Source organism: Euphorbia lathyris, chromosome 6, assembly GCF_963576675.1.
Source record: "Euphorbia lathyris chromosome 6, ddEupLath1.1, whole genome shotgun sequence".
NCBI classification, from domain to species: domain Eukaryota; kingdom Viridiplantae; phylum Streptophyta; class Magnoliopsida; order Malpighiales; family Euphorbiaceae; genus Euphorbia; species Euphorbia lathyris.
This window is the reverse complement of record NC_088915.1, coordinates 70,196,534-70,268,622: the sequence shown is the minus strand read 5'-3', so window position 1 is coordinate 70,268,622 and position 72,089 is coordinate 70,196,534. Positions and strand designations below refer to the sequence as shown.

Below are 72,089 nucleotides of genomic sequence, written 5' to 3'. Positions count from 1 at the left end.
TAATTTTGTTAAAAATCATTTTTTTCTTCATTCATCAAATTTATTAGAATTGTAATAACTTGATGACTAGTGGAGAATTTCCGATTGACTGCCGTCTCTGTGGGGGCGTCGTTGGGTTCGACGGGGGGAAGCTCTGATGCCAAAGTCAGTATAGAGGAACAAGAGAGCAAACTGAATTGACAAAGGGTGAGTGAATATGTACCTTGATAGCTTGAGATGTGAGCTATATATAGTAGTGAAGTTGTAACCGTTAGTAACTAGAAAGTCTCAATTAATGATCCATTAATGGCGGTTACTGGTTTCCTTTAAGTATGCAGGTTAGCTTATTGATAGCTTATTAATGGTCTTTATTGCGGGATCGGCTCAGCTGTTTCAATGGCGGGTTGAATGGTTATGACGATTCGCCTCACAGGTTCGCCCGCGGATCTCTGGCAGTGAGGTGTTGGTGATCCGCCTGTCGGATCTCTTTGCTCAATACGCCGTGATACTTCGGTATCAGATGATCAACACGTGGCGCTCTAGGCGAATATCCCTTTTGATCATTGGGGATAATATCACAATGTTATCAGAAGCCCCCCTAAAGTTCCTTTAAAGTCTTTTAGGGCTTTTTAGCTTCTTTGCGCGCCGTCATGATTACCTGCATTAATGGTTACTCTGTTCGATGCCAATCGATGGATGACACGTGTCGTGGTGCGCCGCTCGAGAAAAGAGAAAACGCCTTCTTCCTTTCTCCATTTCTCTTTCTTCCTCATTTGCTCTTCTTCTCCAATTTTCTTTGCCTAGAGTTTCTCCCGGAGTTTCAGAGTCCCCCAAGCTTTTACTTTCATGTAAGTTCATCTCTTTCATTCTATTTTTTCTGAATGTTTAGGAGCTCTTCTTCATCCTCCGAATCGACCTTCGAACTTTTTAATTTGACCTCTTCCTCTGAAATCGTAGTTAGCTGGACTACTTCCTCATCGGATAATTCTTATTCCTCCGAAGATACAGTTGGCTCTAATTTAGCTGAGTTGCGTAACTCGGTGCGTAATAGTGGTCGAACTCGTTCAAGTAGAATTCAAAACCTTTCCGTCCTCGTTACTGGTACTGTTCCGGCAATAGATTTTAGGCGATTTTCCGGGATGGTGGCTTCTTCTTCTGCCCCGTCTAAGAAAAAGGTGCCTCGTGCGGAGTCTACTCCATCTCGCATGAGCGCCACGGATCTAGCAGATCTGGCGAATCGCTTTCCGTGGATAAAGGACTATGAGACTCAATTGGCGGCTCCTCATCAACGACCCGCCTATCCGCCAAGCGGATATCTGTCCGTATATTGTAGTCATGTAGAAAGAGGATTCCGACTTCCTCTGCCTAAGATGATGGCGGACATTCTAGCTTACTTTGATATCACTGCCAGTCAGTTACACCCAAATGGCTGGTTAGATCTGGCTTTAGATTGCTACTTAGCTTCAAACTTAGGGGTAGTGTGCACCCCTCGTGTCTTTCGATCGTTTCATAAACCGTCAAAGCGAAAGTCTGAGTCTTTCCTTACTTTTGCGAAGTTTGGAGTATATTCGCCGTTTAGCGGCAAGATGTCCAACGTCCATCTTTGGGATGAAAAATTCTTCTATGTAAAGATAAAAGAGGGCGAATCTTTAGGCTTTCCCTCGTACTGGAATGCCAAACCTTTGCACATGGCGGGAGACATACGCATATTGAATGATAGTGATGAGGTAGTGGCGGAGCTCATAAAGAGTGTCAAAGCGGATGCTTGGACATACGCTGACGCCTTGGACTTCATGATGAATGATATTCCTTTGATTCGCCGAGAAGGGGACAAGTTCATTTACTCAAAGTTTGCACAATTTGATCAAGGTAACTTTGTTTTTTCTTTGAACCTTGATTACTTTATTGTTCTCTTTGTCAGGGGTTTATCTAAGGCCAATCATGCTCTTGTAGAGATGCGCAAGAAAATGAAGGAGGATGAGGCCCGAAAGAAAGGGCAAGCTATGGATCCCCAAAAGGGTGCAGGGAAACGTCCTGCGGATATAATGGCCGACCCGCCTCTGAAGAAGAGGAAGCCTACAGCTTCCGGCGGACAAAAGATTATGGCGGATGCCATGAAATCCGCAATGCCTTTGGTGGAGAAGGAACAAGTAAGCTGGTTTTACCTTTTCCTTTTTGCCATATTTTGAATCTAAGTTCTGACCTTCCCACCTTTGTGCAGATGGCGAAGCCTGACCTTGGTGGTTACTGGTCCGCCAAACATGGTATCAAGGGATCCTTGGAGAATGAGTCCATCCTTAATGATCTGGACGAGGCTCTTGGTCAGTTGGGCGAGGTGCAAAAGAACCAGAACCAGATCCCAGGATCAGCCCATGTCCAAATGGGAAAGACGGAGCTTCTAACGGTAAGTTCCTTCTGTCCTTTTATTTATGAATAAGTGATCTCCTTTGGGGAGAGTTTTGCTATTTGTTCTTTCGTTTGAATGAACTGTTTGCCTTGATAGATGTATACTCGTTTGCGTGCTATGGAGGCGGAGCTCCTTCAAGGTGTGGCGGATAAGGCCACTATAGAAAAGTTGGAGAAAGAAGTTGCTGATGCTAACGCGAATGCCGACTTACACCTCTGTCTCCCTCTCTTGATATCCTTGAACACAGAGCCAGTCGACTATTAAAAGGACAAGTTTGGAGAGGGATGATGTGCCTGATGTGGAAAAACAGCCTGAATCACATGACACCTACTGTTGGTTTCTATTCTATGCGCTGAAGCTGGCAAGAGCTGGATCTAGGGATGTAAAACAAAACTGATGGAGTCTACCAATTTAATAGAGGGATAAGTTCAATAATACCCCTAACATTTATTGTTGGAAGTAATTTTAACTCTAACGTTTAAAATAGTAAAATCTTACATTTAGCATTATTATAAAACACAAATATTTTGTTGTTTATTCCGCATCAGTTACATATTGTTGGTTTAAAAAAAATCGTATTTTTTTTTGTTTAATAATAGAATTGTAGATTGATATTTATAAATTCGGCGAAATATATATATATTTTTATCTAATTCTTTCAGAAGATAGTATTTTTTTTAATTTTTTTAAATTGTTTTCACGTCTAATCATATATTGTTATCTATTACTAATAAACGATAAAATGACGTATATGTGAAGTATAGATGACAAGCTTTATGACCAGCTTGATGAATTATTTCTCAAATTGATCCAACTTGTCAACGTTAGTGGTAAATTGATCTTAGCCGCCAACGATACTGGTAAAATTGTATCATTTTAGACGTTAAAAATAAAATTGTTGCCGTTGTAAACGTTAGAAGTATTTTTTCACTTTATCTTTTTAATATATAAAAAATATGCATAAAGCTAATATTGGTCCCTAAACTATACCTTGAAAATCAATTAATGCCTTAATCTATTTAGAAATAAGTCTCACCCTCTTATCTATTGATGTTAAGATACGATCTAATCATAATTCAACAACTGAACACATAATTAATATTGTAGAGTGTAGGAAATATATTTACCTCAAGCCCTAAAAAGGATCCAAAATAATAATAAAAAAATTCAAAAAAGGAAACAAGGTTAGAAACTTTATTAAGGGGGTGTTTGGCTATTCCCTTTTCATTTTTTGTTTATATTTTCACTTTAAAAGTGAGAGTTTTAGTTTGGTTAGATAATTTCATTTGTCTTTTATAGTTGAAAAGTAAGTTTTCACAAAAACAATGAATCATGCTTTTTAGAAAACCAGTTTTTTCTCACAGCAAACAACAGGTAAACCAAACGGGCCTTAAAAAGACAGAGATTTTTGCCAACAGCATTTTCATCGTTTTTCATTTTTTTTTCTATTTTCGTTTTTCATGTTTTTTTGCTCTCTTTTCACGTTTTTCACCTTGTTTTTTTTTTTCATTTTTCATGTTGTCACCATATTTCCGTTTTTCTCGTTTAGCCATATTTTCGTTTTTCTCGTTTAGTCACCAAGAACCTATACTATTGCCCTTTATATTTTGGGTAAATAATTATAAGATTCTTATATTTTTACTTAACACGCTAGTAAGTCCATCATATTATTATAAGGTCCTTAAGTTTTATCTTAATCAATTCTTTACCCATTCTATTTGTTTTTGTAAATGAAAGTCTAAAATTGCCCATAGTTATATACATAAAAAAAATTTATCTTTTAGTTTCAAATTTAATCTAATTAAATTTAATGAAGTTTTTGAACTACATATACATCGAAATTAATATACTTGAAAAATGTATTATTAATTTTCTTAAATTATAATTATTTTTTAATATAATATCTTTAAACTAACATTAAATATTATTATAATTTTGTTAAAAATCATTTTTTTTCTCCATTCGTCAAATTTATTAGAATTGTAATAACTTTTTACAATGGTAGTTTTACTCCTATTCTAATGATTTTTGAAATCTTTTTCATTCATTTTTTAGTCAATACATTTTACGTTATTAAATTAAAGTTCTATAATTATATAAAAATTAATAAATCAATTACTTTATATTGGAGAGCTTGTTATGTAGAAAAAAAGAGAAAAAAAATATAAAATAGAAAAAATAGATGTTTTGCTATTAAAACGTAAACTAAAAGATAATTTTGGTATTTTAAAATTTATTTACTATAGTTTGACCATTGACCCAAGTATAAAGACTAAGGAGTTAACAAAACAAAAACCGGGGACTATATAATTATTCAAAAAAACATGGACTAAGTAGTGTATTAGGTAAAAACACAAGGACCTTATAATTATTTATCCTTATATTTTTTACTACTTGTCTCATCTCATTATCCTTGCAGATAGAATTCTAATCTCTTTCTTCACAGAATCATAGGTATCCACAATTACTCTTACCCGTTTAAATATATTAATTAAATAATGCACAAATAAATTATAAATTTCACAAAACATACATAAACTTAGATGGTGTTTGTTTCAGCTTTTCGGAGGAGCGTTTAGCGTTTCACTCCAAACTGCAGGAAATATAGCGTTTGGTTAGGTTTATATAACCGCAACGTTTAGCATTTTCTCTAGAAACTGCAGCGTTTTGGAGCGTTTCACGAAAAGCTCCTATTTGGAGCTTTTCACAAACAGCTGTTTGCAGTTAGTGGTTATTGACAGAATTATCCTTCTTATTTTCACAAAATATGTTTATTCTTTAATATTATTTATATTTCTACAACATAATTACCGGAAAACAAGATTTTGTTGCGTTCAATAATTTTTTTATTTTTTATATAGATTATTTTTATTAATTTGTGTAACATATTTTTTATTTTATAATAGAATAAGGTGCAAAAATACCCCAATATTGTCTTTTGTACAAGTTGGACAAAAAAATTTCCGATATTTCATCGAATTTATAAATATTAATTTTCAATTTTATTATTAAATCACAAAAAATATGAAATTTATTATTATAAATATTGTCTTTTTTAGAAATACGGGTATGTGCAATTGATGTATAATAAGAAATAAAATATCTATGTTTTCTAATAATATCTGGAATCGACCCAACTTGCCAATGTTAGGGGTAAGATTATTCTTAGCTGCCAGCGTCATGGGTAAAATTGCACTATTTTAGACATTAAGAGTAAAATTATTCCTACTTGTAAACGTTACGTGCATTTTTTCACATTTTACTTTTATAATTTCATCGTTGATTAATTTAAAACATGTCCATTTTAGACATTTTAAATCTGAACAGCAACAGTTCAATATAATTTTACCAAACACTAGTAATTAAACAGCTAATAACAAACAGCGCTAACAGCTTACCGCAACTGCAAACATCTAACAACAACCGCAACAGCTATTAGCTAACAGCTGAAACAAACAGACCCTTAATATTCCATAAATTTTAAAAAAATCATTTACAAATTTAACAAAACAATTCACAAATTTAAAAAATAAAAAACAAATATTTATAGTTCTAGTTAACATAATATAAAATTTACCAAGTAAATATAAATCACCAAATATTTAATATTGAAAATTTCACTATTTCAATTCATTTTTTTACTATGCATTCATTAACCTTCAAAAGAAAAAATAAATAAATTAACAAATGCATGACGAGTATCGGGTAATGAATACTTTGGGGGTTTTTATGTTCCTCTTCCTTACATATTTTTATACAGGGTTCATATAATCTCATTAAGATTGGATAGTAAAGGATACCTACAAAATCCTTATCTATTTTCATCCCTAAGTAAGGGGAAATGTGTTATATATGTTTTAAATCTAAGGGCATATAGACTATATTTTTAAATCTTATCGACCAGTTTAAACTTTTAGATTAATGATTACTTCACATACATACTTTAAAATAAAATTGCAGGTACAAACCAGGAAATAGAGATCTATGAGACTATGTGGTAAGGGTAAGGCTAAAACCGTATGAAAATCATTTAGCTCAAAAGCGAAGCACAAATTATCAAAAGACTAGGAAACAAAACAATACAAAAAAGGAGAAAAGCAAACTCACCACGAAAAAAAGCATTATGAAGTGTATTATCTTTTCAGTTTTTTTGTTAATAAAGTTCTCAATCTTTTAATTAAATATATTAAGTTGCACACATTAAGCTATTGATGATTATGAAAATCGAAATTAAACACAAAATCTGATTAGCATAACGTTATTCATTTCATCTCCATTCGAAAATTATATTTTTAATAGTTTACAATCATTTTTTTAATGCTCGATGTGGTTATATAAAAACTTAATAAATCGGTTGTGTTTCTATCGATTATGGTTTTTTAGTTTTTATTCTGCACCTCAACCATTGAAAGACGACGAAGAAGAAAGAACAAGAATGGAGAGAGAGAAGCATAGGAGAAAGAGAATGTATGCAAAACAAAATGTATGAGAAATTGTACTAACCAATAAGGGTAATTTAATCTTTTCACAATTAGGGGTCCCACGTTTTTAAATGGAAGAGTTGAAATAAGGATGACATGACGTGTTGACTAGCATTCATCAGTCATTTTAACCGGCCATACACTAAAGTGGGAGGTCACCTCTAAGTTCGTATAACATTAGTGAGACAAATTGAAAGGGACTAATTACAAATCTAGCCCAACTAAAATGGTCTATTTACATATCTAACCCACTTTCCTTCCATCTCACCAAATTAGATACTTTCATCCACTTTGGACAAAATTACCCTTAGTTCTTTTCGATCCATCTGCTCCCGCTTCTTCTTCTTCTTCTGGTTCTTCTTCTTCTTCTTCTTATTCTTCTTCTCCTCCTTCGTTCAACTGCTTCTTCGGTTCATCTTCTTCAATTTTTGATACCAATCTGCTTTTCTCGCTGGTCTTGCCGCTTTCTTCATATGTACCAGTATCATTTCAATTCCCACTATTTTCCTCCATTTTCCTCCATTGTTATCGCATTTGTGACGAAATTTGTCATATTTCGTCACAAATACGACAACAATTATCGTATTTCATCACAAATGCGACAAAAATAGTCGCATCTCGTCACAAATGCGACAATAGTTGTCACATTTCGTCACAAATTCGACAACAGTTGTCGCATTTCAACACAAATGCGACAACTCTTGTCGCATTTGTGATGAATTCGTCACAAATGCGACATCGTAGCAATTCAATTGTTAGGTTTTTTTTTCTTTCTCATTTTTTGAGCTTTCCATCCTAATTCTCTTCCGCAGACACTAATTCTTCAAACATAATCTCTTCTATCTATAAACCACCATCTTTACGTCGGTTTGGGTTGACGAAGAAGACATTGAGAGTCTAAGGAAGAAGATGAATTGAAATAAGGGTATTCTTGTCCAAAGGGGATGGAAGTGTCTAATTTGGTGAGATGGAAGCAAAGCAGGTTAGATATGTAAATGAACCCTTTTAGCTGGGCTAGATTTGTAATTAGTCCAAGTGAAAGTTGTATACCAAAGTGTGAAATGGGACAAAAGTTGTACACCATTGATGAAAATTTCCCTTAAATTTATTTATAATTTTGATTTTTCAAATAAAGTTTTTATATTATAAAAAAACATGAACTATGAAAAAATGCAAAAAAATGTTAAAACAAAAAGTGAAATAAAAAAAAAATCAAACGGACAAATGTGAAAAATTCTAAAAGCGAAAAAAGTGTAAAAAAAAACTTGGAAAACGATAAAAACATGAAATGATAAAAAAAAAATCAATACCATTGGAATTCTAGTGACCATATCCAATGTCAAGCTATTTAAATTAATCAAATAACAAATAGGGTTGCAATTGTTTCGGTACAAATATAGGGTTGTAATTTTGGTTCAAGAGATAACGTTTATTTTGTTAGGTTAGGTTTGTAATTGGAGATAAAAAGAAGTGTTTTAGATTAGATGTTTCAACTTCAAATATTTTTCAGAGAAAAATAAAAGCTAAACTTTTTAAAATAAGTTTTTTCAAAATTAGTGGTTTGAGCTCAAGCAGTTGCTTGAAACCACTTTTTTACTCTAAACCTCTCTTTGCCATCCGGTCATTTTTTCTGTATCTAAGCCCGACGCATTGAATGCGGGTCTGGCCATCCGGTCTAGTGCGTGAACAAGTCTATTTTGATCACCATTTCTCCAATCCATTCAAACAAACCTCTCAATAGGAGAGATTGGCTTACATATGAGATGATTAACAACTACACCAAATGAAAAGCACACCAAACGTGAGACTAAATACATTTTAAGTCCAATATGCAATTGGTTTTTTATTGTTCTTTAATTAGTCATTTTTTCCATTGATTTTATTTAAAACTGCAGGACCATAAAAACACAGCAGGATCATAAAAACACCAAGCAATCAGTAGCGCAAGAGATTAATAAACTGTGATAAACCAAATGAACTAGTAAGAGAGTGAATTTGCCTGACTATCAAACTCAAGATTACTTTCTTTTTTTTGAAGAAAGACTACAAAGTTCATGTGCCAAATAAATCAAAAATTACAAATCTTCATATAAATTATAAGAAAAAAGAGAAGCATTGACACATTACCCTTCCACTCAACAGCAAGATCTCTGCAGCTCATATAAATTATAAGACTGACTCTCTGATGAAATCTTCAAAATTCAACCACATCCCGTGTGACACTTTCAAAAGACATCGCCAGACAAGAAAAAAAGGTTCAGAAAATGCTACCTCCATTTACCCTTATAGTTGACTGCAATCTTAACCCAAGTGAAGGGCTCAATAAGCAAGAGATCAAGAACCCCTACTAGGTTTCCTTCTGATGTGGCTACCCTCACCAAAATTCCATGAGGGGGAAAATTGTCACACCCGACCCCAAATGGCATCGGGTATGAACGGAAAACAAGGCAAAGAACTTCTAACAGTCTGAAGACCCTAAACGGCATCGGGTATGAATGGAAAATATGATATCCAACGCCTATCAGCGTGAAAGCCGAACCGATTTTCTAATAGATAAAAATTTATTTGGACTACCTAAAGTTTATTTAATGATTTGGCTTGGACTCGATAATTCTATCGAGCTTCCTACGTATCCCGAACATATTTTGATCTTTAAATCGGGAATCAAAGCCACGTAGTTCTACCTATTTTAGGTAGTTCTCTTAACTTAGGTAGTTCTCTTAACTTATGAACTCATTTTAACTTATTGACACGTTGATTTATTCGCTAATAACTTAATTGTATATTTTACTATATAATTTAATATATATATAAATCACTTTATCAAAACGAATCAAATCGAATAACGTTTTATCAAAACGAATCAAATCGAACAAACCGCTTTAACAAACCAACTCATAATCAAATAAATTGCTTACAAACCAACTCGTAATCAAATAACGTAAAACATTATAATTCAAATCATCAAACATTATCAAAGCGTAATACAAAATTTGCGTGTGTGTCCATCCTCGAATTTCACCCGTGTAGCTTATCATAACATCAATCATACCAATAATCGAGATATCTCATTCATATCTCGCCTTGCCTAACGTTAGGACTACCAGCCGTGCACTCTGGCCATACCGCCCTTAGGTATGGTCTTACAACTACTAACCCTACCCCGGGCAATCCTAGATGGACAAAACATTTTATTTAGCTTTCAAACTATCACAACTCGTGAAAATCATCCAAAAAAATAACAACCGCAATAACTTTCTCAATCCAAAAACAATTCGTATAAGATCATCAAATTCATTTTCTCGACCAAAATTCCAAAATACCACGATAATAAATAATTATTCATCAAATAATCAAAATCAAAAGTATATATATATTTTAAACAATATACCTTAAACGATTTAATAAAATCTATTCAAAACCACGTAAATCATTTAAAACAGAAACTTATTGGGGTAAATTTCATCCGTGGTGTACAACCTTTACCCTAAATCACAGTTTGGTGTACAACCTTCATTTTGTCTCACTAATATATATGAACTTAAGGGTGACCTCCCAGGTAAAAATAACCGGTCAACGCCGGTCAACTCGCCACATCATCAATTTTTATTATATCCATTCACTAAAGTGGGACCCACCATATATGCATTTACTAAAATACCCCTCAATTTTTTGTCCAATAAATGAAGGTTAAATTAACATTATAAAAAAGAATACATCTAACTGCAAAAAGTACCAATTCTGGACAATCATCTAAAGAACCCTAAATTGAACATAACTTCCCAAATCTTTACATAAGGAAACACCAATTGATATCACAAATCAACAATAAAAAAGAGAAGACCTCTAAGAGCTTATGAATTTCGTAACAACTTTTGTACCCTCGGAGACGGCGTGCTTGGCCAATTCTCTCGGCAGAACAAGTCTGACGGCGGTCTGGATCTCCCGAGAAGTAATTGTCGGCTTCTTATTATATCTAGCGAGGCGAGATGACTCCTGAGCAAGCTTCTCGAAGATGTCGTTGATGAAACTATTCATAATCCCCATGGCCTTGCTGGAGATTCTGATATCAGGATGAACTTGTTTCAACACCTTAAAGATGTAGATCTTGTAGGTCTCGACGCTCTTCTTTGATCGATTCTTCTTCTTATCGGCGGATGCACCTTCCTTTGGTAATTTCTTCTCTGCTCTCGGCTTCTTTTCTGCCGGTGCCTTCTCGGCCTTCTTATCCTCCACCGGTTTCTTCTCTGCCGGCTTCTTCTCCGCTGCCTTTGGTGCCATTGATTGTTGTAGAGAGATTAAAGAGAAATGAAATCATAGACGCTAAAGTGAAGAGGATCCAATTTTGATTTTGAATGAATTCTCATTCACACATTTTAACAAACAATTCACCTGCATTTTTTCTTTTTCTTTTTCTAGATGGCAGAATGGAAACTACTTACCTTATCGATTCTGTTTCTTTTGTGGTCCTCAGCTGCTTCTACTAGTGATAGATAGGCAGCAGTGGTGGAGAAAGGCACTGATATCATCTTCAATCATGCCCATTTGAGGTTTTTTTATGGAAAAATTGTATTTGATGAGTTTGATTTAATATGGTTCACTATTGTCGTTTTCAGCTTCACTAGCGTAGAGAGAGAATGAAGGAAAAAATAGGAGAGAGAAAATGTGAAAAAAGAGAGAGAGAGAGAGTTTGAGCAGAGAAAGAGTAGGATGGAAAATTGAAATTTTTTAATTGATAGTAAAATATTTAAGGGCAAGTTAGTAATTATACAAGTAGTAATTATACAAGTAGTAGGTCCCACTTTAGTGAGTAGATATAATAAAAATTGATGATGTGTCGCGTTGACCGGCATTGACCGGTCATTTTTACCTGCTGTACACCACAGTGGGAGGTCACCCCTAAGTTCGTATATATTAGTGAGACAAAATGAAGGTTGTAGACCAAACTGTGATTTAGGGTAAAAGTTGTACACCATGGATGAAATTTACCCAAACTTATTGTTATCATTCACTCGAATAGCTATTTTAGACCGAATATACGTACCGTTAGACTCGTTTATTATCATAAGTCTATTTGAACTAATTTTATATTCAAATTCATGTATTCACGTACCAATTTTATATTTAACTTTATAGCGGCCTAATTGACAAATATCGGTATTACTCCTTCTAATTTTATAACTTATTTTAAATCGATAAATTAACGTCACTTAATTATTATATAGAATTAAATTTTAAACCGAACATTTCTATTAGACTATTTATGTTCGTCACCGAAATTGTAAACTGTCACACTAAACTGATATCTTTAATTCTGACTGAAGGTTCAGTTAGACTCGTGATACTGTTAGGAGCCTATCCGTACAAATTTTATATTCCGAACTTTTGTACTAATTTTATTGATTCTAATTTTAACTTGACTGTTGCTCACAATATTTTATTAATAGACTTTAAAATATAAAATTATTCTTATTGAATTATTTTCGGTCACTGAGATAATAATTTTAAACCGACGTAGTTAATTCTGACTGATTATATCTTTAAACTCGTGACGCTACTAAAAGCTTATTAATACCGAATTAAATTTTACTTCGGAAAAATCTAAAGGACAATTATCTAAAATTTATATTTTATTAGTAATTTGTAGACGCTAAATAAATCTATTAAAATTTGACGAGTACTAAAACCAGAATTACTCAAAATCATACTTAAAATATTTTTAAAAAATAATTTAGATTTAAAATACAGTTACCGAAATAATCGTCGTCGGTCACCGAAATTAATCGGTGTAATCCGTTGATAGTTGATCCAAAACGTCGTCGTCGATCACCAACGTGATCCGTTGTCGGCCAAAACCGTTTTTCCCCAAAATTTTAACAAGAACTCTATTATTTTTTTTTTTTAATTAATCACCAATTTCCTCCCTTTATAATAATAAGATGAACCTCTTTATATTAATTAAAGGTAATTAATATTTTCTTTTCAATAGAAAATGTGTCATTTTTACATACATCTTATAAATAAATTTTGACAAGTGTTATTTTATTCTTTCAAATTTAACAATCCATGTGTTATTTTATTCTTTCAAAAATTCAACAAGTAGATTACCATTTTATAATGGTGTGCCACGTTTTTCTATTTTTTTTTCTTTATTTATTTACTTTGTTTTTTTTTAATAAACAAATATAACATTTAGTTTAATTACAACATACATCTATTATATACATATAGGTGATTTGTAATTATAAAATATAAATTTTAATCCTTTTAATTTATAAATTTTTATAATATTTACCCAAAACTTTTAATTTACACTTAAATTATAAAATTAATTTTTATAATTCATTTTATAATATCCAAATAATTAATAAATCATCCAAAAATTATGATATCATATAACGTTGAGGTACAAAAATCATAAGTTTTGGACACGGACGTGACAAAAATAATCCAACAGCTGAAGTGCAGACAGACAACAATCAAGAACCCCTTCTAGGCTTACTTTGAAAGTTTCCAAATGTCATGGATTGTTAAATTTGTCGCAACTCACAAGACTGGAAATAACAGAATGTGAAATGGTGGAGCAAATAGTCGCTGCGGGTGTAGGAGATGAAGTGGAAGCAGAGATAGGATTCAGTCAGCTGAAACATTTGAAACTTTATTGTTTGTCAAAACTCACAAGATTCTGCTCAGGAAATGAAAGCTTCAACTTCCCATCTTTGGAACAAGTAAATGTGCAAGAATGCCCCAACATGGAGATTTTTGTTCAAGGAGAATTATCGGCTCCAAATTTTAGAGAGCCTACAAACTACAGAAGATGAAAATGAATGGCGTTGGGATGGCAGCCTCATTGCTACTATACAAAACTTGTTTGAAGAAACGGTACGTCACATTTACTTGCACTATGGATTTTATTTCCTTTACTTTTTTGTCTTCAATACATTCTTTATCAGCATTAGAATTCGATAAAACTTGTGTTTGCAGGTTTTGAAGGGTTTCTAAGTTTGGTTTTATGATACCAGGGATTAGTTACCAAAATAGGTCTATCGTCTTTCTGGTAAAGTATGAATTTAGGCTCCAAGTACAAAGTAGCACCAATATAGGGTTAAGGTTTAAAAAAGTACCAATTTACGTCTCCATAACCGAATGTGTCAATTTTACATGGAGAGAGAAACATTCCGTTATCGAAGCTTAAATTGGTATATTTTTTAAACTTAAACCTATATTTGTGCTATTTTGTAGTGCCTAAATTAATACTTACCCTCCTGCATATCCTTCTTCTAATTCAAACTGCCCAGCATTGTGCAGTTGTGGTTGGGTCTTCTGTACCCTGATCGTTCCTGTAAACATGAGGCTGTTGTGGTTGGGAAGCATCATCTCCCTTTATTGACATCATCCACAGGAACAGGTACATATCAACAACATCGTCTATTGCTGGGATGACCAAAGGCTATGTTGTTTATAACATAGCAATGAAAGGTATATCGGCCAACCCATTGACATGCACCTAGCAAAAGCATATATTACATGTATTAAGATCGAAGGCTTCTTATTCCACAACAAGGATATCAAGAGTTTGCAAGGCTTGATATACAAATTTTAATCAAACTAAACAAAAGGCATTGATCATAAATGTTACTAATCCGAAACTAAACAAGACTGTAATGCTAATCTGAAACTAAACAAAAGGCATTGATCATCAATAAATAATTCGATTGAAAGCCAAAAACAATAAATTAGAAGGAACCAATACAAAAACTTCATGTTTTTTTCCTTAAATAATGCATATTTAACAAGCAATAAGGGATTAGTTATTCTACAAATCAGCTTACTTGAACTCTTATTTTGTCCTGAGCCTGAGAAGGGAGTTTTCGCGGACAACATTCTGCAATCCTTTTTTTCATCTGATTTGATATGAGTTCCCAGAAGATCGGCTGAAGCACTCATATGTGGAAATGAATTTTCTTCCATTTTCTTGACCACCGTTTTTCCTGCAAAAAGAAAATTAAAATCATCATATGAATCAGATCAGATGCATATGAAAGTTGTTTTCCCTTCTCAACCATCCCAGCTCGCAAGAACTATTCTAGATCTGTTCATTTCTTAAACAATCCATCTATTCAGAATTCTTCTCATTTCTTAATAATTTCAAGCTAGAAGTTTACAATGGTTACCTTTCTTCCTCGCCTCCAAAGCAGCCATTCTTACACCTCTCTCTCTCTCTTTAAACACAGAGCCAGACGAACATTAAAAAGAGAAGTTTGGAGGGATGACGTGCAGAAAGAGATTCGATCATATGACACCTACTGAACCTGGCAAGAGCTGGATCACATGATGTGCGTGATTTGCAGAAGGAAAGTAAGGCACCAGCATAAAAACAAACTTGAGGAAATCTACAAATTTAATATAAAAAAAAGAAAGGTGCAAGGGGCAAAAATGTCCCTAATATTTTTAGTAAACAATTATAAGGTGCTTATTTTTTTTTTCTTAGCACATTAATAAATCCATCATATATAAGATTCTTAAGTTTTATTTTAATCAATTCTTTAATATTTCTATTTATTTATGTAAATGAAAGTCCAAAATTTGTCTCTAGTTATATACTTAAAAAAAATTATATTCTAATTTCAAATTTAATCTAAATAGTGTGCTATGCACTTACATTAAACAAAGGAAAATTACATTAAAAACAAAGGAAAACCCTCAACCCACCCCACCCCATGTGATTCGAACCCATGAGCTCTAGGAAAAATCATATATTTTTTCTTAATTCGGAAAATTTATTAGAGATGTAAAAAAATTACTTTTTACACTTATAGTTTTGCTCCTAATTTGATAATTTTGAAATATTTTTCATTCATTCAATAAATTTTATGTTACTAAATTAAAGTTCTTTAATTATATAAAAATTTATATATCAATTACTTTATATTGGGAAGATTGTGATAGGTAGGAAAAAAGAGAAAAAATATAACATAGATGTTTATTATTAAAACAAAAGTAAAGGGTGATTTTGATATTTTAAAATTTATTTAGTATAGTTTAACTATTGACTCAAACGTAAGGACTAAGTAGTGTATTAGGTAAGAACATAGAGATTAAGTATTAGGTAAAAATATAGAGACCTTATAATTATTTACCCTGTTTAAAACAGTGCAATTTTATACCTAACCTTTGTAGCCAAGAGCAATTTTACCAATAACGTTGATAATTTGGGTCAGTTTCAGATACTATTATAAAACACAAATATTTTTGTTCTTTATTTTGCACCAACTGCATATCAATTCGTTCTAAAAAATGATTTCATGTTTTTTGTAATTTAATAATAAAATTTGAGATTAATATTTATAAAATTGGTGAACTTTTTGAATTTTTTTTTTGTCTAATTCGTACAAAAGACGATATGTTTTTTTATTTTTTTCACATCACAACATATGTTTGTGATTTGTTACTGATAAAATCACGCACATATGAAATGTAGATGACAATATTCATAACATATGTTTGTTTGTTTGGCCCCAACATCTACTTCGTGATATAATTTTATATTATCCCTTCTTTTTTAGGAAAAAAATACGAAGAAGAAAAACGCTTTTCATAAATTTTTAACAAAATAGTTGATTCACTATTAATGAAGTTTTTAGTTTTGAACTCAGAAAATCAATTTGATCTTAAGTATTCAACTTTCTTCTAAGAACATTCAATTCTGTGACAATTTAACTGACAAAAGGGATAAAGATGAATAAAATTTCAAGTTAAGGACTAAAAATGAGTAAAATAAAATATTTGTCTACGAACTAAATGAACAAAATTAAAAGTTCGTCCAACGACTAAAATGCGCATAATAAAAAGTTGCAAAAATGGGTATTAATTAATGAATGCAATAAAATGGTTATAAACTCTACATAAAATACCAAAATATTAAAAATGGATTTTAGGGGAACTAGTAGACTTCAAGTGAGCAAAATAAATTAGACGAGTTAGATTGTTCAAAAAAAATCTGTATGGATTTGAAAAATTAAATATGTTTGGCGAAGGTCAATATCCACGGAAAGGAAATATCAAGTACTCCAAAATACCCGACAAGTCCACCAACTTATTTAACACCAGTGGCGGATCCAGAATTTTTTTTTGGGTTGGGGGGGGGGGGGGAACTCTATGTAAAATGTTTTTAGACTCATGTTTGTAGCCAAGAGCAAAAATATCCTTAACGTTTTGGGTCAGGAGCAATTTTACCCCTAACATCTAAAATAGTGCAATTTTACCCCTAATGTTTGTAGCCAAGAGCAATTTTATCCCTAACGTTGATAAATTGGATCAATTTCACACACTATTATAACCTACAATCATTTTTTTCTTTATTTTGCACCAATTGCATATCAATTTGTTCTTAAAAAAAGAATATAATGTTTTTTGTAATTTAATAATAAAATTGCAGATTAATATTTATAAATTCGGTGAATTTTTTGTCTAATTCGTACAAAAGACAATATATTTTTAATATTTTTTTTTCACATCCCAACATATGTTTGTGATTTGTTACTGATAAAATAACGCATGTGTGAAGTGTAGATGACAAGATTCATGACCGAGAAGACAGTTTGATGTTATTTCTCAAATTGACCCAATTTATCAATGTTAGGGGTAAAACTGCTTTTGACTTCCAACATTAGGGAAAACACGTTAGGGGGTATTTTTGCACCTTAACCCTTCTTTTTGGACTAATTTTTGCCACCTTTGACCCCCCTACATCCGCCACTGTTTAACACTCCAACGTACAATTTTGTGCAATATTAAAGCTTTTTAAGTTTATGTCAAATTATATGCATACTATTGTGTCATTTAGCATTTTAGAAATAAAACACCTATTTTTACTATGCCTTTAACATGCTACATTGTTTAATCATCGCATACACAAAGAGTATAAATAAAATAAATACACAAATTAAATGGGGCCCAAAAAGAAACTAAAATTAATATTTAGAAAATTAAAAATAATTAAGACAAGTATATAATAGATGTTGATGTAAAATGGGTCAATGACTAAACTGAAAAGTTTATTTAAGGACTAAACTGAAAGAAATAAAAAATTCAAAATCAGGAACTTTTTTTTAAATGAATAAAATAAGAGTGTTGTCTAGGGACTAAATGAACAAAATAAGAAGTTGGTCCATGGAATAAAATGAACATAATAAAAAGTTGCAAAAATGGATACAAATGAATGCAATAAAATGGTTATAAACCCATGGCACAGTTACACTGTTCTTATTATAGGGTTCATCCTCTAATCTGAATCCTCATTCCAAAAATGTATTTTTATTAGTCAATAATGTCAACTGGTGATATTATCAATGAATTTAGGGTGTCATTTAAAACGCTTTCAGACAATCTCAATGTTACTGTCAAAATAATATATATAGGAAATGAAGTATAAAAAGAATATGAAATAGACTTTGATGAAAAAAGACAGTAGATGATATGTCGTGGTTGGTGGTAGAGATCCACGAACAAGAAAAAGAGAAGAAAAAACACCCAACTAATCCAGTTAAAATTAACATTTCTATGTGAAATACGGACCTAATTTAATTAACCAGACCCTAATTAATTCTGAAATTAACTTAAGAACAAAGAACACCTAATTAAATATGAAAATGCTAGAAAACCATTGTAAAACTTGTTTTTTTTTATCAATGAAATTGATTGACCTAATCACACTTCATTAACTCTATTTATAGGGTTTATTAGGGAAAATAAATCTGATTTGGGTTGCTGAAACTTGTTGCTACTTCTGAGTGTTAGAGAAGGCCATATGAGATAGCAGACTTCCTTTAGAAGATTTTTATTAATGTATATTTGTATTAATGTAACATCATATAATTAAGAGATTATTGTGTTCTCAGGAATGCATATTTTCTTTACTAATGTTATCTCATCAACATCAACTCCTTGTAGCGTTTCTGCATTCAGCGTCTATTTTGGTTTGTAGGATATTTTATAAAGATTATGTTGTAGAAATAATGTATCATGTTCCCATGTCCATTTCGGTTCCATATCCATGCAACATAGACACCAACTAATTTATGCACCGTAGCTTTTCTAATTGATCACAATTGAAATAAACAACTCAATATGACAAAAAGTGAAAAGTGCATGAACAATTACAAATATCTATAGAGTACAACTAAAAATAAACTAGCTCCATAGAGGAAGACTTTTGTTGAGCTACAGCCAAACCGAACTCTAATTGCTCCATATTCTTCTTCTGATGGCCCTTTCTCATTTCGTCCTCAGTCTGGAAAGGGAGTTTCGCCGGCAACGTTCTGCAATCATGGCTATAGAAGTGAAAGTAAACAAAGAAGCATGGACACATTATCCTTCCACTCAACAGCAAGAACTCTGCAGCTCATATAAGACAGTCTCTGATGAAGTCTCATTTTGTCCTCAGTCTGAGAAAGGAGTTTCCAACGGGAGATTGCCACCTCCGCCCAAATCGAATCATCGTACAACGGGAGATTCACATTCAAATTCGCCCAGAACTCTTCCATTCCCCATTGATTATCCTCCTTTACCCCAAATTTCTTCTCCTTTTTTTGCGGGCATAAATGGATCGGAGATATAACTCGAATTCGAATCAGTCTCCGTTATAATTGGGGATGGACCTGAATTAAGCGGGAGTTGAATTTGATTTTCCAATTGGGCAACTTTGGCTTTAAGAGAAGAAGCCGAAACCGATTAAGGTCGGGAAGATTGAGTTTAGCTTCAGGACCATAGAGTTTCCTTGCAGCAGAATCATAAGCCATAGCAGCTTCGAGAGTACCTAATTTCAGCAACCCATTTGCCCCAAGTTCTCTGACGAATGATAAGTGCAGAGTGCATTCTCAGGGCCGCCTTTGCCTCTCTGACGAATGATAACTTGTTCCTTTGGTTACAAATGAGCAGTCCCATGGAAAAATCATGTAAAATCACATTAGAATGTAATTAAAACTAACATTTTAGCAATTTATCTCTAGGAAAATGAAAATTATTTCGTAATGATAATAACATATCAACAAATCTCTCACAAATATAAGATTCAACGGAACACCCTATCTTTTAAGTGAAGTTATTTGGTCATGATACAGACCAGAACATATTATCACCTACCAAAATCACATATTAACACCAAAGTTACCCTAGTTGGTATCAACATAACTCAAAGTCTATAAGTGACTCCAGATATCATCAATTTAATTTGAGAAGCCACATATTAGTGATTAGTGCAACAGAACACTGCAATGAAGTTAATGTAAGTCGAACTAAACAAGTATTTTTGGGCAGAGTAATTTATGAGAGGCTTCCAGTTGTTCTTCAACCGCCTTGCCATGCACACTGCAAAAACACGAAAGAAATAAATGATTTTGAGGGTCAATAATAATGCAACTTGTGAACAAAAACTGATCTTTTCATCATCAGTAGAACAATTTTATTTTCATTAGGATTGAGTAAGGCATTTGCTCATACAAAGTTTAACATAAATCAAATCATAATGACCATTAACTTTCTGCTATTTCCATTGACACCAAATTGAGACGAGAGTTTGGAGGATAAAGGAAGTAAAAATTTAAATTTCATTAACTTTCCTTTAATCTCCAAAAACAACTCCCAAATAAGCTTAATCTGATATTTTACATTCTATTACTCTCATTTACCTTTCATTAACTTCCTCACAAACAAGGGCTAAAAGTATTCAGTCTAGCAAATTTTGAATAGAGAAAAAACATTACAGAAAAGGGAATTTAGAAAACAATGCGTCTGCTTTCTTGTATTCTAAAATTTTGGATGTATGTAAATAAGCAATAGGGGGCAGCACCAACTTACCTGCAGTCTCAATTTGTCTGAGGTCTGAGAACGAAATTTTCGCCGGCCACATTCTGCAATCATTGCTAGAATATCCTTTTTTTTCATCTGACTTATGAGTTCTCCGAAGATTGGTTGAAACACTCATATCTGGACATGAATTTTTTTAGGTTTTCTTGACCTGCAAAGAAAAATTTAACTAACTTAAAGTCATTGTATGAATCAGATTATACATATGAAAGTCCTTAGATCTATTCAGATTTCCCCCTAATCACAAGTTAAACAATCAAAACTAGATTCAGATTTCTTTTTCACAGAAGAAAAGATCAAAGAATCTCATTACCAATCAGTGATAAAGGAGGTAGGGGTGCAGAGACAGCATGAGGTTTGCCTAGAAGCAGCTCAGTCTGGACTGGCTGGCTAGCAAGATGAAGATGCCAATAGGTCAAGCAACTCTATCAGTGGACGGTACCTTTGGGGATGTTCTAATTTGATATCTTTATGACTTTTCTGATCTTGTTATTCCCAGCCCCTAGAGGTATAAATACACTCCGCCAAATTCTTTTCTTGCCTTATACGATGAAGATGGACAGTGAGAGTTAACCCTAGAAATACAGGTGAAGAAATGAAATTACACTAAGGAGAAGAAGAAGAGGCTGAAGAAGAAGGAAAAGGGAGTGAGAGTTAACCCTAGAAGCTAAGTATAAGTTTGTTTATATATAAATATAAAAGACAACAATGTTGAAACACCTTTCCACAAGATTTTGATTTGACAAAATCATCCATGATTAAGAGGCAATTAAATTTAAATGCTTTGATTTAATTGTACTAATGTGTTTGTTCAATATTGAGTGCAAAAATATATATATAAAGTAAGACAGGTCAGAAGCCAGCATAAGCCAAAAGCTGAGTGGAACGGAACTCAGCATGAAAGGATAGAAGCTGAGTAAAGTAGAACTCAGCATCAGAAGCTTCTTTCAAAGTTGCCAGAATGAAGCTGACTAAATTAGAAGACTCCTTCAGAATTGAATAAGAAAGAACGGAGCTGACTAAGAAGGAACTCAGCATAGAAGTTGAACATTCAAAGATAACGGATGAAGCTGAGTGACAGTCAGGACAACATGAAAGATCCGTTCACTAAAAGACAAAGTCTGCCAATCTTCTGCACCAATAATTGAAGCCTCGAAAGCACACAGAAGACTAATTCCAAGAATCATGGGTCTGTGGATTATTGGTAAAAAACAACTGGCACAAAAAGACAAGTCTGATGCAAGAAGACAAAACCTGACGCCTGAAGAAAACAGAAGAAGGGAATGGCGGAACAGTCTGAAGCTGACCAGAAGCTGTCTCCTAAAAGAGCCGTTTTGGACACAACGGCTAAACCAATTCAAAATGATCCAATCTTCAGAAATTCATCTATAAAAGGACAATGAGAGTTCTTGGATCATTTGCCCAAGCATCAAAAGAAAAATACAAGAGAGAAAATTCTGAAAGCACTCAAATACAAAAAGATCTTACACCAACTTTTTTATTCTCTGTGTAAATGCTAGATTGATTGTTTTGTAATCATCTAAGGTGTTCTTTAGTTGAAAAAGAACAAGTGTGTGATCAATAGGAATATTGAGAGTGTTGAGCTGCGTACTTGGTTGTAAGTATTCAGTGGTAAAAAAATCTAAGTGCTGGGTTGTAGTACTTAGTAGGAGCTGAGTACACGAATAGAGGACGTACTCTTGCATACTCACTGCCTTGTAAAGGGTTTGTGCTCTACCTTGAAAGAGCTCAGTATTGGATTGAAAATCCCAAGAGGAACTGGGGACTAGACGTAGGCAGAGAGGCCGAACCAGGATAAGTCGTGCTGAGTAACTTCTAAACTCTCTCTCTCAATATATACATATATGTGCATGTGTTGCTTGTTGTATTTACTCAGCTTATAAATTGTTAAAACTGAAACTGAGTAAATCTGAGTGCTAAGTTGGAAGCTGACCTTTCAAGTGTCAATTTCCAACTCTCAAGTCAAGCAGTTTTAGTTAGCATAGAACTAAAGCTGTCTGACTATTCAAACGCCCGTGCTGACCAACACGCTGAGTTATCAAAATCTTAAAATAACATTAAGTCAGCATAATTAAAAGCGAAAAAGTTACATTAGTTCCTAACCCCCCCTTGGAACTAATTACTAGGGACCAACAAACAATACCCTTAATAGACTAAAATGCCCTTTAACATTTATGTTAATCTCCATTAAAGACACCAAGTTTGTTAATTATTGGCATTTTGATTTGTAGTAGAAATACGTACTTTTACGAATGAGGCATATGCCGTCAACTTTTATCTTACAAAATGACAATCGATCTTAATGTGTTTCGCTTTCTCATGAAAATTTTCACACCCAGGCATGCGAGGTGCAAGGTGAGATCTTTTTGTTTCGAATTGGCACCAATCATATTTTCTAGTGCACGTGTGAGCATGATTGGGCATTCTATTTGCTTGAATTGACGGTGTATGATTTAATTTCAATAAGAATGGTATTCAGAGAGATTTTAGTTCATTTTGCGATTACTTATAGGGAATAGACGTGGTCTCACCCTACCCCGTCTTATAAACCGATACTATCATGATATTTGTGTTTAATTTGAAATTATGTATATAACATACATGTAATTGTACATATCAAATTGCAATTTAATTTTAATATATGTATACGCTAAATAGAATATGAATATTAATTAGAAATATTTTAAATATATTATCCACTCAAATAATATTTTCATGTTAATTTGAGTTGTTTTGATTAATTTTATTAATTCGAGACAACATCTCAAATTGGTTTATTTTTTATTTAGAATTACGTATATAACATCTCGAACACATGAATGTGGTGCTTAACTCTCAAGAGGCTAGAAATTATTTTTCCTCAAAGGGAATTGTGAATGTTAAACCAGGTACATTTCGTTTACAATCATGGGTTCCTGATTTTGATCTGTATGCTGAGAAGTCTACTAATGCACAAGTTTGGGTTAGACTATATTCGCTTCCGTGGGAATATTGGAATCCACAAATTCTGTCAGACATTGCAGCTGGTGTTCGAGGTCTGATTAGGCTTGATAAGGCTACTATTGAAGGCGATTATGGGCATTATGCTCGGATGCTTGTTGATGTTGATTTGAGTTCTGATCTTCCAATTAAACTTGGAATTGAAAGAGCAGGGGAACAGATATGGATTGATCTTGTTTATGAGAGATTGCCAAGCTTTTGTAAGGTGTGTTCTAATATTGGTCACATGGCTTATGATTGTAGGAAAAATAAGAGACCGGCTGAAGGGAAAAAGATTGAGAAACCTATAGAAGTGGTTGTTAATGCTAAACAAAATCTTAATTTGGTTAAGGTGCATAAGGAATCACAGGTTGTGCAGGTTCACAAGGTTAATGCAAGGTTGCTTAATGATCTTGGGGTTCATGACGGGCCTCCGAGTTTTATTGAGGATCGACATGAGGGTGACTTGGTTGTGCCTTTGTCTAGCAGCCCGCTTGGGTATCGAGAGGATGGTTATGATATTTCTCGTCCTCCTTCTCCGGGGATGGCAAATGTTTTTGGGGCTTTGGAGAAGGGTAATTATTCAGCTTCTAATCTTGTATCTCAAGGTTTGAAATCTTGGGCAAATTTGGTTGAGGAGGATGATATTGGTTGGAGTACTATGAATAGTAAAAAAGTGAAGCAACACGAAAGGATTATGACTATTACTGAGAATATTTCATCTCGTGTGAAACGGGCCAGTAAGCCTCCGGTTCATTTTAAATGAGTGTTTTATATTGGAATTGCAGGGGTATTCTCAATAGGGATACCCAGAATTATTTGTTTCATTTGTGTTTGGTTCACAAACCTGATTTGTTATTCTTTGCGGAGCCAATGGGGAGTTTTGAATCAGTTAGGTTGTCTTTTTTAGAGAAGTTTGGGGTTTTCTTTGATTGTTGTTAATGATAGGTCTTTGCCGACTCTTTGGGTTTTTTCTTGTGTTCGTTTTTCTTCTTTTTCTATGTGTTTCCATTGTAGATACCCATTTTGTTTTCTTCTTTTTCTATGTGTTTCCATTGTAGATACCCATTTTGTCCGGGGTAAATTTTTATTTTTATATAATTTTATCCTTTTAGCCAATTTATTTCTTAAATATTCACATTGCATGTATTTACTAGGTATACTGATATTTTGCTATATTTAGTACCTTACATTTTTACAAAAGGGAAAAAATATATTCAATTTGTTCATAAAATGAGTTAAGTGTTTATATTATAAAGTTTTAACCAATTGATTAGAATATTATTATTTGTGTATTTCAGTTAAATAGGCGCTTAATGTTGGCGATATAAATTAATAAAAGAAAAGAACATTTAATCGGAATAAAGCCATGAAAATAATTAAAGTACAAGAAACTAAAATTTTCATTAATAAATTTCGAAAAATTACAAATAAAATCCCAATCCACTAAACCCATTACAGCAGGCCCATCAGATCCGAAATGCAAACAATTAAATAATACAATTAAAAATACGTTTACATATATATAAAAGGAAATAATTTCCTGGTGGCCAAGGCAGTGGCCACATTGCACTGCTTGGCCACCAAGTAGTGGCTTTGTTGGCTCTCTATTTAGAGAGCCACGCCATTGCTGCCCAGTTGGTTGGCTCTCTATTTAGAGAGCCAAAAAGCAGACAAAAGGGGGATTTTTTGGACACTTCTCCAATGTAGACCTTCCTATTTTTCTTCATCATCTTTACTTCTTAAATCGGTCAACTTCAAAACCCTGTCAAACGAAGGCGTTTTCAACATCAATAAGCAAGGCCAGTAATAACCAAGGAGAGAATTCAACCAGAATTATCAAATAGAAAACAATATCAGCAATAACCAGGCAGAGAATCCAACCGGATTCATCAAACAGAAAAAACAATAGAAAGAAGAAGGCTAGGAACACAAGCGGTCCTTGAGTAAAAAAAAGGGGTCACAGACAAAAGAAACAAGGGACGGACTGCGTTTGTTCTTTTGTCTTCAGGTAAAATTTCTTCTTTTATATACAAATCTAAATCTCTGTAACATTAGTCCATCACCTATCACTAAGGAAACACATGGTAGAGGAGCTTTGGGGAGTGCCTATGCTATAGGGACAAACCGACTTTTCTATCATTTGTATTGTCGTATGAGAATTTTTGGGGAGGTCATACTGCTATAGGGACAAACCAACTTTGCTCAGAAGGTCATTAAATCATCTGTATTGTCATTAAGAAACACATGGTAGAGGAGCTTTGGGGAGTGCCTATGCTATAGGGACAAACTAAGTTTTCTCTTATAGGAGGACTGTAAATGAATGGAAGGATATGCTATATTCTTTCAAATCACTTAAAGTCCTCCAACTGTGCATTCAAAACACCAACAATACATTTTACAGATTCATGTCTTATCTAATATGAAATGAAAACTTCTAGCTACTGATGTAATCCTGAACCAAATGTTAACTACCTATTTTACACATAGGACTCAAATCCCCTAACCATCTTCGGACTTAAGGAAAACATCAAAAAATACCCCTAATGAATCAGATATGAGCCACAGAAAATTAGCATATTAATTACTAATTTCCAGTGCAATAATATCATCCCACAAAAGCATACAGAAATGTGCAAGCAATCTGCCACAGTCAAATTTCCAAGCCTAAAGCTAGCCCAATGGTAAACATAAATTTCTATTTAAATATCATCTTGCTGTCAATTTGTTTTCACAGACAAACACGGGCTTAATATCCTAAATCGTATGCCTTAAATTAGATAGAAAAGGAACCATACCAAACGGACGGTAGCATCTGAGATCAGCGAGTCCTCTGGAGAATAGTACCCAACCCACTCAAAATAGCAACCCCTGTACAGCCCTTGGCTCTTTCTCTTCAATTCACGAACCTATCGGCTTCTTCTGGCATTAACGAAAAGAAAGCGAGAGAATAAGAAAACGGAATCACATGAGATAAAAAAAATAGAAATTAACCATGAAAAATCACTAAAACTGGATCTTGAAAGAAAACAAAAATTTAAACGATATAGATTGAATGGTGTTTTAGGAAAAGGAAAAAAGAGAAATTAGAAACGATAAGAGGAAATAAAGAGTAGAAAATGTGAAAATCTGACATGCAAGAACCCGTACCTTTGAAATCCAAGGATGATAAATTTGCTCCTAAGAACCACGGTCGGTCTCACCAAGAGCCATCTTTGGAAGTTTCGTTCGGTTTAAATGAAACGAGACACATTGATAGCCACTATTAAGGAGATAGGAAAAGTGCCCAGCAGAGAGAGAGAGATTAGATCGGAGAGAAGGGCGCCGTTAGAGAGGCACCACCGTTGAGGGTGGCCGCTTGTAGGATGGCTGTCGTCGGAATTAAAAGGCGACGCCGGAGAAGCTTTAAGTCTGCCATTTTTTTAGAGAGAAGAAGAGGCGGTAGATTTAGGAAGGATGAGTCTGGTTTTGCAAAAGGCATCTCTGTAATTTGGGGAAAGTGAGAAAGTTAGGGTTATAAATCTAAAACATGGGGGAAGGAGAGGCCTTAAGATTAAAAGGCTCTGGACATAAATTAGTGGGTTGATTTCGTTCAAGCCCAATTCCCCCTAAGTCCATTCTCCAGTTCATTATCCATCCCAAAAAAATAAAGTTTGATTATCATCTGGTGCCTATCAAGCATTTAATTATTTAAATTAGTTGTCCATAGATCGTGTTAATTAGGCATAATATGTGATGTTGGCATAGGTTTAGTTTTTGTGTTTTGTTTATGCTGTTTTCAAATTAAATTAGTAAAGGATCTAGTTAATTCCTCATATGCTTACGTACTAGAAAAGTATAGATTAGGTGTCTTAAAATTCACAAAAATTAACGACTTACTTTGTACCCCTATGTCATAGGGTACGAAATCGGTCAAAATAAATAAATAATTTAGAACGGTTCAATTCGTACGTCTATGTCATAGGGGTACGAAATTGACCAAAATAAAATTAAACGACTCAATTCATATGTCTATGTTATAGGGGTATGGAAGCGGTCAAAATAAAATTAATCGAAAGAAAACGGTTCAATTCATACGTCTATGTTATAGAGGTATGAAACCGGTCAAAATAAAATTAAAATTAATGAAACGGCTCCAATTTATACGCCTATGCTATAGGGGTATGAAATCAGTCGAAATAACATCAGTTTAAATGAGACGGCCTATGTTATAGGGGTATGAATTCGGTTAAATTAAATGGTTCAAACCTATACGCTTTTATTATAAAATATATATATATAAAAATAAAGAGAAATGAATCGAATAAATCAAATAAGTTTAATACAAAAATCACATCTTTTAGTACCAATTTTAGACGGGGTAGGGTGATTACTCAATGTTTTCTTCCCTACACGTAACCGACAAACGAACCTAAAATTTTCATTTCGCAGACCCCCTTATCCATTAAAATTTTACCCCAATTTCGGTGTCCGATCACACCTTAATTTTGATTGGTGGCGACTCTAAAAAATAGTTTAAAAATGACAAAACTATTAATTAAGTCGATTTTCAACGCCCGGCGTCCGCGCCCGGAATTTTTCCGGTTGCGACATCCATCATGAGGAGTTTGTTCTGTTGCATTTCAGTTCAAATAATACTTATGTTTGTGTGGTGTAGGGTAGTGTTTGGGCTAATCGAAGAACTTCTATGTTTGACAGTATTTTGGATCAGAAAAGTAGGATGGGTGGGCAGTGAAGTATTACGGGGGATTTTAATGCGGTTTTATATGCTCATGAGAAGCTAGGTAGAGTTCCTACTGCTACGCCTTGCAATGATTTTCGTAATTTTATTAATAATGGTTTGTTGATGGATTGTCCCTCTCAGAGTAGTTATTTTATCAAAACACAAGAACGTTAGGGTGTTTCTATAAACATATGAACTAACTAGTGTAATATGCACAAACATCTGGACTAAATAGTGCACATTTAACGAGCCAAACTAACATGATAACAATTTAAGTAGTCTATGCAATTTAAATATAACAAAAAGTGCAAAGTGCATATGCCAAAGTAAAGAATTACAAATCCCCATTGAGTTATAGCCAAACCAAACTAAGATTTTCAAGTAGCTATTAATGACAATAAGAATCCACATTGTTAGACAAATGTGTTTCGGGAACTTTCTAAACAAAAAAAGAAAAAAAAAACTGAAATGAATCTTTTGTTTCTCCTCAACTCTAATTACTCCATACTCTTCTTCTAATAGCCATTCCTCAAATTTAAAATGCCCAACCTCGTGCAATTATCCATATTCTTCATGTAAACATGAGGGTGTTGTAGTTGAGAAGCATCATCATGTCTTCATTCGCATCATCAACGGGAACAAGTACATATCACCAACATCGCCTATTGCTGGGATCACCAAACTTTATATTCTTTATAGCATAGTAATGAAAGGCATATCGGCCAACCCATTGACATGCACCTACCAAAAGCACAAATTACATGCATTAAGATCGAAGGTTTCTTATTCCACAGCAACAAGAGAACTTTATTTCACTCGAAAAACAAGTATCACTTAAACTTAAGGGCCAAATAAGCATCAATATTGAATATCAAGAGTTTGCAAGGCTTGATAAGCAAATTGTAGTCAAACAAAACAAAAGGCATTGATCATAAATGTTACTAATCCGAAACTAAACAAGACTGTAATGCTAATCTCAAACTAAACAGAACGCATTGTCATCAATGTTCAATCATTAACAAACAGATTATGATCCGATTGAAACAGAATCAACGGATTGAAAACCAAAAGAATAAATTAAAAGGAACACAATGAACCAATACAAAAGAATTCATAATTTTTTCCTTTAAATAGTGCACATTTAATAATATCAGCTTACTTGAAGTTTCATTTTGTCCTCAGTCTGAGAAGGGAGTTTTCAACGGGAGATTGCCGCCTCCGCACAAATCGAATCATCGTACAACGGGAGATTCACATTCAAATTCGCCCAAAACTCTTCCATTCCCAATTGATTATCATCCTTTCACCCAAAATTCTCTTCGTTTTCTGCCGGCGTAATTGGATCGGAGATATAACTCGAATTCGAATCAGCCTCCGTAATAATTGGGGATGGACCTGAATTAAGCAGGACGTGAATTTGATTTTCCGATTGGGTAACTTTGGTGTTATGAGAAGAAGCCAGAAACTGATTAAGATCCGAAAGATTGAATTTAGCTTCAGGACCATAGAGTTTCCTCGGAGCAGAATCATAAGCCATAGCAGCTTCAAGAGTACCTAACCATAGACGAGCACCACAATTAGGTTCTCTAATTACTGCAACCCATTTGCCGCAAGTTCTCTGACAAACACCCTTATAAGTGCAGAGTGCATTCTCAGGGCCGCCTTTGCCTCTCATACACCCTTTTCTGGAACTAGCTTGTGATTTTGTCTCCCCAAGAGTACCTATCCTTGATTTTGACACCAAATGGATATTTATAGAGAAGGGAGATATTTATAGAGAAGGGACTTATAACTCTCACCAACATACAACCAATGAGGACAACTGCCAAAAAAAATAAGGGAACTGAGCAACGTGTTCAAATTAGAGTGTAATTAAAACTAACATTTTAGCAATTTATCTTTAGAAAAATGGAAAATATATTATTACTCGCTAATGATAATAAGATATCAACAAATCTCCCACAGATATCTTTTCAGTCATGTTCTTCAGTCATGATACAGACCAGAACAATTTATCACCTACCAAAATCACATATTAACAGATCTTGTTTACAAGATGTATCAACATAACTCAAAGTCTATATGTGACCCCAGATATCATCAATTCTAATTTGAGAAGCCACATATTACTGATTAATGCAACAGAAAAGTCGAACTAAACAAGTATTTTTGGGCAGAGTAATTTACGAGAGGCTTCCAGTTGTTTTTGATATTTCGAGGCTGCTTCTTTAAGATATTCTTCTTTTTGGGCTGTCTCGTCTTTAATTTTGGCATGCACATTCCGGTTATAAAGTTCAACAATGAACATTAAACTAGGAGGTTTCAAAAGAAAAATACAGCAACAAGATATTCTTCTCTCTAATTGCTTTTGTTCAAGCAATAAAATGAACCTCATGTTTCTCTTCCATTTCTTCAACTTCCCAGCCATGCAGACTGCAAAAGCACAAAAGAAAAAAATGATTTCAAGGGTCAATAATAATGCAACTTACAAACACAAACAAATACAAAAACTGATCTGTTCATCAGTAGAACAATTTTATTTTCATTCGGATATTGAGTAAGGCATTTGCTCAAAGTTTAACATAAATCATATCATAATGAACATTAACTCTCTGTTACTTCCATTAACACCAAATTGAGGTGAGAGTTTGGAGGTTAAAGCAAATAAAAGTTTAAATTTCATTAAAATTCATTTACCTTTTATTAACTTCTTCCCAAACAAGGGCTAAAAGTATTGAAGAGAGAAAAAAAAATATTAGAGGAAAGGGAATTTAGAAAACAATGCTTGTGCTTTCTTGTATTCTAAAATTTTGGTTGTATGTAAATAGGAAATAGGAGAGGGAAGCACCAACTTACATGCAGTTTCAACTCGTCTGAGGTGTGAGAAAGAAATTTTCGCCGGCCACATTCTGCAATCGGTACTATAATATCCTTTTTTTCATCTGATTTAGTATGAGTTCTTGGAAGATTGGTTGAAGCACTCATATCTGGATATAAATTTTCTTAGGGTTTCTTGACCATCCTTTAACCTGCAAAGGAAAATTTAACTTCCTTAAAATCATCAGATGAATCAGATTATACATATAAAATTCCTTAGATCTATTCAGATTTCTCCCTAATCACAAATTAAACAATCAAAGCTAGATTCAGATTTCTTTTTCACATAAGAAAAGATCAAAGATTCTCATTACCACTCAGTGATAACGGAGGTAGTGGTGCAGAAATGGACAGGAGGTTTGGCTAGAAGCAGCTCAGTATGGATTGGCTCGCTAGCAAGATGAAGATGCCAAGAGGTCAAGCAACTCTATCAGTGGACAGTGCCGTTGGGGATGTTCTGATTTGAAATCTTTATGACTCTTCTGAGCTTGTTATTCCGGTACACACAGCCAAATTCTTTTCTTGCCGAGGACTAGCGCTTATACGATGAAGACCGACTTACAGGTGAAAGAAATGAAATTACACTAAGCTGAAGAAGAAGAGGCTGAAGAAGAAGGAAAGGAGACAGTGAGCGTTAACCCTAAAAGCCAAGTATAAGTTTGTTTATATATAAATATAAAAGACAACAATACCCTTAATCTTAAAAAACTAAAACACCCTTTAACATTTATGTAACCTCCTCCAACATGAGTAGAGACCGTGAGTACACCAAGTTTATTAATTATTGGCCTTTTTGTTAATTATTGGCATTTTGATTTGTAGTAGAAATATATAAGGTACAAAATTACAATCAACCTTAATGTGTTTCGTTTTCTCGTGAAAAGTTTCACGTCCAGGCATGCAAGTTGCGAGACGAGATCTCTTTGTTTCGAATCAACACCCATCATATTTTCTAGTGCATGTGTGGGCATGACTGGACGTTCTATTTTCTTGAATTGAAGGAGTATGATATTTAATTAAGAATATTTTAAATATATCATCAACTCAAATAATAGTTTCATGTTAATTTGTGTTGTTTTGATTAATTTTATTAATTCGAGACAACATCTCGAGCTGCTTTATTTTTGATTTGGAATTACGTATATAGCATACACGTAATAGTATTTGCCGAATTAAAATCCAAAAATAAAATATGAATTTTAATAAAGAGTATTTTAAATATATTATGAACACCTTCCAGCGCTCTGCATCATCTGTTCTGCTATCGGACATTCAGCCGTGCAGTGTCGTCATAATTTTATTAAAGCTACGGGTAAGGATAAAGCCCACAACAACCCCAATGGGATAGCAGACCGAACACTTCTCATAGAAGCCGCTCGGTCAACAACAACAAAAGGAAGCTTGCCCCTTGACTTCCAATTTACAAATAGCCCTGCACAAATCAGAACTTACTTCTTCCATGGATAACTTCCCTGAAACTAGCACACAAAGAGCTCCAAAATGGGGCGATTCTGAAGATGATTGCCCTCATCAGGCTAGAGATTTCACGATTCCACTACCGGATCTGTCCAGACCTCTTAATTCTTTCACATCTAATAGGGATGAATAGCTACTGGTTGCGTCAAGCCAACAGCTGAAGTGTTGTTACAGATAATCGATTCTGAGGAGGATTGGAATATGGTCAGGAAAAAAACAAAAAAGGCATCTTCCCCGCCCAAAATTTTAAGCCGCTCCAAGAGAAGGAGTCGTCCTCCGTCTAGATACCAATGATCGCACTTTTTTGAAACTGCAGGGGTATTGCAAAGATCACGAAGGAGATGTTGGAGATCTTGAGTTCGTTGTATGAGAAGCCTTCCGCGGCAAACAAAGTTCATCTGATGCGGTGACTGTTTAATCTGCAGATGACGGAGAATATAGCAGTGGCGACGCACTTGAATGATTTTAATATGAAAATCACTCAATTAAGTTCTGTAGATATTGATTTTGATGAAGAGGTATTAGCCCTAATTCTGTTATCTTCTTTACCAGAGAGTTGGAGCGGCACAGTTACTGCCCTAAGTGCTTCAGTAGGGAAAGAAAAACTTAGGTTTGATGATGTCAGAGACTTGATTATAAGCGAGGAGATTCGCAGGAAAGAGTCAGGTTCCACATCTGGATTAGCCTTGAATGCAGAGAATCGGGGCAGGTCAGATCGTAGGTCAAAGCAGAATCGTGGCAGGTCTAAGTCTAAAGGGAGAGGGAAACCTGTGAAGGACAAGAGCCACATCAAGTGCTCGAATTGTAATGAGAATGGTCATTACAAGAGTGAATGTAAGGCACCGCAGAAGGAGAAGTCAGTGAATTCAGCCAGCGAGGATTTTGGTGATGCGTTGATTCTGGGTAATTCAACTGCAGAAACACCAGCAGAAGCCCTGGTATTGAGTGTAAGAAGTCCTCTGGAGTCTTGGGTATTAGACTCAGGAGCTTCGTTTCATTCATGTAGTAGTGCAGATTTGATGGAAAACTATACCCCTGGGAAATTCGGAAAGGTTTATCTTGCTGATGATGAGCCTTTGGAGATTGTAGGGAAGGGAGATGTTTCGATCAAATCTCCGAATGGATCTGTGATAAAGCTGTCTAGAGTAAAGCATGTTCCTGGCCTAAAGAGAAATCTGTTGTCAATTGGGCAAATGGATGATGAAGGTTATTGTGTAATCTTTGCAGGTGGTATTTGGAAAATGACCAAAGGAGCCATGGCGGTTGCCCGTGGTGAGAAGGTTGGATCGTTGTACTTACACTACAAGAAATTTGGTCTATAACGAGAGTTAATCTCGTCGTTAATTAAATAAATATCGTCGTTATTAACTTATAACGACCGTATATACCGTCATCCACCCTCGTTAAAACCTCCGACGCTAAAGGTATTAATGACGGTATACCGTGTCCCGTCATTAAAACAAAACAACGACTGTATGCAGCCTGTCCTTACTACTCAATAATTAGGACAGTAATGACCGTCGTTGTTAAATGATTTCACCGTCGTTTTTAAGACGTATTAATGGGTGAATAAACAGTCATTATTTACATAATTCACCGTCGTTATTATGATATTTTAATGAGTGAATAAACAGTCGTTATTTCCGTTCTTCACCGTCATTATTATGAAACGTTAATGATTGAATATACGATCGTTATTTCCAAAAATCACCGTCATTGTTATTATACTTTAGCGAGTGAATAGACAGTCGTTATTATAACCTTTTAATAAGAAAATAAACCGTCATTATTTCCAATTTCTACCATCATTATTATAACATTCTCACGATATAATAGACCGTCATTATTTCTATATGTGCTGTCATTAGAAGTGATATTTTACAACTAAGAGATCAGTAATTATATCACGAATTAATGTGTTGTGAAGAATCTTCTAAATACACAATAAATACAAATTCAATAATTGAAACGCAAATTCAATAAAATATAAACCAATTTGTCATTTAACAAGATTGAAAATAAAAGTGCAAAACTATGAACTGAAATGTGTTCTTGTTCTTTCTAAAATAGGAAAACAAATCATCTTGTTTCGTACATTAATATGATATAATCAAAGGCATATATAATCTCCATGACATCTATAAAGCTACTTCAACAGTTTGTTCCAAATCTCATCCCAGAAGAATAATCCAACCGAACAGAACAATTAGCTCCGCTGTTACAAATGTAAACATCCAATAATAAGGGAAAGGTATAAGAGAAAAGAATAAGCAAAGACTTAGACAAAGCGTATTGGTCTATATTAGTAAGATGGACCAAAATAAACATTATTGGCATAATATTGAACATTATTGGTCTATATTAATCATATACTCCTATATTATAAGGTAATAAAGTTTGAAGATAAATAAACCTCAAGTACTTTTTCACTGTCCATACTTTTTCTTTTGTAGGTAAAATTAAATATATACTAAAACTCTCAAAGTAAAACAAAAACTTACTTGAATTTTGGGGAATAAATGAGAAGCTAGACGCCCTGGAGAAAGAAAAAATGAACTTAAAATTAAAAGATATAATGTAAAATATTATGAACTAATTTGCTGCCACATGTTATACATCATAAAAAAATGCCTATAAATAATTAGGCAGAATAAACAAGAGAATATGAGACATGTAATTACCAAATCATGCATCAAGAGTAAAAACTGTAAAAATGTATATTAGAATAGAAATTACAGCCTATTAAATCCTTAGCAACATAAGCATTCAATTTGCATTAACTTGATCACCCTGTAAACTATCATTCATTAATTCAAGGGAAAAGTACAAAAATAAACGCTATTGTTAGAGCCATTTTCAAGCATAAACTATGAGGATTAAAGATTGTCAAACAGGTACATTGAGGTTTATATCAAGTTTTTAATGTGCAACAATGGCTATTGAAATAAATTATTTGATTCAATCCAGCTAATTTCCAAGTTAAACTCAAAAAAGCACCAAATCTTAGACAAACATAAAGCTATGGAAAAATCCAACTGAGAAAATTTAAATTCTTTACTCTATCCAATAATCGTTGACAAATCAAACAATCTCATGTTGTTATTGTTATTACTAGGTTCAGCAAGTTACATGATGACAATTGTGTGTTTAGCTCAAACATCAACTCAAAACACACAATAACGCAAAACTGTTAACCCAAAAATGAAGCAAAAATTAATTGAAAAATTAAAGCAATTGAATTTTGATAGCCTGAACATGGTTTTTAAAACCTGGGACAACTTAATTTCTTCTACAAATTTAGAGCTATTTGCTTATAGTTAAGTTTTTAAGTATGCATTTGGGTTTAGTAATTTGTTTTCATATAAATTGTTTGCATTAAATTGTAAAACGCATCCCACAGCCAAACAAAATCTCAGAATTCAACTCTACTACTGAAAAGTCGGATTGTTATGTAATTTATGCATTGAAACTAAAATAATCAGCATCAAATATATCCCACGTGATTTTTGCACCAGATTAAAACAACAATTAAGAGGGATATGACACTGAGACACAAGATTTTTTTCTTTTTACAACTACAGTACACTAATGAAAATCTAAGCACACAAAGCATGAAGAAAAGCAAGGATAATAGACATAGTATAATTTCATTTCAAACTTCTCACTTTACTTCAAAACTCGATATCACCAGTTAGCTCTTAAACAAACTTTGGCAGAAAACAAAAATAATAATGCATCCCTAAATCCATTAAAACAACACACAAAAATGAAAAAGAATGTGAATATAAAACAATCCAAATTAACACCAACTAGATTCTTTTATCATTGAACTAGCACACACAATTTTTTCCCTATATTCAAGCACATTTTCCTACAAATAATTAGTCAGAAACAGTCAACTAACATTGAGAGAACACACATTCATATCCTTTGTATATCAATCCTTGAAAGCACTAATAAGAGACCTTATAAGGATGGCACTTTATCTAGAGTAATGATGCAACCAAGCTTAAGTAATAATATAATGAAATTAGAGGATATGAATGTACCTTTTGATGCTCATCATTAGTATTTGATGAAGTATTTGTATCTGAGTGTTCCACACGTTCATTCTCCACTTGGACTAATCGCTTTTCAATTTGCTCCAAACGATCCATAAGCTTACGGTTTTCCTCTTCCTTATCATGAAGCTTGGTCTTGAGTTCTTCGATTTGAGAAGTACTTTCAAAATGTTTTCGCTTCAAGCCACCTCCATAACCAAAGACACGACCATGGCGTTGTAGTCCGAAGCACCTTTCCACAACTTGTAAATTAGTAAGAGTTGGCTCTGACTCCATTGTCATCTTAAGTTCATCCTACAAATTTTAATTATGTCAAATATAATAAATATAATTCAATGGGATGACTTGACAAATTGGAACTTACATATTTTTTTCTTGTTTCTGGTTCAACTATGTTTTCATCAATCTTTCGAGTTTTAACAAAGACTTCTCTTACATCTGGCGGGTTGCCGTCTTTGCCTCCCTATAAAATGATTACAAATTAATAGAAAGGAAATATTGATAATCAAACTAATGAAAATTTTGAAAGAGTGATGAAAATACCATTTCATATATCACTTCCCTATGAGGCTTGCTTCCACAACGATGGATATGCATACTTTGTTGACAAACCCTATTCTGAGAATTTCTTGCGCTTATCTCCTATGAAATTACACCACCGACATCAAATTGAAAACCTTGTTAACTAAATTAGATTTAAGATGCACAAAATCATACCAGAAACTTTGCTGTATAGAATACGTTATTTACTAGCCATTCCCAATCTTTTGAATCCATGCCTTTAGCCACATTTTTCAAAGCCTCCACCTTACTTTCACAAGTCTTCACATACTTTTTATTCAATTCTGCCCTCCAATTTCCCCACAGTTCCTTCATATGCTCTAAGGTGTGAAGATAGTACGACTGGATATCAGGATGTTTAAAATACTCCTACATCAAATTGATTACAGCAAATATTATTAAATATATATTTTGAAATAGTTTAAATTGATTAGTGTTGAAACTACTTACTATAACTGTGTCCCACATGTGCTTTTTTGTGACATCACTTATATCCATCCATGTTTGTACCCGTATAGGACAAATATGTCGATTACGTACAATCTTCCCTAAATGCCTCAACCAATACTTCTGATTCTCTCCAACGCCACGATTGTTGTAGAAACATATGTCAAGTTTCTCTCCTTGTTTGAGAGAACAAATTTTTTTGTTCTTATTACAACCTCTAACTTTTCTCACAATTTTTGGAATGTCACCTAGAAAATGAATAAAAAAGAATTCAAAATAAGAAACAAACTCATACTAAGAATTCAGAATGTTCATGTTTTATCTTCTTAGGAAATTAAGCAAAATAAAACAAACACAAGAAAGTATACATTTATTGAAATGAAAGTATACATCAATTAAAGATGCTTACTCTTAACAAATGTTTCAGATATTACATACTTTGGATCACCAGATTTTCCATCCTCTGGGAGTTAGTTTGGCAACAACAAATTGACCAACAGCTTGTAATGGTAATTCAAGCTCCTAAATAAACAATATCATCATCATAAATTAATAATGCAAATATGTCCAACATAATAATTATTGAATAACAAAGAATATTTACCTTCTCTTTGCTAGGTGAGCTGATAGGTGTAAGACCATTCTCAATATCCAAGTTTTTATTCATAGTTATGAAAAATTCGACAATACTCGCAGTCTCCACCCCGTTACTAATAGCACCATATACCATCACTTTCTGATTTACCTTAAGCTCACCCATTATCTTTACATTTGTCACTATTGGTATGGGTGCAATATCAGAAGCTAATAACATGAAAATTTAGATAAGAGTTAGAGTGAAATAGGATATATAACTAAATGTTAAAATAGATTATCTTTAGCAATAATATGAAAGTACCTCGATTAGGATTGTCACTTGGCATGAAGATGTATGGCTGTAGAACCCGAATAATTTTTGAACATATTTAAGACATCTAAATCATTTTGTACTGGCCTTCCATCATCATCAGCAAATCTCAAGCCAACAGAATAAATATCGACAAAATTTTTGCATATGCTCAAAATGTCCAGGAAACAACATTCTTCGTTGAAACCTTTATCGTGGTATTGTAGATTACCAAAATGCACAATCAAACCAACATCTACAAAGCATTAATTTAATAAAGATAATTATAGTCGAATATATTAGAGATATACATAAGTTATTTACTCAATTATCTGTACAATCAGTTAGCTCCTATATTCTAGCCTAGACTCTAGATATAGTCATTCATTTAAACACAAACTGTAATCTGTATTTATACCATCCAGATAATCAATAACAGTCAGTGAACAATTATACTTGTTACATGGTATCAGAGCCTCTAGGACCAAATGGTCGAGGGTTCGAGTCCCGGCAACCTCATTAATGTGTGGAATTAAAAACATATGGCGGGATGGGCCAGTGTTGTGCACGCTGCAAGCCCAAGGGGCATTTGCGTGTGGGGCTGTGTCGGAGATTAATATAAGATCTATGATTGGGCCTTAACTATCAGTTCGAGCTTTTAGTTCAATCGGTTCCACGACATGGCTCTGATACCATATAACAAGTATAATTGTTCACTGACTGTTATTGATTATCTGGATGGTATAAATACAGATTACAGTTTGTGTTTAAATGAATGACTATATCTAGAGTCTAGGCTAGAATATAGGAGCTAACTGATTGTACAGATAATTGAGTAAATAACTTATGTATATCTCTAATACACCCCCGTAGTCGAAGGGTTCGGAGGCCGAACATTGAGACTATTTCTGAAGTCTTCAAAAAGCGGAGTGGGGAGTCCCTTTGTGAAGATGTCGGCAATCTGATATCTGGACGGGACATGGAGAACTCGAATGTTACCCTTAGCAACTCGTTCCCTGACAAAGTGGATGTCCATTTCAACATGCTTCGTTCGATGATGATGGATTGGATTACCTGTGAGATAAATGGCACTGACGTTGTCACAATACACAAGGGCGGATTTGTGAATAGGACATCCAAGCTCAAGGAGAAGATTCCGAATCCAACAAGTTTCGGATACAACATTTGCCACTCCACGATATTCGGCTTCGGCACTAGATCGAGAGAGAGTGGGCTGTCGTTTTGCTGACCAAGACACAAGATTATCTCCTAGAAATACACAGTAGCCTGAAGTTGACCGCCGAGTATCCGGACATCCGGCCCAGTCCGCATCAGTATAAGACGTCAATTGGCAAGGAGAGGAAGCTAGTAAGGTGAGACCAAAATCGAGTGTACCTTGAATGTACCGAAGAATACGTTTGAGGGCTGCCATATGAGGTGTCTTGGGGTCGTGCATGAATAAACAAATCTGTTGAATGGCATAGGAGATGTCCGGTCTAGTCAGAGTAAGGTATTGCAGAGCCCCTGCAAGCTGTCTATATTCTGTGGGGTTGGAATAAGTGGAACCAGAGGAGATACTGAGTTTTTGCTTGGTGTCAACTGGAGTGGAAGCTGAGTTACAATTTGCGAGACCGGCTTTGGCGATTATTTCTGTAGCATATTTTCTTTGGGAGAGAAATAGTGATCCTGGTGAATGGGTGACTGAAATGCCCAAGAAATAATGTGAGGGTCCCAAATCCTTCATTGCAAACTCAGAATTTAATTTGGACAGAATAGATTGCTGAAGCTGATCAGACGATGTGACAAGGACAATGTTGTCAACATACAGAAGTATATAGGCCGTGTCTGAACCGTTCTGATGGATGAACAGAGAATGATCAGATATGCTGTTTCGGAATCCCATTGTCGTCATAAACGAAGCAAATCGATGATACCAGGCCCGGGGTGCTTGTTTTAGACCATAGAGGGACTTTTGAAGCAAACAGACATGATCAGGGTACTTTGAATCACGAAACCCCAACGGCTGGTGCATATATACTATTTCATTCAAATCTCCATGGAGGAAAGCATTTTTAACATCAAGCTGACGAAGATTCCAATTTTTGGATAGTGCAATACTTAGGACAGCCCGAATAGTAGCCGGTTTAACGACAGGACTGAACGTTTCACCACAATCAACACCTGACAATTGTCCTGACCCATTACCCACTAATCTGGCTTTGTAGCGCTCAAATGACCCGTCTGCCTTTGTTTTGTGCCTGAAAATCCACCAACTACGAATAATATTAGCAAATTTTGGACGGGGTACTAGTACCCACGTCTTATTTTCAATTAAAGCTTCAAATTCGTCGGTCATAGCCTGTGTCCAATTTGGATCACGCAAGGCTAGGATTGGTGTTTTGGGTAAAGGGGAAATGGCGGGGGATGTAGAGACAGACAGGTTAAGCATTCGTCGTGGTTTATGAATGCCATGTTGGGCACGGGTGGTCATGGTGTGTGTGTTGGGTAGGGTGTCGGGTAGGCTATGCGAATCGGTTTGTGAATCTGATCCTGCAGTAGATTGGGATTGTACTGGTGAATTAGGGGAGACGGAACGAGCAGAGGACCTGACACTAGACGAAGACGCAGGAGATTGGTGTGATTTGGATACAAAGGACGGAGAGGACGATGGCGTTGAGACGTGACGCGGGCTAGTGGAAGGTGTCAAGGACGACGAAGGCGTGGCAATTTCACGTGAAACAGACGAATTGGTGGAATGGACTGGGGACGCAGAGGACGACTCGACAGACGGGTGCGAAAAAATTAGAGAGGGGTCGAGGACGTTGGGGGTGGACGACGTGGAGAGGGGGGGCGTAGGTGATGCTTGGGATGCGCTAGGCGCAGAAGAAAGAAAATTGTCAGGGGCCGGGAAACAGGATGTTTCGCATTGTGATGGTGCAGGTGCGCTAGACTCGTATGGAGCCGAGGCATGCGCAAATGGGTATATGGACTCATTAAATATGACGTGACGGGAAACTATTATTTTGTGTGAGGACAGATCATAATATTTATAGCCTCTATGGTTTGAGGGATACCCGAGGAAGACACAGGGAGAAGAACGTGCTTCAAGTTTATGACGGGTGGTTAACGAAATTAACGGAAAACAAAGACATCCGAAGACCCGTAGGTGATCGTAAGTTGGGTCTCGCTGATATAGTATTTTCGTGGGAGATTGATAATCAAGAATTTTGTGAGGATAGATATTAAGAAGGTAGGTTGCAATTTCTAAAGCATGATGCCAAAATTTGAATGGAATTGAGGCATGATTAATAACAGTCCGAACAACATTATTAATAGTTGTGATTATGCGTTCGGACTTCCCGTTTTGAGGTGATGTGTAGGGACATGAAAAACGAAATTGCATCCCGTGATCATTGCAGAATTGACGAAAAGAGTTATTATTAAATTCTCCCTCATTGTCACATTGAAATACTTTGATATCACGCTCAAATTGAGTGCGAACAAAGGAGCGGAATTGAATAAAGACAGAATAGACTTGAGATTTGTTAGCTAAAGGAAAGGTCCACAGAAAATTGGTATAATTATCCAGGAACAAAACATAGTAACGATGACCACTAGAACTTAAAACAGGAGAAGTCCATATGTCACTGTGAATTAAATCAAACGGCATACAAGCAAAATTATGAGAAGATTGAAATGGTAATTTAACTTGTTTTCCATTAACACAGGAAGAACAAACAGAAGCATTTTTATTCCTATTACATGAAATCAAATTCTTATTCAAAAGAGCATTCATAATGGGAAGCCGTGGATGTCCTAAACGGTTGTGCCAAACATCAAAAGATAGTGCGATAAAGACAGACAAAGAGGAGTGTGTTGTGGATGGACTAGATATGACTGGATAGAGGTCCCCGGTACTGTTACATCTCATGATATGTGTATCCGTCTGTAAATCCTTCACAGAAAAACCGAATGGGTCAAATTCGACAGAAACTTGGTTATCTTTGGTAAACTGACGGATAGAAATAAGATTTTTGATAAGTTGAGGTGCATGCAAGACATTTTTTAAATGTAAAGGTTGGCTTTTAGTAGGTAAACTAGCATGACCAGATCCACAAATAGGAACACAGTGACCATTACCGACAATGATATTTTCATTAAAGCTTGAATTGAAATAAGAGGTGAGTGTACCTTGGTTAGCCGTCATGTGAGATGTGGCTCCCGTGTCCATGTGCCATTGATCAGGAGGTGGTGAGATTGTCATTGTGTGCATGGCCTCTGCAATATCCGTTTGCATATATGGCTGTGGTGCCATATTAATGTACGCTTGTTGACTACCGGGTCGAGGACCAAGAATTCCCTGCTGAGGTTGTGGTCGACCAGATTGGTATTGTGGTTGCCATGTGTTTGTAGGAAACGGACAAGGTGGAGTTGCCCATGGCTGTGGCTGCCTCCATGATTGAGTATAAGCCTAAGGAGGTGGTGAAGACGGGCGGTAATGCGGTGGTGCCGCCGATCTGTACTGATTACGGCCTCCTCGTCCGCGATATGGGCGATTCCCATATCGGCCGCCGCGGTTAGTGTTGCCGGAGCGGTGATGCGGCTGGCGCGTCGGAGGAAATGGAGAGGGCGACGCTGTCTGTTCGATGGAAGAAGCCGTGAGGGCTACTGGAGTAGGCGGGTTGCTGGCCTTTTTATATCGAGCCGTTTCCTCTAGGATCAACATTGATCGAGCTTTGTTAAAGGATGGGAGGGGATCTCCATGGCGGAGTTGGGTGCCAACAGTATCATATGCATCAGTGAGACCCGAGATGAGTTGAAGAACCATCTGGTCATTGGTAACAGGACAGTCGACGTTGGAAAGTTGATCGGATAAGGATTTCAAGTGTTGACAGTAGGCTGAAATATCAGAAAAAATCATCAAGTTTAGTTTTGGAGAACTCTTGTTGAAGAAACAGGGCACGGGAGTTCTTATTATCAGAAAAGATGTCTTGGAGACTGCTCCAGGCAGAAGCAGCAGAGGAATCAGCTTCAATAATTGTGTGAAGCAGGTCGAGGGAGATAGTGCTATAGATCCATTGGAGGACTATGGCATCGATACGGGACCAAAGTTCAGGGTTTGTAGTTTGGAGGGAGTTGTCAGAATTTGCTTCAGGTAAGGGAAGTATGTGGTCTAGTACTTGGAAAGCTTTGGCGTGAAGTTTGAACAAGGCGGCCCAGGACGGATATGTGCCTTTTTCAATATCTAGGGTAATTTTGATGAAGGTGGTGATGTTGGATATGGTTAAGGAGGGATGGTGATTAGGGTTCTTATCTGAGTTGTTAATGTGGGAATTGGTATTGGGAGGTGTTCTGGTGGTTGAGGTTTCGGTATTGGTACTCATGGCTGCGACAGGGGCGAGTTTGCAGTGATTCGGATTTTGGTTTTGATCGAGAGAAGACAATTAAGGATAGGCGGCGCCGGACAGAGGAGCGGCGGCGACTGTGAGAGGGAAGAGGTGTTGCGAGATAAGGGAAGATAGGAAGAGGAGGGTAGGGTTAGGTCTCTGATACCATGTAACAAGTATAATTGTTCACTGACTGTTATTGATTATCTGGATGGTATAAATACAGATTACAGTTTGTGTTTAAATGAATGACTATATCTAGAGTCTAGGCTAGAATATAGGAGCTAACTGATTGTACAGATAATTGAGTAAATAACTTATGTATAGCTCTTTACCACCTCCTTGGGCTTATACTCAATCATGGGGGCAGCCACAGCCATGGGCAACTCCACCTTGTCCGTTTCCTACAAACACATGGCAACCACAATACCAATCTGGTCGACCACAACCTCAGCAGGGAATTCTTGGTCCTCGACCCGGTAGTCAACAAGCGTACATTAATATGGCACCACAGCCATATATGCAAACGGATATTGCAGAGGCCATGCACACAATGACAATCTCACCACCTCCTGATCAATGGCACATGGACACGGGAGCCACATCTCACATGACGGCTAACCAAGGTACACTCACCTCTTATTTCAATTCAAGCTTCAATGAAAATATCATTATCGGTAATGGTCACTGTGTTCCTCTCCGTCTGTCTTTACCGCACTATCTTCTGATGTTTGGCACAACCGTTTAGGACATCCAGGGCTTCCCATTATGAATACTCTTTTGAATAAGAATTTGATTTCATGTAATAGGAATAAAAATGCTTCTGTTTGTTCTTCCTGTGTTAATGGAAAACAAGTTAAATTACCATTTCAATCTTCTCATAATTTTGCTTGTATGCCGTTTGATTTAATTCACAGTGACATATGGACTTCTCCTGTTTTAAGTTCTAGTGGTCATCGTTACTATGTTTTGTTCCTGGATAATTATACCAATTTTCTGTGGACCTTTTGTTTAGCTAACAAATCTCAAGTCTATTCTGTCTTTATTCAATTCCGCTCCTTTGTTCGCACTCAATTTGAGCGTGATATCAAAGTATTTCAATGTGACAATGGGGGAGAATTTAATAATAACTCTTTTCGTCAATTCTGCAATGATCACGGGATGCAATTTCGTTTTTCATGTCCCTACACATCACCTCAAAACGGGAAGTCCGAACGCACAATCAGAACTATTAATAATGTTGTTCGGACTATTATTAATCATGCCTCAATTCCATTCAAATTTTGGCATCATGCTTTAGAAATTGCAACCTACCTTCTTAATATCTATCCTCACAAAATTCTTGATTATCAATCTCCCACGAAAATACTATATCAGCGAGACCCAACTTACGATCACCTACGGGTCTTCGGATGTCTTTGTTTTCCGTTAATTTCGTCAACCACCCGTCATAAACTTGAAGCACGTTCTTCTCCCTGTGTCTTCCTCGGGTATCCCTCAAACCATAGAGGCTATAAATATTATGATCTGTCCTCACACAAAATAATAGTTTCCCGTCACGTCATATTTAATGAGTCCATATACCCATTTGCGCATGCCTCGGCTCCATACGAGTCTAGCGCACCTGCACCATCACAATGCGAAACATCCTGTTTCCCGGCCCCTGACAATTTTCTTTCTTCTGCGCCTAGCGCATCCCAAGCATCACCTACGCCCCCCCCCTCTCCACGTCGTCCACCCCCAACGTCCTCGACCCCTCTCTAATTTTTCCGCACCCGTCTGTCGAGTCGTCCTCTGCGTCCCCAGTCCATTCCACCAATTCGTCTGTTTCACATGAAATTGCCACGCCTTCGTCGTCCTTGACACCTTCCACTAGCCCGCGTCACGTCTCAACGCCATCGTCCTCTCCGTCCTTTGTATCCAAATCACACCAATCTCCTGCGTCTTCGTCTAGTGTCAGGTCCTCTGCTCGTTCCGTCTCCCCTAATTCACCAGTACAATCCCAATCTACTGCAGGATCAGATTCACAAACCGATTCGCATAGCCTACCCGACACCCTACCCAACACACACACCATGACCACCCGTGCCCAACATGGCATTCATAAACCACGACGAATGCTTAACCTGTCTGTCTCTACATCCCCCGCCATTTCCCCTTTACCCAAAACACCAATCCTAGCCTTGCGTGATCCAAATTGGACACAGGCTATGACCGACGAATTTGAAGCTTTAATTGAAAATAAGACGTGGGTACTAGTACCCCGTCCAAAGTTTGCTAATATTATTCGTAGTTGGTGGATTTTCAGGCACAAAACAAAGGCAGACGGGTCATTTGAGCGCTACAAAGCCAGATTAGTGGGTAATGGGCCAGGACAATTGTCAGGTGTTGATTGTGGTGAAACGTTCAGTCCTGTCGTTAAACCGGCTACTATTCGGGCTGTCCTAAGTATTGCACTATCCAAAAATTGGAATCTTCGTCAGCTTGATGTTAAAAATGCTTTCCTCCATGGAGATTTGAATGAAACAGTATATATGCACCAGCCGTTGGGGTTTCGTGATTCAAAGTACCCTGATCATGTCTGTTTGCTTCAAAAGTCCCTCTATGGTCTAAAACAAGCACCCCGGGCCTGGTATCATCGATTTGCTTCGTTTGTGACGACAATGGGATTCCAAAACAGCATATCTGATCATTCTCTGTTCATCCATCAGAACGGTTCAGACACGGCCTATATACTTCTGTATGTTGACGACATTGTCCTTGTCACATCGTCTGATCAGCTTCAGCAATCTATTCTGTCCAAATTAAATTCTGAGTTTGCAATGAAGGATTTGGGACCCTTACATTATTTCTTGGGCATTTCAGTCACCCATTCACCAGGATCACTATTTCTCTCCCAAAGAAAATAATCGCCAAAGTCGGTCTCGCAAATTGTAACTCAGCTTCCACTCCAGTTGACACCAAGCAAAAACTCAATATCTCCTCTGGTTCCACTTATTCCAACCCCACAGAATATAGACAGCTTGCAGGGGCTCTGTAATACCTTACTCTGACTAGACCGGACATCTCCTATGCCGTTCAACAGATTTGTTTATTCATGCACGACCCCAAGACACCTCATATGGCAGCCCTCAAACGTATTCTTCGGTACATTCAAGGTACAGTCGATTTTGGTCTCACCTTACTAGCTTCCTCTCCTTGCCAATTGACGTCTTATACTGATGCGGACTGGGCCGGATGTCCGGATACTTGGCGGTCAACTTCAGGCTACTGTGTATTTCTAGGAGATAATCTTGTGTCTTGGTCAGCAAAACGGCAGCCCACTCTCTCTCGATCTAGTGCCGAACCCGAATATCGTGGAGTGGCAAATGTTGTATCCGAAACTTGTTGGATTCAGAATCTTCTCCTTGAGCTTGGATGTCCTATTCACAAATCCGCCCTTGTGTATTGTGACAACGTCAGTGCCATTTATCTCACAGGTAATCCAATCCATCATCATCGAACGAAGCATGTTGAAATGGACATCCACTTTGTCAGGGAACGAGTTGCTAAGGGTAACATTCGAGTTCTCCATGTCCCGTCCAGATATCAGATTGCCGACATCTTCACAAAGGGACTCCCCACTCCGCTTTTTGAAGACTTCAGAAATAGTCTCAATGTTCGGCCTCCGAACCCTTCGACTACGGGGGTGTATTAGAGATATACATAAGTTATTTACTCAATTATCTGTACAATCAGTTAGCTCCTATATTCTAGCCTAGACTCTAGATATAGTCATTCATTTAAACACAAACTGTAATCTGTATTTATACCATCCAGATAATCAATAACAGTCAGTGAACAATTATACTTGTTACAGAATATAACAACAAAAATACAACATTTTACCATCAAATTGCAGATGCAGATGCAGTATAAATTTACAAAAAAAAAATTCAATTTTGTATAAATAGAAACTATTTTAAAGAAATTATATAAATGGAAAACTACCTTAAAGAAATTGAAAAATACCTTTAAGGTTCTCTTTTCTTGGAGTAACACCCTTTGGAGTGTCTTCGGTACTTTTATCATGAGGTACTCTTGAATGTTGGAAAGCACTCAATACTCGATTTTTGTTTCCGAGTTTGCCTGGCTGGATGAACTTTTTGCGAGTAGGAAGTTGGCTTGATTGCATTTTCACCTCAAATTGAAAAAAGGTATATGCAATATTTGTCAATAGAAAACTATAGCACACAAACAAAATGAGCATAAGGAATTAATATTGAACATATTTGAAAGGAAGTGCATGTCTGAGCATTTTACTTATTTAAAGAAGTCAAATAATATAACGACTTCAAACATGTGACACATCAGAAAATAATAATGAACATATTGAAAAAAAAAATCCCAGCTTCAAGATATTATTTACCGCTTTCTTTTCTTTTTAGATTTTGACACATCATAAGTAATTGGTAATGAATCACTTCGTGCCCAATTTTTCCCGTCTGTTGTATTCAATGAAGTGCCACATTGAAACTTGAATGATTCACCCTCTTGATAAGCCTCACCAAGATCATCAAAATTCTCATTGTCATCATCTATTTTAGAAGACATATTGTATGAATCTCGTGGTTGTGTCTTAATAACAACATGCCAATTCTTATTAGCATTATCTATAGCATAAAAGACTTGAGAAGCTTGACTTGCTAGAATAAATGGTTCATTTGTTCTCAAACAACGTTGAGGATTGATACAAATGAATCCAAATTCATCTATTTTTTATCCCCTCACATTGTCATGAACGTCAAACCATTTACATTTGAATAGGACAACTCTTTTCTCACCAAGATACTGCAATTCAAGAATCTCAGTTAAAATCCCATAATAATCAATAGGTCCTCCCTCATTTCCAACATCACTGCTCACACACACACCACAATTTTGTGTTCTACGTCGTTTATCACAATCTTCAATGCGAAACCTATACCCATTCACAATATAACCATCAAAGTTTGTAGCATATTGGGATGGACCACGACATAATGACAACAAATCTCGAATATTGGATTCCTTGCTAGATGCATACATTTTTGCAACCTACAATAAAATTACATATGAGACATTTAAATGTGGTATATATTTTCTTAATGAAGAGTTTAAAGATATACTCACTGTATCTTTAAACCAATCATTAAAAGATTGTTGTGGCTGAATACTTTCTCGAATCTGGGAATACTGTCTGCAACGAATTTTTAGAAATTATTAATCATAATTATTTAAGAATTTAAAATACAATCATATCTCTTCAAGATATTGACTTACTCGAGAAAAGGTATGACTTCATCACAATTATTTATGACATATGCATGTGCTTCCACCCATTCATCGTTTGCAAGATTACGAGGCTTAGCAGACCCAAGCCCTCGCCCGTGTTGCGAAAATAAGGAAAATCCACCATCAAAATAATCTGAACAACCATCGTCATTTCTATTTGGTCTATTAAATTTTGTCTCAATACCATTCAAGTACCTTGAGCATAGAGTCATGCACTCTTTTGCAATATACCCCTCTGCAATTGACCCTTCTGGACAAGCCATATTACGAATGAGAAGTTTTAAATCATGTAATGTCCGCTCAATAGGGTACATCTAATGAAATTGTACAGGGCCACATATCAAAGCTTCATCAGCCAAATGAATCGGCAAATGAACCATTATATCGAAAAAGGAAGGAACAAAACATTGTTCCAATTTACATAGAGTTATAGGAATCTGATTGCGAATTTCTTCCAACTCTTCTGCCTTTAATGCCTTAGCACTCAAACTAATAAAGAATAAAGATAGTTCGATAAGGGGTTCGCAAACATTTTTTGGAAGGAGGCCAAGTATTGCAAGAGGAATTAGATGTTGCAATAAAACATGACAATCATGACTCTTCAAACCAGAAATTTTATGCTCTTTCATTTTCACACTTTGAGAAATGTTAGATGAGAAACCATCAGGGACCTTTAGTTGCTTAAAAAATGAACAAAACGAGTGCTTCTCATCATGAGATAACATGTAAGATGCTACAGGAATCTCAAACTTATCCTCCTTGAGAATCAAATGCAAGTCTGGACGAATGTTCATTGCCTCCAAATCTTTGCGAGATTGCTTAGTGTCTTTAGTCTTCCCTTTCACGTTCATGATTGTCCCAACAATATTATCACATATGTTCTTCTCAATGTGCATCACATCCAAATTGTGTGGTAACAAAAGACTACTCCAATATGGAAGTTCAAAGAATATGCTTTTCTTGTTCCAATTGTCACCTCTATCTGCATGTGATATTTTTGCCTTCTTGCTAAGGTCTTTACTCAAGATGATTCCCTCAAGGCTAGTAACTTGAGCAATGATATCAATTCCAGAGAGTGATTTCGGTGGTGGCCTCAATTCTTGAGTACCATCAAACTTTTTTTTTATCTTTTCTCCATCTGTGCTTGCTATCAAGAAATCGGCGATGTCCCATGTAACATTGCTTCTTACAATTAGCTAACCTCAAGGAACAAGTGTCTTTGTTACAACAAGGACAAGCCATCTTACCTTTTGTACTCCAACCAGACAAATTTGCATATGCAGGAAAGTCATTGATAGTCCATAACAAGGATGCATGTAACATAAAGTTTTGTCTTGTCGACACATCGAATGTTGCAACTCCTACTTCCCACAAATCTTTTAATTCTTCGACTAAAGGTTGGAGATAGACATCAATTGCATCTCCTGGACCATCAGGACCCGGTATAAGGGTAGAAAGGATAAAATTAGGTTCTTTCATGCACATCCAAGGTGGCAAATTGTATGGAATTAATATGACTGGCCAAATACTATATGAAGTTTTAGAATGATTAAATGGCTGAAAACCATCACTAGCAAGGCCAAGTCTTACATTACGAGAATCAGAGGAAAAGCTTTTATGAACATCATCAAAGGTCTTCCAAACGAGGGAATCAGCATGGTGTCTCATAACTCCATCATCTACTCTACCTTCCTTATGCCATCGCATCAAAGAAGATGTCTTCTTTGACATAAACAATCATTGAAGTTTTGGCTTTAAAGGAAAATAACGCATTGTCTTGACTGGTATTTTCTTTCCATTTTTCCGAAGTTTAGTTTCCCCATTACGAATATCATCTTTCCATCTTGAGAGACCACATATTTTGCACCTATCCAAATTTTCATCTTCTTTCCAATACAACATACAATCTTTGACACATGCATCAATCTTGTCATAAGAGAGACCAATATCTTTTATAATTCTTTTTGCCTCATAATATGATTCTGGCAAAGTAGAACCATTTGGGAGTATTTCTTTTAACACTTGCAATAACATGTCAAATGATTTATTACTCCACCGACCAACACTTTTGATGTATAGTAATTTGACAAGCGCATCCAACTTAGAGGTCTTGCAACCAGGGTAAACTACTTTATCTAAATCTTGTAATAACCTATACAATTTCTTCGCTTCATCATTGGGTTCCTCTTCATTCAATTCAATATCAGGATATATATCATTTATAATATCTTCAGCCCAATCATCATCATCATCATCATTATCACTATCATCTTCATCATATTCTTCTTCATCAGAATCAAGATCATGTCGTCTTTCACCATGATGATACCAAAAGGTATAGTTTTCCATTATTCCATTTGTTATTAAATGTTTGTGAACCAAGTTTCGAGTTCCGGAATTGGTGTTGTTACACCTAACACATGGACATCGAATTTCGTATGCTTCTCCTGTTTTTTTGAAAGCGTAGTTCAAGAATTCTATAACACCAATATTATACTCTTCACTCAACCGATCTATCTTAGTAAGTCTTATCCATTCTTTATTAGGTGTCATTCTCCTAAAATCATCAAATAAAGAAACACATGAAGAATAGAACATGCAACAACAAAACAATTAATACACTGAAATATAAATGTAATAATAATTATAATAATACAGTTAACTCAAACCATTAACCAAATTCATCTAAAAAAGAGTATTATTTTAGTTTCTTAAATTAATTCTTCATGATGAGGGTTTTTGTTGTGATAGTACCAATCCACACAGTAAAAAATATAATTTGACAGTTTCATATACTAAACCAAGTTTATTAAAAGCTGAAGCCATTGTCTATTTGAGTGACTAAAAAACTCTATGTTTCTACCATATTTCATTGACTAGTTCTACATATATATATATATATAGGGAGAGAGAGAGAGAAAGTTACATGAGTAGAACTGGTCTGCTGTGTTAAGTGTTTTCCTTTGGTGAGCCATATATATATATATATATACATACAATGATGATAGACTCCAAATCAGATGGCATCATTTTTCACAGCCCAACATTGAGGTCTTATTGTGTCTAAAGCCTCAAATGTATCAGATGGAGAAAGGGTGAATGTGGAGATGAAGAACAATGAAGAAGAAAGTGTTAATGGAAGGAGAGATTTGGTGTTTGTAGCAGCAGCTGCTACTACTATTGCTGAATTTTCATTTGGCAAAGTTGCGGTGGCTGAAATTGAGCCGCTGAGAGGGACACCAGAAGCTAAGAGGAAGTAAGTGTTAATGGATGGAGAGATTTGGTGTTTGTAGCAACTGTTGTTGCTGTTACTGCATTTTCATTTGGGGAAGTTGTGATGGCTGAAAATTAGCCGATGAGAGGGACACCAAAAGCTAAGAAGAAGTATGGTCCTATTACACCTTACAATGCCTAATGCTAGTATTTGTCGCAAATGATACATTTTCACTTCTTTGTATTATTTAGATCGATGTAAAAGTTGTGAACTTTCTTGTATCATTTTCATTGCGGAATTCTTAATTTTCTCTATCTTCATTTCATTCTCTGGTTATTCTTTAACTACTTCACAAATTTAAGTAGATGTTCCTCTCCAATTTAATAATTTGGGGTGTTGGTTTCGTGTACATATTATTGTTGCTACAACTCTTAACTTTAAAACCTCAAATACAGATGCTTTGCTCTATAATTCAATCAAAGGTACAAAATTTAAGATGAAAAGTTCAAATTTTGACAAGTCTCATTTCTGGGGAGGGATCAAAGACTCAATCTAGTTCAGAGATTCATAATGGGTGTTTTGTCACTCCAAACTTTACTTTGGAGGTCGGATCATACAGATTAGATTTATGCTTATTTCGGTTCTTATTCTAGACTTATTCCAGAACTCGATCATGCAGATCCTAATTAACAAGTTGGATTACAATTAGGGAAATTTATCCCCTATCTTATATTAATCAAATCAGATTTTGTAATTAATTACACATTCAATTAGCTAATGCAATACACACGTTATTTTTCTAGATTCTTTTTTCCTCCTCGAGGTATGTATTTTTATGATTAGTATGGCCAGGTTTAAGGATATTAGTTTGTAGGTTTTTAAGGATGTTTTGAGCTGTTGACTTTGTAGATCTACTACTACTTTAAGGTAAGAATAAGAAGTTGTATGTTTGGATTAATGTGGATTGGATTTTTTATGATATCAGCTAACATAGCACATAACAGGTGATTAGATTTGGGTTCTGCATAACTTTCAAACAATGTTTTCAGAACCTAACTGTATATTAAACTAGATTTATAATTGGGTTAAGGATCATTTGGTTCAACCAATTGACTCGGATTGGTCGGACTGGATGACATAATAATAATTAAATAAATAATATAATATATATTTATATATAATTATAATTATAATAACTTATTATAATCCAAACACTTAGCAAAGACAAAACTCATTCTCTGATGTTGCATCAAGATAGTTCAGCTCATAAGGTCTTAACCTTAAATGATTTTCTGCTTTAACTCTTCCTAAGTTCACCTCATCCAAGCTTTTATTTTTTCAATAAAGTCAGCAAATAACTTAGCACATGCAGCAACTAGTTAATTTAGTTAATTAATCAATTAGTTCATAGCAAAATTAGACAATAGCTTGCGGAGAAGAATCAAGAGAGAGAACACGCAAAAGGGAAGCAGCCGAGACTGAGAGAGCAAAGTAGAAGACTAAGAACAGAAGAAAATCGAAGAAGAAGCACGGTTGTCGAGAGTTTTCGAATGACTTTTCAATTTTTATTTTTAATAATTAAAAAAAACAGGGTGAATCCGGTTCCCTGGTTGACACCAGTTTCAGACGGGTTGTTGCAAATTGAAAAACCCATACTAACCCAAACCGGAAAGCAATCCAATTCCGGTCCAATTCCGACAACATTACTTTCAATCTTTGTCTTCACTATAAATTATTCTGAACACATTAATTCTTAGTAATTTTGATTAGGAAAAGTCCTATAGCATTACTACATTCTAAAGAAGTGAAAATCCTATCAATAGAAATGACATTTTACACAGGCTATAACTTATATAGAAGCCATAAAATATTATAGGGGTAAGGTATTAAAACAGATTTATGGTTTTTGGAGAAGTATCAATTTAGGCTCCACGTACAAAATAACACCAATATAGGCTTAACATTTTAAAAAATATCAATTTAGGCCTCGATAACGGAACGAGACATGTCATTGATATTACTCCGTTAAGTTCTATCAATTGTACGTGGAGGGAGAAGTCAGAACTTAATGGACTAATAGGAATGACGTGTCCAATCCATTATCCGAGGTCTAAATTGTTACTTTTTTAAACGTCAAGCCTATATTGATCCTATTTTGTACGTGGAGCCTAAAATTGATAACCATAAATCTGTTTTGGTACCTTATCCCAATATAATAATATAAATCTGTTTTGTTACCTTATCCCAATATAATAATATATAGTGGCCAAATAATATATATTCTAATTTGGGTCCATGAACTGATAGGATTAATAAGAAGAGACTTTCTTTCTTTCTAATTCTAAGATCCTAAATAGTGTAATCAGTACCATAAGAGTAAATGCAGTGTCATTTTCATCTATGCTTAAAAGTGAGACCCCAACAAATGAATGATAATTACGTTAGATACAATTCTTAGTTTCTTATATTTTGTGAAATATTGACATAAGATAGTTGGCACATGTCAAGTTAATATGAAAACTACTTTTTTGGTTGATTTAATTACAAACAACACTCTTAAATATTGTTGGTAAAACCATTTACTATCATTTTCTGTACCTTTTTCTGTTTTGATTATTACTTTATGTATCTTCAAATTTTTGTTAAACTACTTATCCATTTGATGTTGTTTCTATATCTGTTACAGGATAGGGCATTTTATATCACCATTTACTATCATTCTACCTTAAGGTTTTAATGTGGTGCAAAGGTTACCACTTGAACTGAAGGTTTAGAGTTTTTTCTAGAAAAAAAGGTAGGGGAAGGACTCCAAATAATAGGTGACCTTTAGCTGGCCAGGGTGAAGTAGAAAGTTGGACACACTTAGTTATACATTTTAGGCATGTTTTACAATGTCTGAACTGATAAACTGAATAAATAAATTGAATCAGATGCAGTGACATAAAAATACATTGATGAAAAGTGCTGCTCTACACTTTCGTATAATACCTATATATTGCCCTGTAATATTAACAGAAAATGAAGGATTTTATTGAAAATTGAAGAAATAACAGCTACAGTAATCAAAATGATACTTCTGCAAAACAGAATTACTTAATACACCTAATGAATCAATAATCCATGACAAGTGATAAAAGGACATTTGGACCTATGAGTTGGCTCTTTAATTGCAAAATTTAACATATTCATAGACACAGTAAATTCAAGAAAGCAATGCACTAGGAACATATTCGGGTAAGTTGGTTGTGTTGTTCATTATGGTTGTATCCTTCTGCTTGCTTCTATCAATATAGACTTGACACTGTATCCTCATTTGAACCCAAATACATAGAAACTGAATTTGTATAGTTTTTTAATTCCTTATATTTATAAGTTTTTTTGTTTTTGCACTCAATTAACACTGTACCCTCATGTTCACCACATCCCTCATCTCTCTAATCTTAATTCGTACTAGCCCTAAAAAGCTTAACCTTATCAATCTACTTTATAGGTTTCCAGTTTCAGAGTTTAAGCAAATAAAAACCGACAGCAATTTCTCTGAAATAAATAAAACCAGTCTTACCGATTTGGGAACAAAATTTCTAAACAACAAAAAAAAGCACAATCAAATTATACAACACTGAAAATTTAACAATTCCACTAAAAAATCAACTTATATTAAGATGAATTCCACCAATTGACTTTTAATTTTCATAAATTGGAACATTGAACAAACATACCTGAGTTATGCTAAAGCTTCAACTTTATCTTTTCACTGCTGGTAGACGTTGAGTTACGGAACAATTTCAACACTTTAACTTTTTGGTGCTCGTGAAAGTTTTCTGAACTTATCTATACCGAATATAGAGAAAAAAATGGAATGAATGGAGGTGTGGAGATGGTGTGGGCGACAATGATGCATAACGTGAGGTTTGGGGGTTGTGCTCGTGAAAGTATCTAGATTGATACAGAATGTAAATGCGATTACGAAACAGAGGAGGCGTGGAGATGTTGAGCGTGGCGGCCAGGTTAACATCGTGAGGTTTTGGGGGAAATCGTCTTCTCAAAATATCATTATCCCCAATATTTAGGGATTTGCTTCAGAGTTCGTTTTGCTACAGAGTTTGTTTTGTTTTCAACGACCCCACTATATTAATTTGGGTGCTATATCTATTTAATTTAGGTAAAAATAGAATTTCCTACTTAGAGTGGAATTTTTTTTTTACAAAAATTTAATAAGATTTTAGCGCCAAATTTCTGAAGATTTATTGTGAAGGTAGTATTAATAAATAATGACCGTCTTTTTCTAGTTAATAAATGATAATATCAATAACGACAGTAATATGTGTTAATAACAACAACTTCAATTTACAGTCGTTAATAATGTAATTTTAAGCGAGAGTAATTTTTTACCCACGTAGAAAAGCATTTTTAACGAGAGTATCAGAGGTACCTTCGTTAAATTTGGTCGTTATAGAATGAATTTCTTGTAGTGTTAACACACAACTTTTTCAATAGCATTGATGTCGTGAGGGAGAATGTCAATGCAGATTTGTGGCACTGTCGTCTTAGACACATGAGTGAAAAGGGGATGAAAGTGCTGTATTCAAAGGGTCTGTTGCCAGGTCTGAAATCTGCTGATCTTGGGCTGTGTGAGGATTGCATCTTTGGGAAGCAAAAAAGGGTCAGTTTCTCTAAGGGTGGCAGAACTTTGAAGAAAGAGAAGTTGAAGTTAGTTCACAGCGATCTATGGGGTCCTGCACCTGTGAAATCTCTTGGTGGAGCTTTGTATTACATGACCCTCATTGACGACTCCACTATAGGAAAGTGTGGATCTATTTTCTGAGAAAGAAATCTGATGCTTTTGATTCCTTTCGAAAATGGAAGGCCTTGGTTGAGAATGAGACATGTTTGAAGGTATGAGCTTAGGGAATTCAAGGAATTCTGTGCTCAGAATGGAATTCGCATAGAGAAGACTCTGAAAGGAACTCCTCAGGAGAACGGAGTTGCGGAATGAATGAACAGAACTCTGTGTGAGCGTGCTAGAAGCATGAGGCTGAAGTGCGGACTTCTGAAGACATTCTGGGCAGAAGCAGTATAACACTGCAACATTCTTAATCAACAGACGGCCATCGAGTCCCTTGTAGAGTGGCATTTCTGAAAAGGCTTGGAGTGGCAAGCAGGTAAATCTGTCCTTTCTACGAGTATTTTGATGTGATTCATATGTTCATATTGCTCCCATTGAGAGAAGTAAGTTAGATGCGAAGTCTATTAATTGCACGTTTATTGGATACGGTGGTGATGATTTCAGATATGGGTTCTGGGATAGTCAGAACAGGAGGATTATTCGCAATCAGGATGTTGTTTTCAATGAGCAGATGATGTACAAGGATAGTCTGGGTGCATCTGATACTGCTAATGTAGAACCAGAGGTCGTGGACCTAGACATCACGAATTCTGGTGGGAGCAAGGAGGTAGTTGTGGAGGAGACAGTTGTGGAGGAGGTAGAAGAACCCCAAACTCCACCGGTTGCACTACGCAGATCCACTAGAGAGCGTAGAGCACCTGACAAGTACACGCCTACAAGAACCAACATGCTGCTGACAGATAGTGGTGAACCAGAAAGCTACTTGGAGGCATCTCGTGGAGAGGATGCTGTTGAGCGATTTCCGCAAGTGCACGGTATACGCTTGTAGTAATAAAAGATATCGATCCCACAGGGAACGTTTTTCGAACAAAACTTATTTACAATCGGTTAAATTTACTTTAAGGTTTATACTATGGAAAAATCGTTTAATCGGTTTTGGTTTTGAAATTGCTAGAATGAGAATTAGATTAGAGTATGAAAACGTTAGAAAATATTCTGATTTAAGAATGAATTTGCAAGATAGGAACGTTTAGTACTTTTTAGAAAAGTAAACGAATGTATTTGTTTGCATTAAGCAAAGAAAACAACTTTAAACTTTGTACGAATTATAAAGATGAAATAAATGACGGAACCTCTAATTAATTGGTTTTGAACATGACAAAACCCTTTCGGGATAGTTGCCCTTAATCAAATTAAAACTCTTTCGAGATAATAATTTGCCTAAGTGTTCAACAAAGTTTCCTTGTAAAGATTTTGGATTAAATACGTTTTAATGAAAACACCAGCAGTCACTTTAGTGGATTGGTTACCATAAGTGCTGCATAAAAATCTATCGAATAGAACAGACTTTATTAGATGAAATATAAATTGATACAAGTTTACAGAGAACATGGAGCATGGAAACATTCGACGGCTTGCAAGTGAACGGGTTGATCAATCCTTTCCTTGGGTTTCGTTAGAGTTTGTCAGGCTCAGGGGCGGATCCTCTACTCAATCTTCTCGTTGAATCTTCGTAATAGAGACTGGGTCGGTCTACTACCAAAATGAAAACTAAACTGGAACAATGTCTAAACGCTACTAAACTTGTTATTATTGAATAAACAATGTGTGTACATCATATTGCTTTTTACAGAATCGAAATCTAACTTCTGAATCACTTGATTCGGAATTTCTGCATAAATTCTATATTAATCTCTTTTTTCTACATCTCTTCAACTCTCCATCAACTTTTTATTTATAGATGTTGAAGAGTCTTGATTGAAGTGTCGTGTCCATTGTGAAGGATCGTGTCCGTTGCAAAAGGACGTCTTTATCCACCCGAATGATCGTGTTTCGTCGAAAACGAAAGTGTGTAACTAGGCTTCTAAAATCTCCTGCTCGTACCGAGAATATTAAATTCTCTACCGAGAATGGGGGAGCATCAATTGGTCTTCAAACGAAGGAAGGAGAAGCTGGGGAACGTGTGTCGCGACCGTGAATTTGGGGGCCGCGGTCGCGGCACGGAACGTTTTTCGGTTTTTCAGCTTTCGTTCTCGTCCTTGATTTGGAGTTATTAATTTCTGTTGTCTTCGACTCCTTTTGTAGGGTTTTTCTTATGTTTTTGAGCTCTTTTCGTTACTATTTGGATTTTACCAAATATTTATGTACCTTACAAGAAAGAAACATATTCGAGAGTAAAAGCTTCCTAAACAGTTATAAATAGCATAAATTCGTAGCAATATTGATGTAATTATTGATGATATTTTAGGTATATTTTGGGCTTAACAAATCTCCACACTTAATCTTTTGCTAGTCCCGAGCAAAATTTTACTGAATTTATTCTTTAACTAATCTCTTTATGAAAATAAAACATATATCTTGTATTACCTTTTAAATTAGTTAAGCCGAAAAGACTAACTTCGCATGGCAAATTTATACGCAAAACATCAAACTAACTTAGTCTAATATACGATATATCATTTGTCTTGTATTTGCAATTTTGAATTGAAGCATTCGGGATGATATAAGCACGCATGTTTTTGAGTCTTTCGTCTCAAGGCATTTCAAAGCACAAAATTTCCTTTCCCAAACCTAAACTAATATATGAGATATATTAAATTTAAATAAGTACTTGGGTTAATTATTTACTTAGTTACGCCCGAGATAAGGGTGGTCTTGATCGTAACTTTATACCTATTTTATTGCTTTGTGTTTGCTTAAGAGGTACCGACCATGCCATGGGTGGACGCAATCGTTACTTTAAACTTATACACTCTTATAATTTTTGCTTTAAACGTTCCTTCCATACCTCGATTGTGATAAGGGTGGTCGCAACCGTGGCCAAAAGTAAACGGTACTTAATTTTCTTCCCTTTCATACCTCGATTGTGATAAGGTTGGTCTCAATCGTGGCCAAAAGTTAAGAATTCAACTAATTGATTAATTAATATGAAACATGAAATTGTAACTTGGGAAAAAGAAAGATAGCACATTCATCCTATATTGACTTAAAATTCAACATGTATTATGGCTAAAGTTTCCTTAAAAACTCCAATTGGTGTTAATGTAAGACGAAATCCAACCGAGCTAAAATTGTTAGTTCAATTTAATGCCTATAAACCTAATTGAAAACTTAAAATAAGATTTATTGTATCATGAATTGCATGATATAAAATAGAGATTGAAAATAAAGAATTTTTTTGTTACTTAAATACATTTACTCGAGACAATTTTACTTAAAATCGTATCGGAGATTTGTGAAAAATTTGAAAAATATTACCCGTATACGTATAGAAATATTTTTCTAACGATAATGATAACCTAAACAAATAATCATATTAACTTATGGTTAATTTATAAATATATGAAAATGTGTTGCAATATATTAGTGTTGCATTTGCATAAAAATTAATATTCGTTGCATTTTTTTCGTTTTGCAAAATAATATCTTCGTTGCATTTATTCGTATATGTATAGAAATTGATATATGTATGTCTCCTCCCACACTTAAAATGGACCATGTCCTCATTGGTGCAAAAATAATGGAGAAAACATAAAAATGTAAATACGAAATAAGGCATACGAAACAAAAATTAAAATTGTAGGAAATTAAACATTCAACATAAAATTAAAAAGAGAAAATGTACCAAACATATGAAAAATGAAAATTGTACCAAATCAAGATAAAAATAAAATGAAAGGAAAACAACCTATGCTTGAGGCGGGGAATCCAGAGGTGTAGGTGAAGTCTCCACATTGCGGCGTCGGAAAAAGGAAAGCATCCGATGCCGAGTCGATCTATGCTCACGCCTCAAAAGGTTGAGGTTGTCATTCATCACCATATTATTTTCTACCAAATCATCAATTCTTAAGTTCATTTGACGATTGTTGGAATTGATTTGGTTCAAAATCCTCCGCAAATCCACCGGATCATCCGCACGAGGTGCTTGGGGTTGTGGTTGAGCTTAGGGTTCATCTTCCTCTCCTACCACCTCTCCACCGCCTTCGGTACCTGCAAATTGAGAACTTGAAGCGCCACCACCTATAGTGCCACGAAGGTGGGCAATACGGGAGGCATACGAAATAAAGACGGGGGGACCTTGTGGAAGCAATAAATGAGCTCGCTCAAGAGCCGAGATGTCCAAAAGTGGAATGTACCCACGGTAGGTGGACATGTCAAAATCAGCCAATTCACCCCGAGCTCCCAACACAATAGCGGTGATAAAATTACAAAGAGGGATCTGAATGGTAGTAGCCCTCGAAGCACGGAACAAATTATCGAACAACATACCAATGCTATCAATCCTCAAACCTTTAAACAAGCTATCCAAAACATATAAATCCTGAACCTGAACCTTTGAACTCTCAACACGCCCAAACAAGGAGAAACTCAAAAATTTGTGAAAGAAGAACACACAATTGTCCTTAATCAACTTGCTTGAAGTGTTCTTGGAATTAAAATAGTCTTGGTCCGAAAGAGTTTGCCAAACCGCATCATTATCAAAATCTTTAGGCTTATCATAAAAATTAGAGGTAGGGAAACCAAACATATTTCCCATTGCATCATAATCAATGGTGTATGTGATACCATTATTCCTAAAAGAGATTGAGGTTTTCTTCTTATTCATGGTCAAAGTGACCAAAAATTCCACCACATATTCATTAATACGCGGAAAACGCATATTAACGAATTCTTGCCAACCCAATGCCTCAATAAAAGCATCAATTCGAGTAGAGAAATTCAATGTTCTTACCGAATGGAAGTCTAAGAAGTGCATATCCAAAAATTATCGATCGGCTTGTGAAAAATGTTTGAAACGAGCGGCTTCTTCCTCCGAAGCGATGTCAAAATAAGCTCCACATTGAACCCGAAGGCGATTAGCTTCCGTAACAGCGGGCTTGTTACCAACACGCTTAGTCCTAACCATGGTGATGGTGTTTAGTGTTTTTAGGGTTTGAGAAGAAGAAGAAAAAGAAGAAGAAGAAGGAATTGAGAGAAAGAGTAAAGCTTGAAGATGAGTTTGGGGTTTGAATTGGAAGTGATTGAAATAGAAAAGAGGATAGAAATTGGAGTGAATAAATTGGGAAGAGTAAAAGTAGATTTTTGGGGAAGAGTTTGGAGTAAGGGATTGGGTAAAAATAGAGGTGATGTGAGGTTTGTGTAAGAGGTAGGTTTATATAGGGTGATTAGGTGAATGTATAGGTAGAATAGGAATAGGAATAGGCAAAAATATTGGCAAAATCGGAATCAATAGGGCATAAATCACACATGTCGCGACCGCGAATAGCAAAGCCGCGGCCGCGGCACGCGAGTTTCAGGGAATTTTCCTCCTGAAATTCGTCCATGTTTGCTGCTCATACTAAGAATTATTAATTCTCGATAGAGAATTGGTCAAAATGGCCTATTTGGGTGCCAATTGACATGGTTTGTGCAATTTTATTGATGATTTGGTTCCTGAACTTAATATAAAGTGTCCCTGCACTTAAAAACTAAAATAAATGACATTAATTGCAAGGAAAACCAAAGGTTTAACCTTAATAAATTGAATTAAAGTGTAATAAATTGGTTTAGGAACAATTAATGAAACTTAAATGTCATTGATGCATATAAGTTAAGAGAATCATATTAAGTGCATAATAAGTGCATATAAATATATATTAATTATAGGAATGTAGTCAATTGAATGAATTAATGTTTTAAACTCAATGAATGAAGTTTGTGAAAATTGGATTAAGTGTGAATATATGTGTTAATTAAGAAAACCATGATTTGTTCAATATTATAGATTTTATATAGATTTAACCATGATTATATAAGAAATGTAATCAAACATATATCTAACCTTGTAAAAATAGTAAATGAAAAATAGAACTTTATTGAATAAAACAAACTATAAAAACAAAGAATGAAATGAAATAATACAAAAACACACAAAATATTTACAAAAAGAAAACCTATAAACCTAAACTATTCTATATACTCATCCCTATCAAGTGGGATATTTCTGGCCTTAATACGATCAATTTGAAACTGCACGAAAGTTTCACGTTCCGGTGTAGACAGAAAGTGAGGCCCTGCTCGAAAGACACATTTTACAAGTCCTTCGTGCTCGAGAAACTCATAGTCAATTGTGGGGAAGAATTCATCATCACTCCAGGGAACATCAATGGTACCCTTTGTACCGAGAATTATTCCACAGATTATATTGCCGAACCCAATCTTTTTATCCTTGGATCGAGAAGCGGCGACAAGACCCTCCATCAGAATCTTTGAAGAATCTACTGCATTTCCCTGGAATATATCTCCAACGACATAAAGATCTGTGTCACGGACCACACTACTGAATGTGCGACCGAATAAACTGTGACACAGGAATTTGTGCAGATACAACATGGAGTTGGAGCGAAAAGAGTGATTATAGGCGAGTTTTGAATTGAATCACCAGAATCCAGTGAGCATTCTCCAAATGTTCGAGGATGTCATGTCTCGTCCAGGATGACGTTTGATTGTATCCCTCGGGGGAAAACCAAACCAAGCATGCAACTCAGGATTGCCGAAAGTAAAGATTTCGCCTTCCCGACGAAAACTGAGACGTACTCGTCGTTTATTAGTGAAACGCACGGTACAGAAGAATTCGAGTATCCAGTCGCCTATTATCGGAAATCGCATTTGGGCGAATTTTGTCCACCCTAGGCGTTCCATATAGCGGCTCATGTCATCAGTAATGCCTAATTGGCTGTTAAGAAATTCATCCATATACAACATTCCGGTGAAGAATTTGTAACGGTGATTCCAATAACGCCTACCTTCATCATGACTGGAGATAGGAAAAGGCGCCCCATATCGCTTGGATAAGTCTGGGCGTTTGTTGCTTGAGGCAGCATTGTGCCTTGAATGTTTGTATTTGGTAGGCATGGTGTCGATTGGAAAGAAACAAAGTTTCTGTTACTAAATAAAAATAGTGTTTTGAAGAAATCAGAGTTCTGATAAAGATGAAAAGAATTGTAACAGAACTTGAATCCTCTAGGACTAATTTATAAGAGTTTTAGATGAAAAGAGGTGTTGTTTTAATCATGAAAAGGTATAAAATGACACCTTTCGGGAATGAAGAAACTTAAGGTTTCAGTTGTCAAGAGGTTTGTTGAAAGGTTTAGGTTGATTCAGACCTGAGTGTGCAGGAATTTCGCGTGTTGCGACCGAGAATAGCAAAGCCGCGGTCGCGACACGCTGATTTCCTTGCGTAAATCAGGCGTCGGAAGCCATGTCCTGATTCACGGTAGAGAATTTATAATTCTCGGTAAGTTCAGAGAAAATCTAACCTATTTGGACAAATCTGAAAAATAGAATTCTCGGCAGAGAATTGCCTGAAACTTCAATTTCAATCTAATTTCCTAAAATTAATTCTAAAATTATGAAATAAACATATTTTATGCATATAAATCATAACATAAAGTTATCTAATCACAAAAATTGGCATTTGAAAAAAAATAATAAAATAAAATTAAATGAAAAATAAAATAAAATGAACAAAAATATAAAAAGAAATAAAACAAAATAAACTGTGATCGAAAAACTGAGTGATTTATACGTCAGAAAATCTTGTTACGAACGAAATCTCTAGTTGTGAAATATTTTCGTAATAGATTTTACATCGATTACCATTAACTTTGAAACGAATTCCGTTTGGACCTTCCAGTTCTAAAGAACCATAATCGAATGTTTTGACGACTAAATATGGTCCTATCCATCTGGACTTAAGTTTTCCTGAAAATAAACGAAGTCGTGAATTAAATAACAGCACTTTATCCCCAACATTAAAGTGTTTGACTTTAATTTTTGGCATCGTGCCATTTTTTCACTTTTTCTTTATAAATTTTTGCATTTTCGTAAGATAGATGGCGTAACTCATCTAACACATTTAAATCGAGCAAACGTTTCTTACCTGCTTGTCGTAAATCAAAGTTAAGTTCCCTAATAGCCCAATAGGCTTTATGTTCTAATTCGACAGGAAAATGACATGCCTTTCCATACACTAAGCGGTATGGAGTCATTCCTATTGGTGTTTTAAATGCTGTACGGTATGCCCATAACGCATTATTTAGTTTACAAGACCAATCTTTTCTTGAGGATGAAACTATTTTCTCTAGAATCCATTTGAGTTCTCTATTTGATATCTCCGCCTGACCATTTGACTGAGGATGGTATGGCGTTGATACGCGGTGGCGTACTCCATATTTTTTCATAAGCGTTTCAAAACTTCGGTTTATAAAATGAGCACCACCATCACTAACGATGACTCTTGGACAACCAAATCTACAAAATATATCGTCAAGAAAATTAACGACAACTTTAGAATCGCTCGTCGGGGTTGCAATTGCTTCAACCCACTTTGAAACATAATCAACGGCGACTAATATGTAAGTTTTACCATTAGAAGGGGGAAAAGGTCCCATGAAATCTATTCCCCACATATCGAAGACTTCAACTTCTAATATGGTTGTGAGGGGCATCTCATCTTTCCTTCCTAGATTTCCTGTTCTTTGGCACTTATCACAACGAGTAATAAATGAACGGACGTCTTTAAACATCGTAGGCCAAAAGAAACCACATTCAAATATTCTAGCTGCTGTTTTGGTAGCTCCATTATGTCCTCCATAAGAGCTAGAATGGCATTCTGACATTATGGATTCATATTCATTTTCACCAACGCATCTCCTAATTATCCCGTCACCACAAGTTTTGAACAGAAAAGGATCTTCCCAAAAATACTGTTTAATGTCGAAGAAAAATTTCTTCTTTTGTTGGAAATTTAATCCTTCCGGAACAATATTGGCTGCAAGATAATTAGCAATATCTGCATACCAGGGTGGCATGACACTTTTCATTTGATAGAGATGTTCATCAGGGAAATCATCTCGTATACCGTTAGTTTCACCTATGGGACCGTTCTCATCTTCAAGTCTCGATAGATGATCGGCGACAAGGTTTTCTACTCCCTTTTTGTCTTTTATTTCTATATCAAATTCTTGTAACAATAAAACCCATCTAATTAGACGTGGTTTTGCATCCTTCTTAGCAAATAAATATCTTAATGCTGCATGATCAGTGTAAATAATAACTTTCGAACCTAACAAGTATGACCTAAACTTATCACATGCAAAAACTACAGCTAACATTTCTTTCTCAGTGGTGGTGTAGTTTAATTGTGCACCGGAAAGTGTGTGACTTGCATAATAAATGACATGAAGTTTCTTATCCTTCCTTTGTCCTAAAACACATCCGACAGCTAAATCACTTGCATCACACATAATTTCAAATGGTAAATCCCAATCGGGTTTAGCAATAACAGGTGCACTGACTAAAGCTGTTTTTAATGTTTCGAAAGCTTTAACGCAATCTTCATTAAAATCAAAGGTAGAATCTTTCATGAGTAGATTAGTGAGTGGTTTAAAAATTACAGAAAAATTCTTAATAAATCTTCTGTAAAAACCGGCATGTCCTAAAAATGATCTTACTCCCTTAACAGTAGTTGGAGGGGGTAGTTTCTCTATTACTGAAGTTTTTACTCTGTCCACTTCTAATCCTTTTTCAGATATTTTGTGACCTAAAACAATTCCTTCGTCAACCATAAAATGACATTTTTCCCAGTTTAATACCAAATTTGTTTCTTCACACCTAGACAAAACTTTATCCAAGTTTTCTAGGCACGAATCAAAAGAATCTCCATAAACTGAAAAATCGTTCATAAAAACTTCCATGATATCTTCAATGAAATCATTAAAAATTGCAGTCATACAACGTTGAAATGTTGCAGGTGCGTTACATAGACCAAAGGGCATTCTCCTATATGCAAATGTTCCGTAAGGACATGTGAAGGTTGTTTTATCTTGGTCATCCGGGTAAATATATATTTGAAAGAATCCGGAGTAACCATCTAGAAAACAGTAGAAAGCGTGACCAGCTATCCTTTCGATCATTTGATCAATGAAAGGAAGAGGAAAATGATCTTTCCTAGTTGCTTTATTTAAATTTATATAATCTATACAAACCCTCCAACCAGTGGTGGTTCGTGTAGGTATTAATTCACATTCTTCATTCCTTACAACTGTTATGCCTCCCTTTTTAGGTACGCAATGGATTGGACTAACCCATTCACTATCCGAGATAGGGTAGATGATTCCATTGTCCAGAAGTTTAGTAATCTCATTTTTTACTACTTCCTTCATATTGGGATTTAGGCGTTTTTGCCTATCCGCTTTAGGTGGCTTATCTTCTTCTAAGTGAATTCTGTGCATTACGATGCTCGGATTAATACCTTTTAAGTCTGAAATTTGCCAACCCATACTTCCTATCCTATTTCTAACAACTTCTTTCAATTTCTCTTCTTGGACTTGTGTTAATTTGTTAGAGATAATAATAGGTAGAGAATCGCCTTCGCCTAAGAAAGCGTACCTCAAATGACTTGGTAATTCTTTAAGTTCTAATTTAGGTGGAACTATAGTTGAAGGCGGAACTGGTCCATCTTCTCGAATCAAAGGTTCTGGTTCCTTATCTTCTAGTTCCTCACTCATTATAGGTTCTATTATTTCTTCTTTTTGAACAATGTCATTTACACATTCTTCAATTAAATCAAGTTTCATACAAGCGAAATCCTCCATAGGATATTTCATTGCTTGATTCATATCAAACTTAATCTTATCATCGCCTATTCTTAAAACTACTTTCCCTTCCGACACTTCAACTAGAGCACGTCCCGTGTTCATGAACGGTCGACCAAAGATTAATGGACAATTTACGTCATAAGCAAAATCTAAAATAACGAAATCGGTAGGAAAAATAAATTTGTCAACTTTAACTAAAACATCCTCAATTATACCGTATGGTCTTTTAGTGGTTTGATCCGCTAATTGCAAAACCATATTGGTACGTTTGATGTCTTCTTCTAAGCCTAACTTATTAAAAATAGATAATGTCATCAAGTTAATGTTTGCTCCTAAATCACAGAGACAACTGGGAAATTCAATATCTCCCAATTTACACGGAATGGTAAAACATCCGGGATCCTTGAGTTTTGTGGGCAAATTACTTGACACAATCGAACTGCAATCTTCAGTTAGCGAAATGGATGAAATTCCTTCCCAACTGATTTTCTTTGAAATTAAATCTTTGAGGAATTTACCATAATTGGGAATTTGTGTAATCGCATCCATAAATGTTAAATTAATATGCAAATTCTTAAGTTTGTCTAAAAATGTTAAAAGTTGTTTGTCATAGTCCTTATTACGGACTTTGTGTGGAAAATGTGGTTTGGGTACAAAAGTTTTTGTACTAGAGTCAATTGGTGCATCTTTTTGTTTCAATGTATCTTCTTTGGGCTTCGGTAAATCAGTTCCAGGTAAGGTCGAATTTCCGGGCATTTCCGGGCCTATGTAATTTTTCCTTGAACGAAAAGTGATAGCCTTAACATGCTCTTTCGGATTTTCTTTCGTATGGCTTGGAAGACTTCCCTCTTTGCGGGATGGAATTGATTTAGCGAGTTGTCTAATTTAAATCTCCAAATTATGGATGCTAGATGATTGGTTCTTAATAAGCTGATCGAATTTATTCTCGATCCGTTTAAAACCATCGTCGTGATTACTTATTTTTCCGCTCATAGCATCAATAAATTTGTCGATTTTAGAAGATAAAGTGCTAATCGTGTCTCTGGATTGATTTTGATAATTAGCAGTACGATTTTGTTTAGCAGTAGCATTATTATTATTATCTCTCCAGTTAAAGTTAGGATGATTTCTCCATCCAGGATTATATGTATTGGAATAAGGGTTATTATTTTGGTTTTGCCCTTGGACAAAATTTACCTGTTCAATTTCACTCATACCTTCGTAATCCACATCTGTTTGGATTGGCTTACCATTAGGATCACACGGTGCCATAAGGCAGAAAATTTTGTGCGATAAGGCAGAAAATTGGGCTTGCAACATCGCTACTGGATCAAGATTCACTATACCTTTAACTGATGATGTTGTTGAGGATGGTGGTTTCGCTAATGGTACGTGTCCACGTTCCGCGGGCCACATACTGCTGTTGATTGCCATTTCCTCCAAAAGTTCTCTTGCTTGGGCAGATGTTTTCTTCATGAATAACCCTCCAGACATAGCGTCCAATGAACCTCTAGTTGTAGGATTTAGTCCATTATAAAATGTTTGCATTAAAAGTTCAGCGGGCAATTGGTGGTGTGGGCATCATAGTTGGGATGTCCGTATTCCTTTCTCGTACCTGCCTTTACTCAAAAAATTGGTGGTGTGGGCATAAACGTTGAAGTTCTTTAAAACGTTCCCAAGACTCATAAAGAGTTTCATTATCATTTTGAGAAAAAGATGTTAACTCTTTAATGACTCTTGCGGTTTTTGCTAAAGGAAATTTTTTTGATAAAAATGCTTGGGCTAATTGCTCCCAAGTCTCAATTGATGCGGCTAGCATAGAAGTTAACCATTCTTTGGCTCGATCCTTCAAAGTAAAAGGAAAAAGGCGAAGTTTGATTGCTTCTGCAGTTACATCAGTAATTTTAAAAGTGTCACAAATTTCTAAGAAATTTGTCAAATGGGTATTAGGATTTTCGTTAGGTAACCCGTAAAACGTTACATTATTTTGCAACATATTAAGCAACGCAGGCTTAATTTCAAAATGATGTGCATTAATTTGGGGTCTGACTATACTGTTTGTTACACCGGCCACTCCTGGCCTAGCGTAATCCATAAGTGTGGCCATAACTTCTGGCTCGGTAAATCTAGTTTTTACTGGGGTTTTGTTTTTGTTTTTCTTTTCTTTCTTGTTCTTTTTAAGAGTTCTTTCAATTTCTAGGTCAATAGGATCTGGTGACGTGCCTGAACTTCGAGAACTGCGCATGAACTTGAAATTTCGCACGAACCGAAACTACCTACAAAACAAAATTTGAAAAATAAATATGTTAGTAATTGAAAATAAATAAAATATAAAAGTTTGAATAAGTATGAATAAACCTAGATTCGTAATAAAACACGAAAAATTTAAAATTTTGTCAAAAATTTTGGCGTTCCCCGGCAACGGCGCCAAAAACTTGTTGAGCGATTTCCGCAACTGCACGGTATACGCTTGTAGTAATAAAAGATATCGATCCCACAGGGAACGTTTTTCGAACAAAACTTATTTACAATCGGTTAAATTTACTTTAAGGTTTATACTATGGAAAAATCGTTTAATCGGTTTTGGTTTTGAAATTGCTAGAATGAGAATTAGATTAGAGTATGAAAATGTTAGAAAATATTCTGATTTAAGAATGAATTTGCAAGATAGGAACGTTTAGTACTTTTTAGAAAAGTAAACGAATGTATTTGTTTGCATTAAGCAAAGAAAACAACTTTAAACTTTGTACGAATTATAAAGATGAAATAAATGACGGAACCTCTAATTAATTGGCTTTGAACATGACAAAACCCTTTCGGGATAGTTGCCCTTAATCAAATTAAAACTCTTTCGAGATAATAATTTGCCTAAGTGTTCAACAAAGTTTCCTTGTAAAGATTTTGGATTAAATACGTTTTAATGAAAACACCAGCAGTCACTTTAGTGGATTGGTTACCATAAGTGCTGCATAAAAATCTATCGAATAGAACAGACTTTATTAGATGAAATATAAATTGATACAAGTTTACAGAGAACATGGAGCATGGAAACATTCGACGGCTTGCAAGTGAACGGGTTGATCAATCCTTTCCTTGGGTTTCGTTAGAGTTTGTCAGGCTCAGGGGCGGATCCTCTACTCAATCTTCTCGTTGAATCTTCGTAATATCGACTGGGTCAATCTACTACCAAAATGAAAACTAAACTGGAACAATGTCTAAACGCTACTAAACTTGTTATTATTGAATAAACAATGTGTGTACAGCATATTGCTTTTTACAGAATCGAAATCTAACTTCTGAATCACTTGATTCGGAATTTCTGCATAAATTCTATACTAATCTCTTTTTTCTACATCTCTTCAACTCTCCATCAAATTTTTATTTATAGATGTTGAAGAGTCTTGATTGAAGTGTCGTGTCCATTGTGAAGGACCGTGTCCGTTGCGAAAGGACGTCTTTATCCACCCGAACGATCGTGTTTCGTCGAAAACGAAAGTGTGTAACTAGGCTTCTAAAATCTACTGCTCGTACCGAGAATATTAAATTCTCTACCGAGAATGGGGGAGCATCAATTGGTCTTCAAACGAAGGAAGGAGAAGCTGGGGAACGCGTGTCGCGACCGTGAATTTGGGGGCCGCGGTCGCGGTCGCGGCACGGAATGTTTTTCGGTTTTTCAGCTTTCGTTCTCGTCCTCGATTTGGCGTTATTAATTTCTGTCGTCTTCGACTCCTTTTGTAGGGTTTTTCTTATGTTTTTGAGCTCTTTTCGTTCCTATTTGGATTTTACCAAATATTTATGTACCTTACAAGAAAGAAACATATTCGAGAGTAAAAGCTTCCTAAACAGTTATAAATAGCATAAATTCGTAGCAATATTGATGTAATTATTGATGATATTTTAGGTATATTTTGGGCTTAACAGATGC

At 35.3% G+C, this 72,089-nt stretch overlaps 2 protein-coding genes, 1 long non-coding RNA gene, 1 other non-coding gene and 1 pseudogene across 13 annotated transcripts; 1 reads left to right on the top strand and 4 right to left on the bottom strand.

Annotated features, from left to right (window-relative positions):
* Positions 1–10,636: 10,636 nt before the first annotated feature.
* LOC136231916 (histone H2B.3-like) lies at positions 10,637–11,463 on the bottom strand. The gene has a single exon (XM_066020942.1). The coding sequence runs from the start codon at positions 11,146–11,148 to the stop codon at positions 10,714–10,716; it is 435 nt and encodes a 144-aa protein (XP_065877014.1). The 5' UTR covers positions 11,149–11,463; the 3' UTR covers positions 10,637–10,713.
* Positions 11,464–25,118: 13,655 nt separating this feature from the next.
* LOC136232249 (uncharacterized) lies at positions 25,119–27,217 on the bottom strand. Its single transcript, XR_010690435.1, has 3 exons — positions 26,884–27,217; positions 26,532–26,655; positions 25,119–25,498 (listed from the first exon to the last, which is right to left on the bottom strand). It is a non-coding gene; the product is annotated as an uncharacterized lncRNA (long non-coding RNA).
* Positions 27,218–29,654: 2,437 nt separating this feature from the next.
* Positions 29,655–30,194, bottom strand: LOC136232573 (dehydration-responsive element-binding protein 2D-like; annotated as a pseudogene).
* A 4,581-nt stretch (positions 30,195–34,775) lies between these two features.
* On the bottom strand, positions 34,776–56,760 carry LOC136232248 (uncharacterized). Of its 10 annotated transcripts, none has more exons than XM_066021303.1 (11): positions 48,163–51,673; positions 38,777–39,020; positions 38,483–38,682; positions 38,317–38,400; positions 37,882–38,126; positions 37,588–37,800; positions 37,414–37,512; positions 37,235–37,333; positions 36,859–37,164; positions 35,311–35,345; positions 34,776–35,024 (listed from the first exon to the last, which is right to left on the bottom strand). In XM_066021303.1, the coding sequence occupies exons 4-10, from the start codon at positions 38,336–38,338 to the stop codon at positions 35,337–35,339; spliced, it is 993 nt and encodes a 330-aa protein (XP_065877375.1). In that variant the 5' UTR covers positions 38,339–38,400; positions 38,483–38,682; positions 38,777–39,020; positions 48,163–51,673; the 3' UTR covers positions 34,776–35,024; positions 35,311–35,336. The 10 variants fall into 10 exon arrangements, 2 of the variants coding, with proteins under 2 accessions (XP_065877375.1, XP_065877376.1); XM_066021304.1 differs by having other exon boundaries at positions 38,777–38,972; XR_010690432.1 differs by lacking the exons at positions 34,776–35,024; positions 35,311–35,345; positions 36,859–37,164; ... (1 more) ...; positions 37,414–37,512; positions 37,588–37,800 and adding an exon at positions 56,398–56,760 and having other exon boundaries at positions 37,987–38,126; positions 38,288–38,400; positions 38,777–41,022; positions 48,163–49,227; positions 49,303–49,369.
* Positions 56,761–69,795: 13,035 nt separating this feature from the next.
* On the top strand, positions 69,796–69,902 carry LOC136234398 (small nucleolar RNA R71). The gene has a single exon (XR_010691282.1). It is a non-coding gene; the product is annotated as a small nucleolar RNA R71 (small nucleolar RNA).
* Positions 69,903–72,089: the final 2,187 nt, after the last annotated feature.

What these genes read in the sequence shown, in the direction of transcription:
- LOC136231916 (XM_066020942.1), bottom strand. Translation starts at nt 11,148, where the DNA reads ATGGCACCAAAGGCAGCGGAGAAGAAGCCGGCAGAGAAGAAACCGGTG.
- LOC136232248 (XM_066021303.1), bottom strand. Translation starts at nt 38,338, where the DNA reads ATGGAAAATCTGGTGATCCAAA. An exon ending in ACATGTGGGACACAGTTATA is followed by an intron (nt 37,801 to 37,881) that starts GTAAGTAGTTTC and finishes AATTTGATGTAG; the next exon opens with GAGTATTTTAAACATCCTGA. An exon ending in CAGAAACAAGAAAAAAATAT is followed by an intron (nt 37,165 to 37,234) that starts GTAAGTTCCAAT and finishes TAAAATTTGTAG; the next exon opens with GATGAACTTAAGATGACAAT.